At 48.6% G+C, this 71,136-nt stretch overlaps 1 protein-coding gene across 1 annotated transcript; it reads right to left on the bottom strand.

Moving 5' to 3' along the window:
- Positions 1-39,393: 39,393 nt before the first annotated feature.
- On the bottom strand, positions 39,394-53,162 carry LOC146764963 (TOG array regulator of axonemal microtubules protein 2-like). The gene is made up of 10 exons (XM_085563375.1): positions 53,008-53,162; positions 51,248-51,353; positions 50,452-50,687; positions 49,040-49,192; positions 47,765-47,882; positions 46,718-46,821; positions 45,110-45,314; positions 42,993-43,209; positions 41,852-41,938; positions 39,394-39,629 (listed from the first exon to the last, which is right to left on the bottom strand). The coding sequence occupies exons 1-10, from the start codon at positions 53,160-53,162 to the stop codon at positions 39,394-39,396; spliced, it is 1,617 nt and encodes a 538-aa protein (XP_085419501.1).
- Positions 53,163-71,136: the final 17,974 nt, after the last annotated feature.

The following is a 71,136-nucleotide window of genomic DNA, read 5'->3' as shown; positions in this document are numbered from 1 at the left end:
GCACAGAGCACAGAGAAGGACACTCTGGCATTGCACATGGTGGAAGATGGATAGCTAAATGCTCCTTCCTCCCACTGAGAGCAATCCTCCTGTGGGATTGCTGTTGGGCACAGGAGTAGGAATTTGAAGACAGGATTTCCAGAATCCATCAAACTTCAAAGGATCTTAAAGGAAATCACACATAAATATTCCTCTGGACAATGATTTCTCTGTTAGGAAAGGGTTGCTGATAACTTACCTTCACCAGACTCCAAGATCCTTAAACCATGGTTTACCAGTCTTTCCAAATGATGCAAGTCATGGTCCCAATCTAGAAAGGAGCACAAATGGGAAATGTTCCATGGTGTGCTGGAATCCCCCCTTCTATGGGGAAGTGAGCACATCAAGGGGCTCAGGTAATACTGTGAGACCACACAGCCAAGCAGCAGAGAGGGCAGCTCAAGGCTCAGCAGGGTTCAGGCCCAGAGGCTCAGCAATTACCTTCAGTGACTGTGCCTGACATCACCTCCCTCCCTGCAGCAGAGGCTGCCAATGAGCCACTGCTTCCTCTGGGAAACCCAGCCTTCAGCAGAGCCTGTCCTTCGATCTCTGGGGAAAGGAAAAGGGACAGCTGGATCATTTGGGCTGTTACCCATCAGGAAGGTGTCATCTTCAGGAGGAAAAGCTTGTCTAAGTCATGGATGAGATTCAAGATAAAGACCAGGTTATGGGGGCTGCTCCAGGGCCTGCCCTCCACCAAACATCTGCCCCTCCAGATGTGCTCAGAGACTGGGAAATTGCAGGGGATCTCAGGGTGTGCATGGGCCAGGGTGCAGTTGGGGTTCCCTGTCAGCTGGTACCAAATGCCTTCCTGCAGAGGCTGGGGTGAAGCTGCAGCCAGGCCAGGCTGGGAAACATCCCTGCAGGCCGTGAGAGCAGCAGTGGGGCAGCGAGGCTGCCATGGATCCCTTCCTTCTGTGCCAGGCACGGCCTGTCCAGATGTGCAGGGAAAGCCCCTGTCTGCTGATTCCCAGGGGAAAGCTGAGGGAAATGCACCCACCTTGTCCTGTCTGCAGTGTTTTCTTCAGCATTGGCTGCATGAGTTTGGATGGATCCAGGGATATCTTGTCTGCAGTATATTGGATTTTCCCTGTTGGGGGACCTTAGAGAAAAATATTTCCATTTCCCAAGAACGGATCCCACTAAACCTGTGCTCAGCCTGTGGCGTCAGCAGGGACACACTACTCACCCCTGCGATAGGAGCTGGGCTTGCGGGTAGTAGCCGTAAAAGTAGCTGGAGAAGTCCTCCCTGCAGCCACACCTGTAAGTCAACAGCCACAGGAGCTTCTGTCATCTCTGCAGATCTGCACGGGCAGCACTGAGCCGCAGGAGCGGTGAGGGGATGGCCCAGGGCCAGGGCACACACGTGCGTGGTTCTGTCCTGGCACCTGCAGCGATGCCCCCCTGGCCGAGCTTTGGGCTCTGAGCTGGCAGCTCTCGCAGGGGGAAAGGCCTTGACCTACCCTCACCATCTCCCAGAGGCTCAGTGATGGCTGTGGGCTGGGAAGCTGCACCACCTTCACCAACAGGTTCAGCTGCAAAGAAAAGCAGGACAGAACAGCTCCCGTGGTGCTGTAGGAGATCCTCAGGCTGCACCCAAGGCTCAGCCCCGGGGCACAGCCCTGGGCCCGGCCCCTTCCCTCTCTGCTCTTCTCTGTGGCTGCACAGAGCACACACAAGGACACTCTGGCATTGCACATGGGAGGAAGATGGACAGCTAAATGCTCCTTCCTCCCACCGACAGTGATCCTGTGGGATCACTCAGGGCTCCAGAAAGGGAGCAGGGCGAGGCTCCGAGATTCCTTCAACCCTGAGGTGATATTGAGGGTAGTGGAAGATGGGGGAGCTCTTGTCACATTGATTATTGTCGTGGTTTGACACGGAAAGATAATTTTTCCCAGAAGGAAGAGGTCAATTTAGATATTGACCAATTGAAAGTAGACACGCCTCTGAGAACACAGAGGGGTTGAAAGCAGAATTCCCAGGGGAACTCGCTCTCTTTGGTTCCGGTCAGCGTGCAGTGCAGACCTTCCCCAGCCCAGCCACGAGCTGGGTGGGGGAGGGGAAGCCCCCATGGCCTGAGAAAGAGGGACTGTGTTTTGGGAGGATGCCAGTGAGTCAAGAGACCTGCTTCAGCTGGGAAAAGGACAAAGTGGAGTGAACAGAGAAAAGGGCATCCTTGAAAGGAAAAATCCTAAAGGCAGTCTGACCATCCATGCATTGGTGGTGAGAGCACTGTGCATGGAAAGGAGAAGGGTCACCATGGCAAACTTTTTTCTCCGGGCGGTGCCATGTGTGACATGGAAACACAGGATGTGAAGCTCTGTTTCTTGGGGGGTCTGTGGCACAGGAGAGACTCTGTTCCCTCGATGGACTGAGCATCGGTTGTTTGAAGGGTGGAAACCTGATTGGGGTCCAGATTGTGTCTCACTGTGGTTTGTTGGAGTTGGGTGGTGAGGGGGAGGAATGTTTTGCAAGGTTTTCATATGGATTTTGTGGGTTATTTTTTTTCCCTTCTTTAGTTTTCTCTTTTCTTTTGTAGTGGTAGTTTAATAAAGTTTTTTCTCCTGTTATTAAGCTTGGGCCTGCTTTGCTCTATTCTAGATTCCACTTCACAGCATTCAAGGTAGGGATAACATTTTCATGGGGGCACTGGCATTGTGCCAGTGTCAAACCATGACAATTATTCTCTCAGAAAAGGTAGACCGAAAACGTGCCTCCAAAATCCTCCACAAACTTAATCTCATTTTCCAGTAGGGCTTCCAAATAATCCATATTGTCATCCCAGTCTAGAAGGGAGCACAGATCAGAATCATTTCCATGGTGTGCTGTGGTCCCCTTCTGCCTTTAGGAACTGAGCACTGCAGGGGGGTTGGGTTAGACCGTGGGATCCCAATGTGAATGGACATGGCCAAAGGTGCACAGGGGCCTGGGCTTGCTCCTGGTCACAGTCCATCCATTTTGCAGGCCCTACCAAGATCTGTGGAGGGGAGTTGGAGCAACCTGGGGCCTCTCTTCCTCCCACAGAGGAAACCCTCTCTAAAGCCCAGGAGAAAACTGCAGAAGGCAGTGCCACAGATATCCCTGCCTCCCTCTGTCCCTCCTGCCCTCCTACTGCTGCGACAAATCCCCCAGCCCAACGGCACATAGCCAGGCCCTCTCAGGACACACTGGAGCCTTGCTCCCCCTCTCTACCCTATCCCCACCATGGGCACCCTGTGCAGTCACTCCCAGGTTTCGGGATGTGCCTCCTATGGAGGGACCCCAGCAGGACTGCTCAGTACCCGAGTGCCCTGAGCATAACAATTCCTCTGGGCTGTGCCAGCTCTGTTTGGGCTGTGCCCGCACTGCCAAGCAGCAGAGAGAGCAGCTCAAGTCTCAGCAGGGCTCAGGCTGAGAGGCTTAGCAATTACCTCCCGAGACTGTGCCTGGCATCGCCTCCTTTCCTGCAGCAGAGGCTGGCACAGAATCACAGCCTCCTCCGGAAAGTTCAGCCCTCAGCACAGCTTCTCCATCCATTTCTGGAGAAAGGAAGAGGCACAGCTGGATCAGGTGGGGCTGCTTCCCATAATGGAAGGGGCATCTTCATGTGGCAATGCTTGTCAAAGACATTGATATGGATCAAGAAAAGGCTCAAGCTCTTGGGACTGGGCCAGAGCACGCCTTTGTGGGGAGCACTCCCTTGAAAACAGCTGTGCTTCCTGATCTGCTCAGACACAGGGAAACTGCAGGGGACCTCAGCATATGCATGGCCCATGCTCCACTTGGGGCTCCCTGTCATCTGGAGCCAAATGCCTTCCTGCAGAGGCTGGGGGGAAGCTGCAGCCAGCCCAGGCTGGGAAACAGCCCTGCAGGCCGTGACAACAGCAGCAGGGCAGCGAGGCTACCATGGATCCCTTCCTGCTGTGCCAGGCACAGCCTGTCCAGATGTGCAGGGCAAGACCCCGGCTGTTGAGTCCCAGGGGAAGGCTGCGGGAAATGCACCCACCTTGTACCCCCTGCAGCATTTTCTTCAGCATTTGCCACATGACTTCAAATGGTTTCTGGTATATCTTGTCTGCCATCTGGTTCGTGTTTTCTATTGGAGGATCTTAACAGAAAGTTGAGCCATTTTCTAGGAATAGATCCCACAAAACCATTGCTCAGCCTGTGGGGTCAGCAGGGACATACTACTCACCCCTGTGATGGGAGCTGAGTTGGTGCGCATCATCCAGCCCAGGAGTTGGAGAAATCCTCTCTGCAGACATGCCTGTAACTGAACAGCCACACAAGCTTCTGTCACCTGGTCCCTTCCAGATGGTCAATGATTAGGAGACACTGAGAACATACCTGCAGGAATGCCAGAGGGCTTCAAAGTGTCATACTGCCGGGCTAATGGAGAAGCCTTCCCATCACCCGCATCTAGAAGCAAACCAAGATGAGAACATTTCCATTGTGTGCCAGGGCTGGCTCTGGCCCTGGGCTCGCAGCAGGGCTCCCGCTCGGGGCTGCTCCTGTGCCTTGGGCCTCTGGGCACTCAGGGCCGGCTGCAGGAGCAGCTGCAGCGGGAGGGACGTTGGTGCACAAGTCCCAATTCCCCGGGGCTGTGAATGAGCTCCAGAGGCCTGGAAGCCGAGGCACCTCCAGCTTTGGCTGCTGCTGGGCCGTGCAAGGGCAGGGCCTGGGGGAAGAGCTGCTGCCACACAGCCCCGCCGAGGGCTGAGCCCGGCTGAGCTGGCACAGCAATTACCTCCTGTGCCCGTGTCCGTGCCTGGCATTGCCTTCCTTCCTGCAGCAGGGGCTGGCACCAATGAGCCACTGCTTCCTTTAGGAAATGCCGCTTTCCACTGAATCTCTATGTCCATCTCTTGGGAAAGGAATGGAGACAGTTGGATCAGATGGAACTGTTCCCCACTTGGCTGGTGACATCTTCAGGAGGCAGTATTGGTCAAAGACATAGACCAGGAAAATGCCCAGTTTTTTGGAGATGGGCCGTGGAGCTCAGGCCCAGAGTCCCTCCTCCAACAGTCCCTCCTCCAAACAGCAACTCTTTCCTGATCATTCAGGGGACTGGGAAATTGAAGGGGATCTCAGGGTGTGCATGGCCCCTGGTGCACTTTGGGCTCCTTGTCAGCTGGTGCCAAATGCCTTCCTGCAGAGGCTGGGGAGAAGCTGCAGCCAGCCCAGGCAGGGAAACAGCTCTTCAGGCCGTGAGAGCAGCAGCGGGACAGCGAGGCTGCCATGGATCCTTTCCTGCTGTGCTGGGCACGGCCTGTCCAGATGTGCAGGGCAAGGCCCCGTCTGCTGAGTCCCAGGGGAAGGCTGAGGGAAGTGCTCTCACCATGCCCTTTGTGCAGTTCCTCCACTATTTGCGTCAGGATGTTGTTTGACTCAAGCAATTCCTTCTCTCCTCTAGCTTTGTTCTTCCCTCTTGGAGGACCTTAACAGAAAATAGTTCCATTCCTTAGGACTGGATTCAAAAACCAGAGCTCAGCCTGTGGGGTCAGCAGGGACACACTACTCACCCCTGCGACGGGAGCTGGGCTTGCGCGTAGCAATCACCAAAGGGGACGGAAAAATCCTCTCTGCAGACACACCTGTAACTCAACAGCCACAGAACTTTCTGTCACCTGGTTCCTGCCAGGTTGTCAGCAATTATTCCTTGGTGGGACAGTGAGAACATACCTGCAGGAGGCTCCAACGGCTTCACAACGTTATGCAGCCAAGCTAATGGAGAAGCCTTCCCAGCAAGCTCATCTGCAATGGAGCAAAGATGAGAAGATTTTCTATGGTGTGCTTGGATCCTGTTCTGCCTCAGGGAACTGGGCACTGCAAGGCGGTTGGGTAAGGCCGTGGGAGCCAGATAAGAATGGACATGGCCAAAGGTGCACAGGGGCCTGGGGAGCTCTGGGCTGGCTCCTGGTCACTCTCCACATTCTATCCCTGCCCTGTGCAAGATCCCTGGAAGAGAAGGTGGAGCAGCCCAGGGCCCAGTGGGAGTCTCTCACTCCCACACTGAGGAAATCCCCTCTAAAGCCCAGGGGAAGGATCCAGCAGGCAGTGCCACAGCTCACCCTGCCTCCCTCTGCCCGTTCTGCTCTCCCACTGCTGGGATACCACCCCCAGCCCAAGGGCACATAGCCAGGCTCTCTCAGGGCACACTGCAGCCTTTCTCTCCCCCTCTGCCCTTCCCCACCATAGGCAGACCATGCAGTCTCTCCCAGGTTTCAGGATGTGCCTCCCAGGCAGGGACCCCAGCAGGACTGCTCAGTACCCGAGTGCCCTGAGCATAACAATTCCTCTGGGCTGTGACGGCCTAGTCCGGGCTGTGCCTGCACTGCCAAGCAGCAGAGAGGGCAGCTCAAGGTTCAGCTGGGCTCAGGCCCAGAGGCTCAGCAATTACCTCCTGTGACTGTGCCTGGCATTGCCTCCCTTCCTGCAGCAGAGGCTGGCACAGAATCACTGCTTCCTCTGGGAAATGCCTCCTTCTGCACAGGCTCTTCTTTAATTTCTGGAGAATGGAAAAGAGATATCTGCATCAGATAGCAACATTCCCAACACGGAATGGGGAAGGTGACAACTTCAGGAGGCAATAATTGTGAAAGCTATGGAGAAGCATCAGAAAACACTCAGGATGTTGGGACGGTCCGATGCGGGTCCCTTCTCCAAACATCCCCTAAACCTAATCTACCCGATAACAGGGGAATTGCAGGGGATCTCAGCGTGTGCATGGCCCCTGGTGCAGTTTGGGCTCCCTGTCAGCTGGTGCCAAATGCCTTCCTGCAGAGGCTGGGGAGAAGCTGCAGCCAGCCCAGGCTGGGAAACATCCCTGCAGGCCATGAGAGCAGCGGCGAGGCAGCAATGCTGCCATGGATCCCTTCATGCTCTGCCGGGCACAGCCTGTCCAGATGTGTAGGGAAAGCCCCTGGCTGCTGAGTCCCAGGGGATGGCTGCGGGACATGCACCCACCTTGTCCTGTCTCCATCGTTTTCTTCAGCGCTGGCTTCATGAGTTTGGATGGATCTAGGGATATCTTGTCTACAGTATACTGGATCTTTCCTGTCGGGGGACCTTAGAGAAAAATGTTTCCATTTCCCAAGAACGGATCCCACAAAACCTGTGCTCAGCCTGTGGCGTCCGCAGGAACACACTACTCACCCCTGCGATGGGAGCTGGGCTTGTCAGCAGTAGCCATAAAAGGTGCTGGAGAAGTCCTCCCTGCAGCCGCACCTGTAACTGAACAGCCACAGGAGCTTCTGTCATCTCTGCAGATCTGCACGGGCAGCACTGAGCCGCAGGAGCGGTGAGGGGATGGCCCAGGGTCAGGGCACACACGTGCGTGGTTCTGTCCTGGCACCTGCAGCGATGCCCCCCTGGCCGAGCTTTGGGCTCTGAGCCGGCAGCTCTCGCAGGGGGAAAGGCCTTGACCTACCCTCACCATCTCCCAGAGGCTCAGTAATGGCTGTGGGCTGGGAAGCTGCACCACCTTCACCAACAGGTTCAGCTGCAAAGAAAGGCAGGACAGAACAGCTCCCGTGGTGCTGTAGATCCTCAGGCTGCACCCAAGGCTCAGCCCTTGGGCACAGCCCTGGGCCCGGCCCCTTCCCTCTCTGCTCTTCTCTGGGGCTGCACAGAGCACACACAAGGACACTCTGGCATTGCACACGGGAGGAAGATGGACAGCTAAATGCTCCTTCCTCCCACTGACATTGAACCTGTGGGATCACTCAGGGGTACCAGAAAGGGAGCAGGGCGAGGCTCCCAGATTCCTTCAACCCTGAGGTGATGTTGAGGGAACTGGAAGATGGGGGAGCTCGTGTCACATTGGCTCTGATAATTCTCTCAGAAATGCACACTGAAAACTTGCCTCCAAAATCCTCCAAGAACTTCAAGCCATTTTCCAGTAGGGCTTCAAAAGAATCCCCATTGTCATCCCAATCTAGAAGGGAGCACAGATCAGAATAATTTCCATGGTGTGCTGGGTTCACCGTCTGCCTTTAGGAACTGAGCACTTTTAAAAGGTTCGGATAAGGCCGTGGGATCCACATGTGAATGGACAAGGCCAAAGGTGAACAGGGGCCTGGGGAGCTCTGAGCTGGCTCCTGGTCACTCCCCAGACTCTTTGCAGGTCCTACCAAGATCCATGGAGGGGAGGCTGGAGCAGTCCTGGTTCCTGTGGTCTCTCTTCCTCCCACAGAGGAAACTCTCCCTAAAGCCCTGGGGAAGGCTCCACAAGGCAGTGCCATAGGTATCCCTGCCTCCATCTGTCCCTCCTGCCCTCCTACTGCTGCGACAAATCCCCCAGCCCAAGGGCACATAGCCAGGCTCTCTCAGGGCACACTGCAGCCTTGCTCTCGCCCTCTGCCCTTTCACCACCATGGGCACCCTGTGCAGTCACTCCCATGTTTTGGGATGTGCCTCCCAGGCAGGGACCCCAGCAGGACTGCTCAGTACCCGAGTGCCCTGAGCATAACAATTCCTCTGGGCTGTGCCGGCCTTGTCCGGGCTGTGCCCACACTGCCAAGCAGCAGAGAGGGCAGCTCAAGGCTCAGCAGGGCTCAGGCCCTGAGGCTCAGCAATTACCTCCTGTGACTGTGCCTGGCATCACCTCCTTTCCTGCAGCAGAGGCTGCCAATGAGCCACTGCTTCCTTTTGGAAGTTCAGCCTCCAGCACAGCCTCTCCTTCCATCTCTGGGGAAAGGAAAAGATACAGCTGGATCATCTGGGCTGTTTCCCAGCAGGAAGGTGACATCTTCAGAAGGCAGTGATTGTCAAGCACATGGTTTCAAATTAGAAAGTCTCTATGAACTATTTGGCTCAACCAGGGCTCTCCGCTCTCCAAAGCGGTGCCCTTTCTGATAGACACAGAGACTGGGAAATTGCAGGGGATCTCAGGGTGGGCATGGGCCAGGGTGCAGTTGGGGCTCCCTGTCAGCTGGTGCCAAATGCCTTCCTGCAGAGGCTGGGGAGAAGCTGCAGCCAGCCCAGGCTGGGAAACAGCCCTGCAGGCCGTGAGAACAGCAGCGGGGCAGCGAGGCTGCCATGGATCCCTTCCTGCTGTGCTGGGCACAGTCTGTCCAGATGTGCAGGGAAAGCCCCTGGCTGCTGAGTCCCAGGGGACAGCTGCGGGAAATGCACCCACCTTGTCCTGTCTCCATCATTATCTTCAGTGCTGGCTGAAGAAGTTTGGATGGATCCAGCGATATCTTGTCTGCAGTATATTGCATCTTACCTGTCGGGGGACCTTAGAGAAAAATATTTCCATTTCCCAAGAACTGATCCCACAAAACCTGTGCTCAGCCTGTGGGGTCAGCAGGGACACACTACTCACCCCTGCGATGGGAGCTGGGCTTGTCGGTAGTAGCCATAAAAGGAGCTGGAGAAGTCCTCCCTGCAGCCACACCTGTAACTGAACAGCCACAGGAGCTTCTGTCATCTCTGCAGATCTGCACGGGCAGCACTGAGCCGCAGGAGCGGTGAGGGGATGGCCCAGGGCCAGGGCACACACGTGCGTGGTTCTATCCTGGCACCTGCAGCGATGCCCCCCTGGCCGAGCTTTGGGCTCTGAGCTGGCAGCTCTCGCAGGGGGAAAGGCCTTGACCTACCCTCACCATCTCCCAGAGGCTCAGTAATGGCTGTGGGCTGGGAAGCTGCACCACCTTCACCAACAGGTTCAGCTGCAAAGAAAGGCAGGACAGAACAGCTCCCGTGGTGCTGTAGGAGATCCTCAGGCTGTACCCAAGGCTCAGCCCCGGGGCACAGCCCTGGGCCTGGCCCCTTCCCTCTCTGCTCTTCTCTGGGGCTGCACAGAGCACACACAAGGACACTCTGGCATTGCACACGGGAGGAAGATGGACAGCTAAATGCTCCTTCCTCCCACTGACAGTGATCCTGTGGGATCACTCAGGGATCCAGAAAGGGAGTAGGTCAAGGCTTCCAGATTCCTTCAACCCTGAGGTGATGTTGAGGGAAGTGGAATTGGGGAGAGCTTGTGTCACATTGGCTCTGATTTTCTCTCAGGAAAGGCACACTGAAAACTTGCCTCCAACATCCTCCCAGATCGTCAAGCTATTTTCCAGTAGGTCTTCCAAATAATCCACGTTGTCATTCCAGTCTAGAAGGGAGCACAGGTCAGAATCATTTCCATGGTGTGCTGGGTTCACCGTCTGCCTTTAGGAACTGAGCACTTGTAAGGGGTTCAGCTAATGCCGTGGGATCCAGATGTGAATGGACAAAGCCAAAAGTGCACAGGGGCCTGGGGAGCTCTGAGCTGGCTCCTGGTCACTCCCCAGACTCTTTGCAGGTCCTACCAAGATCCATGGAGGGGAGGCTGGAGCAGTCCTGGTTCGTGTGGTCTCTCTTCCTCCCACAGAGGAAACTCTCCCTAAAGCCCTGGGGAAGGCTCCAGCAGGCAGTGCCACAGATATCCCTGCCTCCATCTGTCCCTCCTGCCCTCCTACTGCTGCGACAAATCCCCCAGCCCAAGGGCACATAGCCAGGCTCTCTCAGGGCACACTGCTGCCTTGCTCTCTGCCTCTGCCCTTTCCCCACCATGGGCACCCCGTGCAGTCAATCCCAGGTTTTGGGATGTGCCTGCTATGGAGGAACCCCAGCAGGACTGCTCAGTAGCCGAGTGCCCTGAGCATAACAATTCCGCTGGGCTGTGCCGGCCTTGTCCGAGCTGTGCCCGCACTGCCAAGCAGCAGAGAGGGCAGCTCAAGGTTCAGCAGGGCTCAGGCCCAGAGGCTCAGCAATTATTACCTCCTGTGACTGTGCCTGGCATCGCCTCCTTTCCTGCAGCAGAGGCTGCCAATGAGCCACTGCTTCCTTTTAGAAGCTCAGCCTCCAGCACAGCCTCTCCTTCCATCTCTGGGGAAAGGAAAAGATACAGCTGGATCATCTGGGCTGTTTCCCAGCAGGAAGGTGATATCTTCAGGAGGCAGTGCTTGTCAAGGACATGGTTACAAATTAGGAAGTCTCTATAAACTATTTGGCTAAACCAGGGCTCTTCATTCTCCAAAGCGGTGCCCTTTCTGATAGACACAGAGACTGGGAAATTGCAGGGGATCTCAGGGTGTGCATGGGCCAGGGTGCAGTTGGAGCTCCCTGTCAGCTGGTGCCAAATGCCTTCCTGCAGAGGCTGGGGAGAAGCTGCAGCCAGGCCAGGCTGGAAAACAGCCTTGCATGCCTTGAGAACAGCAGCGGGGCAGCGAGGCTGCCGTGGATCCCTTCCTTCTGTGCCATGCGCGGCCTGTCCAGATGTACAGGGAGACTTGCCTCCAACATCCTCCAAGAACGTCAAGCCATTTTCCAGTAGGCCTTCCAAAGAATCCATGTCACCATCCCAGTCTAGAAGGGAGCACAGATCAGAATCCTTTCCATGCTGTGCTGTGGTCTCCTTCTGCCTTTAGGAACTGAGCACTTGTAAGGGGCTCAGGTAAGGCCAAAGGGGCCTGGGGAGCTCTGAGCTGGCTCCTGGTCACTCTCCAGACTCTTTGCAGGCCCTGGAAACCCCTCTGGATGATAGGGTGGAGCTGCTCCATGTGCATTGGCACTCCCTCCCTCCCACAGAGGAATCCCTCCCTAAAGCCCAGGGGAAAACCATCCCCAGCACTTCCCGGGGTGCAGGGAGCGCTGTCCTGGGAAAGGGCAGCCAGGCTGCCGGCTCACCTGCTCCCCATGCCTGTAGCGGAGCAGCCTGGGCAATCCTGGCAGGCAGGGCCACGGCCAGGAGGAGCAGGAGGAGGAGGCGCAGGGCAAGGGCCATGGTGCCTTGCCCTGTGCCAGTCCTGCTGCTCTTGCTGCCACCACTGTCCTGACACCGCTGTCCCAATGTCAGCACCGCTGCTGCCACCGCCGCTGCTGCCGAAGCAGTTCTGCTCCAGGACTGCCTGCTCGGGCGTTGTGGTGCTCTGCAACCACGGGGCTCTGGGACCTCTGTGACCTCAGAGCCTGCTGTGACCTCAGCCTGCTGTGACCCCAGAGCCTGCTGTGACCTCAGAGACTTAGCTGTACCCCCAGAGTGTACCCCCTTCTGTACAAATGGCCTGCCCTGACTGTAAATGTTTTGTTTCATCCAAGGGCCATTGCTCAGTAAAACCTTTATTTTGCCTGCTGGCATTGCTGGTCAGACTGTGTCCCTGGAGATGCTCCTGATGCTTGCAGTATGAATTTATTTTATTGTTTCCTTGTTAGGTGGTTCGTTCTGTAGTACCCCCATGTTCTCCCTGAGTTTGTTCACCGCTGGGTTTTACTCTCCCTCAAAGCTGACCCTCATGCCCTTCCCTGCCCCTTGTTCCAGCTCTTTCCCTGCCTATCCTAGCAACCCAGCCCCTTCATCCCCAAACCTTCCCTGTCACTGTCACATCGGGCCAATCCCTGATTGCAAAACCCCTTTGGAATGCCCCAATTCCTCAAGGCCCCACTGGCCCCTGTGACCCATCCTCTCCACCCTCCTACCCCAATGGGCTCCAGACACTGGATGTGATCCCCTCACTCCTCCCCTGAGGATTCCCTCTTGGTGAGCTGTTTGTATGCACCCCCTGACTTGTATCTTGCACAGGAGTGCCGGGGGCTCTTTGTTTCTGCTCTCTTCACCTGAAGTAAACTCTTTTTTGTGGAACCTCCAGACAGAGAGCTGCCTCCTCTCTCCTCTGCCCGGTCCCTGTGGTGGCTTGTGTCTGGCATCTTAGAGCAAGTGGCTCTAAAGTTTCTACCTCTGGTAAATGCCCATAGCGAGGCAGTTCCCCACTCCTGGTGTGGTGCTGGAGTTCTAAGAGCTAGACTGAGTTCTGGTAGTGACTTCACTAATCTACAGAATGCCCCTTCTACAGTGCCTGCGCTGGTGCTCTGCCATCTCACACACCAGAGTGGGATTCACATTCTGCAGCCCAGAGTTAGGTTTTTGCAACATTGAAATGCGTGTGAACAGCAGGATTGCTGGGGATAAATCTCTGCAAAGCTAAACAAAATGTGTGCATCATCCCAGGCTGGATTTAAATAGGCACAGCAATTTTGGAAAGATGAGGACACAATAGCAGAGAACAAAGTAAAAATTGGCTGAAAATAAAAGGAGGAAATGCTAAAGGAGTGATTTGTGCACATTTGGGGATTTATTTGTCTTGAGTGCAAAGCAAAATCAGAAGGTCCTAAGTGCCCGAAAAATTGGCAATGTGAATGTCCTCCATAGCAGAGTGTTGGACCTCTGGATCCTTAATACAATTTTATTGTGCTGGAAGAGTGGCAGTTAGAGCTGGTGCCTCTGGGGGATCCTGAACAAAGAACCTCTGGGCTTTTATACCCTCCCAGCTGAAGTGTGATAGTCTGGGGCCTTCCTGCTGTGTCCGAGTGGCCGGTCACGGGCTGGCACCACAGGTCCCCAGGTCCTCTGCTGAGCCATCCCTCTCCTACAGTCAGGTTTAGTCTGTCACATTTGGCTTTTCTTTCTGATCCACCACTGCCACGGTGTCTGTCCTGGAAAATGCTTGCCCAGCTCAGCTGGACACCGAGGTCAGCACTGGCCACCTTCCCAATCCTCGGGAGGTAAGGATAGCGGCTTTGGGTTTGGAATTCCTGATCCCCAAGGAGACCTTGGCTACAATGACAAAGGCAAGGAGTTGTCTCTTGCAGGGGTTTGTATTCCAACTTTATTTGGCAGCTCAGAAGAGCTTCTACCCGTCCATCAGTCGACGTTCTGGGTAGAACCTTCTAGAAAGAAAGGAAGGGCTGCCGAGTGATGGATGGGTCCATGGCCGGTCCTCAGAAGGGCTAAATTTCAGGGGAGGAGGGAAAGGAGGATTGACCTAGGGATGGGAGGAGGCAAGGGAGGGCAGGACCACTTACAAGGGGGTACAGGAATAAACCACTGAACAAATGGAACAAACTCAATAACACAATACAACACACCACCAGGATCACAAGAGCACATTGTCCTGAGGATGTAAAAATGCCTGTCCTTGCTGGAACGTTGCTGTTGTGTGACACTTCTGCAGGCAGAGCAGGCAGGTGCAGGGATGTTGACTCTCTTCCCTGGTGCCAGCCCTGCTGCATGCATCAGAGCTCCTGGGCCTTGGTGCTCGCTGGGACGTGGCCCGGCACCACAGGGAGTTACAAATCATCTTCAAGGAATCCCCACACGTTGAACCACATGATTTAGTATGGGATTTTGAGTTGTTTCTCAACTTGAAGAGACCCTAAACAAGTCTGTAAAAGGCCTAAGCAAGTCCCTTATGAATTGTCTCCCTGGCAAGTTCAGTTCTGTCCCCGAATGGCCCTCGGCGTTCTCAAGGCAGTGGCAGGAGCCGGGTGCTGACCCGGAGCCCCGTTGGGCAGGGAGAGCGCGGCACAGAGCGAGCCCTTGGCGCCCGGGATGGCCACAGGCCCGGGAGAGCCGGGCGGGCAGCGCCAGGGCCCCGCTCAGGGCCCCCCGGGCTCCTCTGGCATCGGTTCCGTCCCCTCGGGCGCTGAGCGGTGCCGGTGCCGCCGCTCTGCCTGCGGGGCTGTCTGTGCCTGGCCCCGATGGAGGCAGGGCCACGGCTGTGGCCCCTGGGCTCGGGGTGCCGCCTGCCCGGCGCTCAGCACCGCCCGTGCCGTGCCCGTGCAGCGCGACCCGGCGGGGCAGCTCCGCCTCGGCCCCTCGCCACAGCCGTCCCGGCACGGCGGCTGCCCCTGGGCCGCGGCAGCCCCGAGCCGGACGGGCCCGGCAGGAACCCGGGAGGGCTCCGTCCCCTGCGAGCCTCACAAGAGACTCCAGCCCCACTGCCTGCAGCAGGAGGGACGCAAAGCACCGGCACGATTAGGAGAGTCCACAGCCCTCTCCACATCTGAAATGAGGCCCCAAAACCCCGTCCTGTGCTCAGCAGAGACCCCCAGCACCCTGCACACCTTGGCAGAGATCCCAACCCCCCTGCATGCCTCACATAGGATTCCAAATCTCATGCATGCCTTCAAGTGGACCCCAGTGCCCTCCATGCCTCAGAGGGATCCTAAAATATCCCTGTGTGTCTCACAAGGGACCCGAGCTTCTCGTGCACCTTATGGGGTCTCCAAAGCCCCCATGTGCCTTATGGGGAAGCCCAGGCCAGCAACGCCAAGTGTTTTGACCTGGAAATCAAGTGTGGTTGCAGCTGGGTTGTTGGAGAACAATTGTTGGAACAAGGCCATGATTCTATAGAATATCTGTTCCTAAAAACCTCTGTTTGAGACCCCAGAATCAGGCTATATCTGGCCTGGGAACAGAGCTTGGAAACCCAGCTCTGTGTCTAGGCCTGGGGAGCTGCATTGTTGTACAAGGTCTGGGAATGAGACAATAAGGACAGGCATAGCCTTGAAGATATGCTCAACAAAGATGAACTGTCCTTGGAAGACATGACTTAGAGATGAGAACTTGGCTTGAAAATCTTAGCTACAGCTGTAACATCAAGTAGGATAAAGAAAACAAAGACCTGTGTAAATTAACCAATGAGGGCTTACTGATGATTTTGCTTGTAAAATACCTATATAAGATAAGTGACTTTTTGATTAAAGGCTAGCTTGCTATCAATCATATTTATTGTGTGCTTGTTTCCCCACTGCCCACATCATACTGGCACCTGAACTCAGGGACTTGGTCTCTGCCCCAGGGACCTGGTCTCTGCCTGGTGGCTCTGTCACGAGGATGGTGAGACCAGTACAGCACCGAAAAGCAGCATTTGGCAGGCTAAAAGAAGACCAATGCTGGCATAAGGAGTTGCTCTCATGCCTGAGTCTGCAAAACTCTCCAGCCAGGAGGAGCTACAGTGCTTAGAAGGTACAAAAGGCTGCACTAAAAAAGGATAGATTATAATGGAAAGCAAAGTAGCTCTTCAATTGTTAACTATTTTCTTAAAGAAACGTGAATGAGCTGATATAGATCTTGATAAAGATCCACTGGCATTATACACCTATGGCCAAGATCAAGGCTTGTTTAAAGCCTCAGGGGATCTCTTTGATGAGAAAGAGAGGCTTGAATTAGGGAACATTCTTTGGTTTAAGGTGATTGATGATGATTAGGCTGCCAGAAAGTTAATGAAGGCTTGGTGTTCAGTCATAAATTGTTTGCAGAGGTATCAGGCAGAAAAGAAAGTTGCTGCTCTCACTACTGCAACCTTGGAAAGAGTTAATAAAGCAGGAATGCATTCCTTAGGGGTAGACTACAATCCCACTCCTCCAGTAGGGAATATTATTGAGATAAGGAGCAAACCAAATGAGAAACAACCTACTGCTCTTCCTGCTATTAATCCTGCCTCTAGTTCTACTCAGTTGCCCACAGATCCCCTCCCCGGGAGTGAACAATTAGCAACAAGGAATGAGAGACTCCCAGACAGCGAGGCAGAGCAGCTGCAGAATGAAATTGCTCAGAACCACCATAAAGGAGCTCTAATGATACCTACTGGTGCTCTTTCTAAACAACAAACTTTTAAAGAATTACCAATAATACACAGAATGGATTGGTTAAGTATCCAAAAGAAAGCAATAAGTAATAAGGATTATGCCATGTGTTCTGCTATTACTGACACAGATTTTCAGGCTTTCTCTGTTGTGTGTACACCAAATCCAGCAGGAGGGATGACAGCTAATTATCATCCTGTAGATTGGAAATTGCTTTCACAATTAAGAGCAACAGTTAATGACTGTGGGTTACACGGGGAGCCTGCAAAGCAAATGCTTGGTTACATAGGGGCTCAGTTTTGCTTCTTCCAGAAGACATTAAGGGTATCATGAGAATGATTATGATGCAGTCTCAGCTGATGATGTGGCAAGCTCACTGACTTCAATTGACTGATCGTTTTGCTGGAATTCTACAACAGCAAAATGTTCCTTTAGAAGGGGTGGCAGTTGAACAGTTGATGGGTACAGGACAGTTTGCCACAACTGAGATGCAGGCACAAGTAGGGGCTGAGAAATTAAAAGCTGCTGTGCAGTTAGCTAAAGAAGCATTCCTCAAGGTTAGAACAACACCAGTGTCTCCATCCTATATGTCCATAAAGCAAGGCAGAGAGGAATCTTTTGCCTCCTTTGTTGATAGGGTAACTGAAGCTATTAACCAAGGCTGTGTACAAGACTTTATGAAAGGAAATCTATTACGACAGTGTATTTTAGAAAATTGTAATGCTTCTACCAGAAGTGTTCTTAATACAATGAGCATTGAAGCATCAGTAGAGAGAATGTCGAGAGTTCTTGCAGGTCCACAGGCAATGTTAGTTGAGGCACTTAGGGATGTAGGGAAAGATTTGGTGCAAGCCCAAATGCAAGCCTTTTCTTCTTGAATTCCATTGCAACCTATAAATAATTCTAAGCAACAACAACCTTGTCCAAAGTGCTCCAGGTGTAGGAAAATAGGACATTTTCTTTGTAACTGCAGAGAAGGGACAGTGTGGTGTAACAAATGTTCCATGAACTCCCACTCCACTGAAGCCTGCAGACGATCGGGAAACACGATGAGGAGCGTGAAGAGCCGTGGCACGAAAAACCCAACAGTGGCTCCTGTGTGGCAGGTCCCAAACAGCTACAGCCAGCCAGCTGCCTCCGGCCAGCAGCAAGTGGAAGCCTCGGCCTGGACCTGGCAACCACAATACACATTATGTTAATTGATAGAAAGCCTGTAAAGATCCCTACCGGGATCCAAGGACCAGTGATGCATAAAGAAAAACCTTGTGGTGCACTTGTTTTGGGTCGTTCTTCAGCAGGTTTGAAAGTACTTTTTGTACTACCTGGAGTAATCGATCCTGATTTTACAGGTGAAATCCTTATTGTTGCTGTGATATTTTATCTACCTCTGATTATTCCTGATGGCGGCAAAATTGCTCAGCTTGTACCTACGCTGCAGCTGACAGAAGCTGCCTCTTCCATTATGCAATGGCAGAGGGGACCAGAGGGTTGTGGATTTACAGGAGGTATTGCTTTATTATGTTTGCTGATGGAGGAATGGCCACAAGCTCCTGTTCTTTTGGAAAATGGCCAACAGAGGCTACAGCTATCTGCACTGCTGGATACTGGAGCTGACACCACCATTGCCAGCAAGGACTGTTGGCCTGCCAGCTGGCCTCTGCTCCCAATGCTCTCTGGTGTAGAGGGAGTAGGAGGTTCAGCTTCAGTTTGTAAGAGCAAGGACAAAATTCCTTTATCACTGGATGGTCCCACTTGTGTACAATTTGTTACTGTTATGTCATTACCACACAATGTTCAAGCATTAGTTGGCCATGACATTCTCATGCAATCAGGGGCTCGCCTTGTGACAAAAGGTCGTTTTTAGTAGCAGTCACTACTTGGGCTTTCCTGATCTGCCTGACCTGGAAATCTGATGATCCAGTGTGGATCCAGCAGTGGCCGCTAAAGAGAGAAATCCTAGAACAAGCTCATTCCCTTGTTACTGAACAGTTAGAGCAAGGTCACATTAAACCTTCTACTAGCCCCTGGGATACTCCAATATTTGTTATTGAGAAAAAATCAGGAAAATTTTGTCAGCTGCATGATTTACGTGCAGTCAATGCCCAGATGGAAGCAATGGGGACCTTACAGCCAGGTCTCCCAAATCCAGCTATGCTGCCTGAGGGTTGGAATCTCCTTATAATTGATTGAAAAGTCTGTTTCTTTACAATTGGCCTTCATCTAAAGGATACAAAAAGATTTTCATTTACCTTACCTTCTTTAAATCATGAAGCACCAGCAAGCAGATATGAGTGGACGACCCTTCCTCAGGGAATGCGCAACAGTCCTGTGCTGTGTCAACCTTTTGTGGATGCTGCTCTGTTACCTGTTGGAGCTGCTTTTCCTGACACGGTGATATATCACTACATGGATGATATTCTGTTGGCACAAGAAAGCTCGTTCACTGCTCAGCAGGAGTCTTTCATTCTTGCGCAGTTGCTGAGTAACAACTTGTGTGTTTCTCCGGAGAGAGTACAGCACTCTGCTCCCTGGAAATATTTAGGCTGGGTGATTTCTGACATGCATATTTGGCCACAGAAAGTTGATTTGCAGCTGGAGTTAAAAACCTTACATGACATGCAACGATTTATGGAGATATACAACTGCTTCTTCCATTGGGGTTCTAATGAGATTATTCAAGTTGAGCACAGACTTTCTGTTCAGCAGATGCACAGGCAGGGGCTTCTTGGGCCACTGCTTTGGCACCTATATTTTTAAGTAGGGGATTGCAGGAAAAAAGAAGAGAAGCTCATCAACGACTGAAGAGAAACAGCCACAGAGAGGAACCAATGGGTGAAGAAATGTCAGGAGGAAAAAGGCAGAAAATACTAGATCAAAACAAGTTGTCTTGATTAAGGTAAATTTGGAAGAGAATTTTTGAAGAGCTTTTTTTAGAAAGCAGATTTATTTAGTGGTAGTTTTTGTTTAAAAGTTTTAGGCCAGATTTTGTCTCCCAGCTGTATAGTAGAGTAAGTTTTTCACATTTGGTCTTGTATTGACTGGGTTCAGGGTTATTGTCTGTTTAGCTGCTGACTTCGGTTCACTGTTTGGTTTAGCTATAACCTGAGTAGCTGGGCTGTTGACTGCAGCTTGAGTTACTGGGGTAGCTGCTGATTTATCTCCCTGCCCCCTGCTTCTGTCCACTCTTCTACAGTATTTAGCAGTCTGCGATAAGCAAAGGCTAGGGCCTAGCTTATTGCAATGATCTTTTTCTCATTAAAGTCATCATGGTAGCTCTCTCTAGATATTTCTATACCTCATCTGCCTTCTGAATTTGTTCATATGAAAATTTCTAGGCTGGGGGATCAGAAAATTCTTTCAGGGTTTGACTCATTCTCTCTTATTTTCTACACGACTCAGAATTCTCCCCGCTTGGGTCTACTTCTGGGTTGGGGGACTCATCAGCCCCTCTGGACATCTTAGCCCTCAGTCTAGAGAAGCTGTAGATTATATAGAGGAAGTTTACCAGATTAGGTATGAGGAAAGTGGTCTCTTTAACATTCAGGAGAAAATGAACATTTTCAAAAAGGGATGAAACAGATCCAAAGGATAAGAAGGAAAGGAAAGGCTGGAAAGCTTCATCCCTTGTTTTTCCTCTAATGAACTGGGTGTAATTTCTAATAAGCCCCAAAAACATACTACTGGAACTGGGACATAGGGTAGGATGGAGAAACTATAAACCAAATATATCTTGAACTTCAGTACTTTTGTAAACTCCCTATAAACTCCCTATAAATTATTATTACTGAGCCTAGCACAATAGCTACTCAAACTCATGCCCCTCTACTGTAAAAGCTATGTATTAGAACAATAGTGGAGCTGTTTTTAGATAAGAAAATAATCCTAGTGACTAGAAAGCTCTTACAACTTCAAAAAAGCCTTGGGACTAGAAGCGCGTGAAGGCCCCCACCCCGAGAGACATTACCACTTCAAGTTACATGGTTACTGACGGCTTTGCACCACTACAGAGTAAGCACAACCAAAATGCAATCATTACAGGTTTTTCTTCTTTCTTGGGCCTCACATTGGGTGCCAAAAATGGCTGGTTTAGGGTAAACTTGAGAGAGAACTTTTGCAGTGGTTTTTTTAGAAAGCAGATTCAACTGGCCCATCCCGCAACCGGTATGGGAAAAAATACTTATTTGGAGAGAAGTGACAATAAGAGAAGGCGTTAACAAGAATGCAACTTCTTTATTGATGAATTCAATACTAAATTCTGTCATCTTAGACTAACTAATCCTATGTTTTTAACAAATAATCATCTACTCAATCCTAACTTGAAGAATCCTAAGAACTTAATCTTCTTTTAAAATAAAACAGCCCGAGTTCACAGATGTTTCCTTGCTGAAGCAGACGACTGGTGCCAGGACTCCACTTGCTGCTTGCCAAATTCAGATACTCATTGCTGAATGTGGGACAGCTTTTTGTGGAGGTGCTGGCATCTGCTCTTCATCTCAGAGTAGCTGGAGCTACCCTAGGATGGAGAAATCAAAAGAAAATTAGGGCATGTCAACATTTCTGCACAGTTTAGAATTTCATGACCTTTTCTTTCAAATAGCCTTGAGGCAGACTCAGAGGCTACCAAGCCAGGCCAGTCTGGTTTTATTCATGTAAAAAAATAAAATTACTCTCAGTTTGACTTTGGAGGTATTTTTCTCTGTGAGCCACCATCCTTCTGGGAAATTTGCAAACTGAGGCTGTTGTATTACACACCTAAGAACAAACTCTAGACAAGTCTGAAACCACAACAACAACAACAACAACCCAAAGCACAGCAGCTCCTAAAGAGGGCAAAACTCATTAACGCTTAAAGCCACTGAAGGGAGTCAAACCTTCTTCAATCCCTTCTCCCTCAAATCAACAGGTGTGAGGTTTATCAAGCTCATGATACAAACCCAAGATGAAGTGGCAATGAGAATAATCAATGCCACATCCCAACACTGTCACACCAAAGCTTCTGCTCCTCTGGGCCTGGAGATCTGGTTCTCTTTGCAATGACAAAAATTCATTCCACATGGGAATAAACACTTCAAACCATCCTGAGATAAATATTTACAAGGAATTAATCTTTAACAAGTTAAAATTCAATGCAAGGACAGACAACAACATATGCCAGTTATGCATCCCAGGCCAGATGCGCCTGACTGGTGTGCAGGATAAGTTTGAAAATAAAACTCTAGATGCCTTTCTACATTTTGAGAGGTTCCCGAGAAGCAGCAGCTTCGACTACTGGCCTCTGCCCAGTGACATTTGCTAGCAAGAGCCCGAGCACAGGCCTCACTGCACTGCTGCCCTGCAGGGCCAGGCTTGCCCTCAGCCTTCCCCAGAGCATCCCTGGCTGTACCCAGCAGGGCCCAGGCCCTGCCTGCTCCAAAGGCCACAGCTGCCCCAGAGCCCCAGAGCTGCAGGAGCCTGCCTGCCCTTGCCAACATCACTGCTCTGAGACAAGCTGGGAGCAATTCCCAGTGTTTTATACCACACACACCCACACCCATTTCTCCCTCCCCTCCTGCACTGCAAATACGATGAGGGGATGCAGCAGCACTGCTGCAGCTGAGCCTGTGCAGCTGCACTGCAGGAAGGGAGGGCCCATCCGGGCCTGACCCACCTCGGTGTTCATCTCAGCACTTCTCCCCACCTGGCCCATATCCTCCTTTAGCTTTCTACCTCCTTAGCTGACATTTACTATTAAAGAATGTCTGTATTATTGACTCTGGAATATGGTCTTTCTTGCACCTTAATTCATGCAGAGGCTTAATCATCAAATCTTTACTCCATCATTATCCACACTGGAGTTAGGAAAAGATGCACATTGATACTTTCATGGAGATCCAAGGGACAGTACTGCTTCAGCCTCCCAAATTCTCTACACATCTTTCTCGACACGGTAGTCTTCAACACACAAGTGCTGTCATGGTAGAACTCAAAAATTTGTGTCTTTCTTGAACCTGAAGGGTGCAGGGGAAATGGAGCCGACATTTGCAGACAGGTAGAAAGTAGAATGGGATGTCACAGCAAGCACCCAGGAAGAAGAGTGGCCACCAGGTGCTGGCTGGAGGTAACTGAGCTACTGCTCAATCCTCCGCTTCTTGCTCATTGCAGGACTGGTCAAGCCAGAAGCCCAAAGCTGTTTCTACAACAATAACAAAACAGTTCATTAATCTCTGACTAAAGTCAGGTTTTGCCCCCATTCTAAAAAAGCAGGATTTGTGAACTGGCAAAGGCTGAAAACACATGTTCTTTAAATTAAAACAGCTGTCAAACATGGAGGACCTCCAGGTAAATATCTGTTCTTTCACATTCCTAGTTTCTCATCTTAGGACTTAGCCAGTCCTTCTCCAAGTCTACTGATAAAAGGCTTTGGGAAGCAGCCACTCCCTTCAGCAGTTCCAGCAAAACCTCCCCAAAGGGGAGAGCCAGTAAGTTTTATCTGGGTCCCAATTTCTGCTTGCACACACCAGGAAAAGACTCAGCTTTTGCTGTCAAACATCCACATGATTTACTGAAGAGGCACCTGGCTGTTTTAGAGTTTTATGTGTTAAAAACGAGATTAGTGCTTCACTCTTAGAATTCAGGAGTACAGGGTGTGACGGTTGGTTGTGAATTCTCATCAGGATGAACAAAGACAGCAGCCACATGTCAAGGAATTCTTGTGCTTTTAGGAGCAGCTGTCTTAAATCCAGCAGGCTACCTGCTGCGCAGACTCAAAAGCTGCTGGCTAACAAGCCATTGAATTTGTACAAGAGAGTGTCACAAGTGGTTACCAGCAAGCCCTCGCTGTTGCTCAGTGCCCTTCAATCATCTCTCAGCTCCTCCCAAGGACCTTCTCACAGCTGCTGACTCACAAGCCACAACACAGAGCCACAAGCTCCCCAAACCCCCAGCAAACTTCCAACCTGAGGATGGAGTAGAACAGGACAGCCATGTGTGCCCAGACAGAGTGAGGGAGGAGAGAAACAGAGGCAGAGGAGGGACTGAGGAAATATCACCATTCTGTAGCTCCTGTGTTGGTGCAGCCACATGGATAGTGCAGAGCTGGAGTCAGCAATGAGAGTGACAGAGAGACAGAGGGACAAGAGAGCGAGAGGGCCCCATCTGCCCCAACCTGCTGCAGCCTCTTATGTACAGGAGATTTTCCCTGCAGAGCCAGCCCTTTGAGGCCTCCTCCAGGGAATGAGTTGAGGGTGGGGACTGAGCTCAAGTCTTCAGGCAGAGCAGAAATGTGGCTCAGGACAGTGCTGCTCCACCTCTGCTGGATCCTCTCTTCTCATCACAACTTCCTGTCACAGCACTTGGAATGTCTGAGGCAAAACATGCTTAGGACTGGTCCGGCACATTCACATCACAGCTTTTATACCACCAGCAAGTCTGCTGAAACCTAATACAGAGTACAGAATGTTAAAAATGCACAAAATACCTGAGCAGGTCTTGCTGGAGCATCTCTCTCAGAAGGCCCTGGAGATGTTGCTTGGCTGCTGCTAGTGGGGTTCTGAGATGGAGCTGCTTTTCTGTAAGGATGGTCCAATATTTCAAGTTACAAGGCCAAAATATCAACTGTCATAATCCTTTCCTTGCAGATCTTCAGTGCCAGGACTCCAGGAATCAGCATGAAGCTGAGTTGAGGGAGCTTTAGGCAGGATATCAGGAAAACATTCATGCCCCAGAGGGTGCTTGAGCACTGCAACAGTGGTCCCTGCAGCAAGGCTTCAGGAAGTGTTTGGACAGCACTCTTGGGCACCTGGTGTGATTCTTGTGGTGTCCTGTGCTGGGCCAGGATTCTGGCAGGTCCCTGCTGCCTCAGCATATTCTAAGAACCTAGGCTTCATTTCCCAGGGCTTTCTTTTGAAAAGGCTCTTTTCCTTCCCCAAAGGACTGAACTTACCTAGAAAGTATTAACTTCAAATTCGCTCTCTCAGTTTTGCTGTAGCCAGGCCAATCAGTCTAAAGGGTTTGAAACAGATGTTCCTTCAGCCTGAAGGAATTATCCTTTGCATTCAGGTCAGCAACCTACAGGAAGACATTTTGGAAAACAAATGTTCATTACACCTATATATGCAAACTACAGAAACCTACATGGGCTACTTGAGTTGGGATGGCAAAACGTGGCTCCCATTATATTGTGAATGTCTTCAGGGTGAAAAATCCCTGCCACTGCCCAGGACAAACACTGCAACAAACCTCACAGGTTCAGGGAATCAGTTCCTTAAAGTCACTGTAGGATCAACTGAAAGTGTATCCATGTTGAATTGGAGTCCTTTGACTAGGTTCCAAGATGCTTTTTCCTAGCTAAAGAGGAAATAGTCCTATTCGGTATATTAATGCTTGCATTATTCAGCAAAAGCCTATGTGGATGGGGAATATTTAAGAAGGAAGGAAGGATTTACTGCATCTTTCAATGGGTGTGCATTTTATGAAAGCCTATGAGAAAGACATCCCAGTGGAACTTAACTCAAAGGAGTATTGGAAAAGTCTCTAATTTAAACAGGTGAGGAAGTAGTAAAATTATGAATGGCAGAATAGCATGATGGAATAAGTTGTGGCACAAGCTCCACGATCTCACCTCCTGAAGGATTTTTCCAAGGGAATCCTTGTCCTTTTGCCTGACTCCATCTCTCTGCAGCCAAGCAAGTAACTCTGGCTCCTTGTAATCCCTCAGAGCAAGTAAATGAATCACCCTGTCCCTGTAGGGTTGGCCGTAAACAGCAGCGCAACCGCTCCAGTCAATGTCTGCAAGTCTCACAGACATCATCCTCTTCTTCTCAGGCACAGGACCTGAATTGCTTTGCTGGGCTCCTCTGACCTCTGCTTTTTCTCCTAAAGAGAGGGAAAACCAGAAACAAATAGTTCAAACTGGAGGTTTGGAGAAGGCAAGGAAGCTGATACAAAAGGATGTACCAAGACTTCTGAGCCTCTATTTGTCCGTCATTTACAGATCTCCAAGAATCCAAATGTAAAGCATTAAAAAGAAACAGTCATTAAAAGCTGGTAAAGGAGTGATGCTGGATGGGAAGTTTTTATGAAAAAATATTTTTATGCATTTTGCTTTTATATGATTTCCCCAGTTTGTAAGCTCAAGCATTCAGCTATGTTCTAGAATGACACTAAGTGCACCCTCAGCAAATGCATCCTCTAGAATGGATTAGGTGCATCCTCAGCAAGTTTGCCAAAACCAGAGGCATGGGATGCCATCTGGAAGGACCAAGAAGTGGGGCCTTTGGAACCTCATCAGATTCAGCAAGGCCAAGTGCAAAGGGCTGCATCTTTGGGTTTGGGACATTCCCTGACACCAAGACAGTCTTGGGGATGAAGATGAGGACGACTTGGAGGTGCCGGTGGATGGGAGGCTAGATATGACTAAAAAAACATACCAATTTCCAGTAAAAAATGAAATGGAAGCATATCTAAAAGTGGTCCATCAGTTTCATACCCTTTGCACTTGGACTGTGTGACTCCTTTTCTGCTTGGGTCCTGCACTCTCTTTTCATCTCATTGGCTTTGCTCATGGCAGGCATTTTATCGAAATCCAAAGGATGGGATTCTTTCCCCCTGTCTAAGTCTGTTTTCTCACCTTTGGAGCTGGGAGTCTTCCCCTGCACCCTGACAGGCGCTGGGATTCCAGACAGAGTCCGAATTTTATCTATCTCTTGTAACTGATGGGTGGAGGTGGAAATGGAGCTGACACTTGGAGCCAGGTTCAAAGTTGAGCAGGATGTGGAAGGCAGGTCCAAGGAAGAAGGAGAGCGGCCAGCAGCTGCTGGCTGGATACTGCTGGGCTCTTGTTCAATCCTCTGCTTCTTGGTCATCACAGGATGGATAAATGCAGAAGCCAGAGGCCGTTTCTGCAAAGATGATTCCAATTAGTTTTGCTCTGAAAAAGCAGTGTTTCTGACCTGGCAATGGTTGAACACACACCTTTCTTACCTAAAACGGCCTGTCATACAAGGAGGTGCTGCAGCTCAATATGTTCTCTATTTCATTCCTACTTTCTCACCTGAGTATTCAGCAAGTCCCCCTCCAATTCTGTAGCTAAATGGCTTTGGGAGTGTTGCAGCATTTTTGAGAGAAAGAGGACATGAATTATGAGGTTTGAGCAACCCAGTCAGACTAGGCCTGATAAGCAGCCTTGATGGGGCCTCGAAGCCTTTGATGCAGTGAGAATTCAGTAGTGGCACAGTTAGAAATTATGTTAAAGTACCTACAAAGTAATCAGCTATCGGAGCATGAATTAGAGTAGAGCTGCAGTGTGAAAAGTACCTTAAGGAAAAGGTAAACAATGTTAGTGTGCCAATCAGAGTGTCTTTGTAACTGTAAACTATGTAGAAGCTTATATAAAATACTATATTATCTCGAATAAGGGGAGAATGTTTGATTAACCACATTGGTTCAGATCTACATTTGTCCTGTCCAGTTTCCTACTTCCTGAGATTCCCTGGCTTTTTGGGAGAAAGACATTCCCTTCAGCACCTCTATTAAAGGCTTCCCCAAAATGAGGAGCTCAGGTTGGTTTTATCTTGCTCCCTATTTCTGCTTAGACACACCAGGCACACACTCAACTCTTGCTGTCACACAGCCACACGATTCACTGAAGTGGCCCCAAGAAGCGGTCGGTGCGGTGCTGATCACAGCGTGTCCAGTGCAGAGATTATAACAACAGAGAGAAGCCCCAGTCTGGCTGCAGGTCTCATTCCTGCTGCTCTCCAGAGGAAACCCTGGATCACAGCCTCTTCCCTACCAAGCACACGCTGCTCCCACCATCAGCAGCTCAGAGCAGGACTGCCAGACACAGCTCAGTGCCAGCCTGCTGACAGAAGTGCTGTAGGCATGGAGGTAGGACATAAGAGGATGCTGGGCCCTGCAGCACTTCCTGCTCTGGCTGGGAAAAGAGCTAGGGAAAACCAGGGCTGTTTAAAGAGAATTCTTTAAGGTATAGAAAATATACCTTTCATGCAGTGTTTTCCAAGATTCTTTCAAAAGTTTTTCCTTGCCCTCTTGTATTGGCCATTGTCCAAGATTAAAAAAAAAAAAGGTTTTCCTATTTACCATCTGAGTAGGAGTTGCCTTGGGGCAGTTTTCCTTATCTGCTGTTAATAGCCCCATCAATGCCTTGCCCCATGACTCAGAGATAACACTGTCCAGGAGCAGGTGATTAAGGACACACCTCGTGACTCATAATGACCCATTGTGAGATGCTCTGCCCAGGGAGGAGGAGCTAGGCATTGGAACTGCTGCAAAATACCTGCACCCCAATAAAGCCACTGGTGTGAGAAGTGCCTTCTGGCCAGGCTGAGGCACTGCTGCTGTGGGTTTTGCTGCCCTTGCAGGTGTCAGCGGGGCAGAGCGGTACCAGCTGCCTGGTGAGCTGGGGCCAGCTGGGACTCACTTTTACAAATGCATGTGGGGGTTTAGATAAGCCCCTGTTCCTTGCCCAGGTCTCTGGCAGCAGGCAGGAAGTTTATTGAGGTGGCCAGCACCCCAAAACCCACTCTGGTTCACAAGTTTTTTAAGAATAGCTGACACAGTCTGTTAGAGAATGAATTCTTTCTTTAATAGACACAAAACAGACATAAGGCTTAAAACAAACTAATACTACTCAGGAAAAAAGACAAAAAGAGACTACTAGTAGGTATATACAGCATTGAGTTAAAGGTACCATTCATTTCACAGCTAGGGAAGAAATAATATGACTTAGGATCCAAAGGATCTTACTGTTGGAGTCCAGGACATCCCTCTGGCTGCCCTGGATGTCTCGAGACCCTGGCAGGGGGCTCGGAGACCCTGGCAAGAAGTCAAAAGCACCTATGGCTTTGGTTTTACTTTCTGGGAGAGGCTGCCAACACTGTATGAGGAATTACAAGCCAAAAGGGTTTGAGTAGTGTAATAGGTGAATTGACACAGGGTGCAAAAGTAGAATTTTAGAGTTTTTAGTATGTAATTCTGACCAAACTGATGCCTTGTAAAGGCTGCCCTAGAACAGAGGCTAGACTGAGTTAATGAATAAAGTAGGTGTGAGAAACTGCATTGACTTGTTTGTTCATCAAAAGTATGAAATTACGATAAAAGGGGGGGAAGTCGGGACATGGAATTTACAGGCTTGACTGGTAACCACAAACAAAGATTGTGAAAGATTTTGCAGGACTGGCTGGAACTGATAACCGCAGTGGAAACCCATTGTTGCTGAAAACTGATAAACCGCAGTGGAAGGAGACACACCACCCCACTTATGAAATCCATTGTTTTTGGGACTGATAACCACGGTGGAACGAGACTCATCACCCCCACACATGCAAGATAAAAAGGGACTGAAGAGAAGGAAAGGTTGTCAGCTTTTGGCGGAGCCAGGCTCCCAGCTGAACCCAGCGCTGTTTTGCTTGCTATCGCTTGCTGTAATTAATAAAATTATTAATTGATCTTAACAGGCTGAATCAAATTATTCGCCTCAACTTATAACAGTAGGGATTTATGAAAAGGCCTCAATGGATACACCCTGAGCAGTACAAGACTCCAGCCATGTCTACAGCCGAGGTGAACCCAAAATGGTCACAAAATGCACAACTGCTCACAGGGTCTCTCACTTTGATCACTTCTGCTCCATTTGCATATTGGAGTCAATTGTTCAATTCTAGCTTTAGCCCATGAAGTCCCATCCTGCTTGTTTTTCTCTCTTCAACCCACGTTGTTTGTGCCCTTGGGCCTGAGATTTGGATGATTTGTCCTTGGTCCCCAGCTAGAGAAGGAATTGTTTTGTCTCTCTGCTCTGTACAGAGGGCTCACCATCCCCTAATACGAAGCCCAGACCCACACACTAAAGCAGCCCGGAATGTGAAAAATAGAAAAGTTAAAACCTGAGGCATCATTGGGATGCTTCACAATGTTTTTATGCAGTGAATCTTCCTAAAAACTAACGTAACTCAGGGCACCCATTGCCTTCATGGACATCCATGCTGTGGCTGGGCTCAGTGAAGAGTCCCTGAAAGCAGAACCAACTGGGTTCCTCTCACTGAACACTGCTCTTCCCATCACCAGGATAACTCCCACTTGTGAGAGTCTGAAGGACTTCTCAGCCCCAGTGTGGTGCTGCAAGACTGACTTAGGAGGCTTTGTCCTGCTGCAGAGATTTCTTGGCTTTTGCTAATAAATCTTTATTCTAGTGCACCAATAGAAATACTTGGCACTATATGGCACTTCCCACATGGAGATTCCAAGGCAACTTAATGTACTGCTTAGCCCAGACAAGAGAGTCACCACTCAGATGGGAAACCTGAAGCTTTTGTCACTCAGCTGTCCTCCCAAAGTGCCTGGAAATGAATGGCAGCATCAAAGTAGCCTTAGAGCAGATTTAGGGCTCCAGCTGTGAACTCCCTGCTAACAGCAGGTAAAGCCCCAGCTGGGCAGGTGCTCTCTGCAGTACCATTGTTACCTTCCATTACCACAAGTGATGCCTTAGCATTTCTGCTTTTATATTTTCCATCTATTTCTAACCCTGCAGTTCTTTAGTGTAGAACTCTAAACTCCACACACAGTGTGAGCTGCTGCTTTCCCATTTTGGGCAGACACAGCAATTCCTCTCCAGGCCTGGCAGTCAAGGACACCTCACTGCCGCAGGCCCCCAGAGATGGAAACAAAAGTGAGCTGGGGGGAGCAAACTTGGGGTAAATGACTTCATTACCTGAAGCTGGAATTGGAAGCTGAACCCTCAATATGCAAATGGCCCAAACTTCTAAAAGTGTGAAAACCTGTGAGCCGTGGTCCATTTTTGGGTGCAGCCCCGCGGGGGCTTCATCTGCCCTAAATGTACCTGAAGGCCGTTCAATAAATATAAATGCTTTTTTATTGCCTTAATTTTGTCTGGCTTCTGTTTTCAGGTAGCCCAAAAAGGTGTCTTAGATGCCAAAAAGGCATCAGAGGTACCAAAGATACTGCATTCTGGCAAGTCAGAAAGTCAGATTTAATTTGTTTCCAGCTGTGATTTTAACTGGCAGCTTCTGCAAATGAAGGAGCAGTGAGAGCAGCTCATCAGCACATGGATCAGTGTCTCTGTGCATGCACTTGCCAGGAGCCCAGCAGCCTTCTTGTCTTTACAAGCAGTGTTTTCTTTGACCAGACATTCACTGTCCCCTTTGAGCTGACAGTGGTTGAGGCCCAATGCTACTTGAAGGGAAAATAAATGGAAATATATGACCCTTAATTAAAATAACATTTTAAAAAGGAAAGTAGACTTTCAGTGATTCATAGCAAGAATTGAGAGAGGGAAGAAGAGAGGTCACCCTGAGAAATTTAAGGAGACTTAAGCAGGATTTGATTTGTACAAAAGGATCTGCAGTGCACCTTGAGGCTACAGAACTATCAATCATGTTGTTTCAGGGCTCATTTATCACCGCAGTTTCCCCCAGGATTTGGCAAAGGAGGTAGAAGTCTTCCAGCTGTTTCGTGCAGCAAAGTGTCATTGATAAGTGCAAGTCTGCAAAGTAAACAATAAAATATCAATTATAAGTGAGACAGTTGCAAGGAAGCTGCCTAGAATCAGGTTTCCTCTGGCTTGCAGTGCTGTCTAGATAGTGTCTTCTTGCTCACTGGTGACACAGATTCCTGCATACTGGGAGATTCCTGCATATTGGAGATTCCTGTGTATTTGGAGCAGTTCTCCCGGGTGAAAATAGGTGACCCAGGCTTCACAGTAACTTACTCTCAGTAGCAGGTGCGCAGGAGTGAGCAAGGCCAGGGGAAGGTGCAGCAATTTTGACATGGTGGAACATTGGATCTGGGACACGTCCTGTGCCGGTCGGATTTTTTGGAGGCGGCAGCCCACTCAGGGCCCTGTACAGGCCCCTGACCAAGAACGCCGGCCCTTTTCCCTGGAAAACAAAGCTCGCAACCCCAGGTTCCTGGTGTCAGGTTGCCAGGTGAGCTTGGGACTGTCAGGGCAGAGCAAGTTCGAGGTGGTGGCAGGTTGGGGGGCCTGGGACACATCCTGCGCTGTTTGGATTTTTTGGAGTTGGCTGCCCACTTAGGGCCACAGGCCCCTGAACACAAACAGCGGCCATTTGCTCTGTGAAACAAAGATCGCCACCCCAGGTTGCTGATTTCAGTTTGCAGGGAGCACTTGGGACTGTCAGGGCAGTAGACATTTGAGTTGGTGGCAGGCTTGGTCTGGGAGACATCCTGAGCCGTTCCAAATTTTAGGCGGCGGCCACCCACTCAGGGCCACAGGCCCCTGATGCAGAATCCGCAGCGCACACAAATGAGAACTGGGATTTCAGGGGGTGGCAGGAGAAACTAAATCCATCTGCTCGCTTCCCTTTCCTGCCATGTCCACGCTGATGCAATTCAAAGAATTGCTCCTGCTCAGGAAGCTCTCAGATGATAGGAGCAAAAGCCACGTGTTTCTGAGGTGCTAGCTGCCAGTGTCTCAGATTTTCCTTCCCAGTTCTAAATGGTTTTGACTATTTTTTCCATTTCAACACTTTCTGTGCATCCCTGTGAGTTAATAGGCCCTCACAACCCTCTCCCTCAAAGCCTTGAGATACTGCCATAGCAGAACTGGTTCATGCTCTTTTCTCCTGGTGATTTTATAATCTTATGCAGACTCTGAAAGCAGGGGTGCCCAAGGCGCGGTGCAGGATCGGCCCTGCTCAGGGCATCGCGGTCCCCCGCAGCACAACGGCGCCCTTGTGCCCCTGGAGCCGGCACTTTTGGCTGTACAGCATCTTTCGGGTCCATTGTCCCCCAAACCTGTCAATGGTGGTCCCATTGTAATACCAAGTAGCAGAGAGCAGCACAAATGACACAAAGAAACTATGGCAAAAGAATAAGAGGAGATGCCCAGCGAGGAAAGGATGTGGTGACACACTGGCACATCAAATGAGCTGCACTCCCATAACCTCTTGGCTAGCAGGTCCTGGTCTCACATTCTCCATTTGTTTATTTATGTTTAATTTATTTTGGTTTTTTAAATCATCAAAATAAAATATATCCATGTTATAAATTTACGCCACAATGGATCATAATCCAATTAGAATTTTATTAATTACAGCAAGTAGGATATGAGCAAAAACAGCGCTGGACGGCCGGGGAGTCTCTGCTCCCTCTCTGCCATCCCGATTCGTCTAAACAGTTTTCTTTTTATTCCGTTCTTTCCATGAAGTCCTGACAGGCTCCTTTGTTTGCAGTTTCTTTCTGTTTAAGTAAGCCGTAAGTGTGGTTATCTTTATCTTGTATCTTCAGTCCCCAGGTGTTGTTTGTGATTTTTCTTTATCTTGCAAATGTTGTGTCCGCAGGCTATTTGCGTATCCTCATTTCCTAACCAATACCTTAGTCTGTAAGCAGTATGTATTTTCTCACACTCCGTTTCCTATCCTCCGTCTGTGGTTTCTCACGAGTCCGTTTCCTAACCTTTATATATATATCTTAATAAACAATACCTCAGTCTGTAGTTTTCCACAAATTTCCCCATTTTCTTGTTTTATCCCATTATTGTTTATTAGACACTGCTTTCACTTTCGGCATTGCAAATAAACCTTTTTCTACAATCCCAACATTTATCATAGCACTCACAAGGTAATACTTCACAATTACAATAGGCGTAGCCCCTACGTCGCACAACACATTCACAACAATCTTCATCCTCATCAATAGATGCACTTTTATATTTTGCCCCCGACTTTGTAGTTAAAATAAGTAGTTTAGCTATGTTAAATAGTTGTTTAACATCGTGTAAAATACAGCGTAATATACAAGGCATAAATATAAGTCCCAGCATCAATATAATCAGTGGTCTTGCTAAGGCAGACAACAAAGTGGTTAGCCAAGGTGAAACATTAAACCAATTTTCATACCATGACCTGCCCGCCTCATGATCTTTTTTGCGTTGATTTAACCTTTTCCGGAGTTCAGACATAGTATCCTGGACTACTCCTGTATACATTCATTAGGAGTCTTGCTTGCTTTTATATATTTATCAGGAGCCTTTACTGACTAGCCCGAGGCTATTGTTTCACATCCCTAATAACTACAATAATAATGTCTGGGATAATTACAGTAAGACGGTCCAGAGGCCGGGCATATATAAAATGGAGGTCCTTTTTCACAATGTATTGGTACTAAATTACAAAGTTTTACTATGAATTCAGGTGGACCTGGGTTGCTAAAAGTGGCTATTGTTCTCGTTCCTTCCCAAGATATTAATTCCCATTTAAATGGTTCATGAGAATTTCCCCTTTCTGCTTGGGTTATTGTCAATATCAAGACTAACGGTATACCAGGAAAAAGGGTGTCTGTCCATTTTGCCAATTTAAGTATATTTTTACCAATCCTGGGGAAGTTCGGCCGTTGCTGCCTCTGCGTCCCATTGTTCTGGTTCTTTTCTCCACGGTTTGTTCCTCTTCTGCCTCGCCCGTCGACTCGGTTGTGTCGAGTCACGGGGGGTATCATCTTCTCGGCAGCAAGGGAATTCTTCAGGAGAACAGCTGTTTCGGGATTTCTGCCTCTTTATATAGGCTTCCCACTTTGCATCTTGAACTAATGGGGCAAAGCAAGACACAGTTAGTACTTCCCCTCTACACTTTATAGCCAAGATTTCAACCACAAAGGGGGACTGGTTTGTTGGAATGGTAATAATTATATTGAAGGTATCCACCTTCACAGTGTGTCCACCATTTATCCTGGCATACCTTGTACCTAAAACAAGCAAATGGATAACAATTATAGTTTATATCATTACTACAAATTCATATATTTAGAGTACATATATATTATTTACATCAGCATACCTTCTATATTCACTATGGTGTGGCTACATATGTTTAGCAATTTCCTTCAACACACTTTGTACGCTTCTATATATAATAGATAAAAAAAAGAAGTAATTATAGCATATATAAACAGCAATACACACTTTATACCAAAAGGTAATGCAGCAAAAAAATCAAATAACGTCTTTATCATTATGTTATCTTTTCAGGGTTATCTCGGTGTCACCTGGGGTATTGATTACTTTCCAGTGAGGTCTCGTTACTGGGCCTTTAAGGCGGCTGGCATGAGTCCATCCACGCTCAGCAGTCCGGACGGCTGTTTCTGTTGTCAACAAAACAAGATAAGGTCCCTCCCAATTGGGCTTTAGGGTTTCTTCCTTCCACACTTTAATCAATATCCAATTCCCAGGTTTAACGTTGTGTATTTTTAGGTCCAATGGGGGACGTTGCACCATCAGTCCATGTTCCCAAAGCTGGTTATGATGTTTTGCTAATTGTGAAACATATTCATTAATCACACGGTCTCTATCATTAATCACACGGTCTCTAATTAAAACATTTGTTTGTGGGCTTTCAATTCTGTAGGACATTCCGTACACCATTTCAAATGCTGATATTCCTACATCTGCTTGGGGTCTGGTTCTGAGAATTAATAGTGCCATGGGTAGGCATTTAATCCATGATAATTTGGTTTCTATAATTAATTTAGTCAAAATAGTTTTAATTTCTCCATTCATCTTTTCAACTTTTCCTGAACTTTGTGGATGCCATGGTGTATGGTATTCCCACTTTATACTTAAGCTTTCTGTCAATTTTTTTGTCTTAAATTTTTCTTTTTTCCTACTTAACGATGGCATATCTGGACAATTGTTTACTTTCTACTATTTGTGATGACCCATCTATGAATAATACTTCTCTACATTGTAGTTCTTCTAAGTCTGACCTAATGCGTGTTTGTTGTTCGATTGTTTGAAAACAATTGTGTAATGGTTCATTACTTTTTCCTGAGTACAAAAATTCAGCGGGGTTAACTGCTCCAGTAGTTTTTAAAGATAATTTAGGGGATTCTATAAGTATTCCCTCATACTTTAATAATCGGCTATCTGTAAGCCATTTTTCTGCTTTTTGTTGTAACACTCCCCTGATGTTATGAGGCGCATATAAGACAACTTCTCTATTAAAAGTAATGCGATTTGTTTCCTCAAGCAATAGGGCAGCAGCAACAATGATCTGTAAACAACTCGGCCAACCCCTGCTCACAGGATCTAACAGCTTTGATAAGTATGCCACCGGTTTCTTTTGTCCGGCCCATTCCTGAGTTAATACTCCGAATGCCGTTCCTTCATGTATGTTAACAAATAAATGGAATGGCCGTTTTAAATCCGGGAGACTTAAAACCGGTGCTTGACTTAGCTCCCTTTTGAGATTAGCAAACTGCTCTTGATCCTGAAGAGTCCACTAGGGTATTTTGTCTTTAAGCAGTTGTTCATATAGGAATTTAACTTTAAAGCTGTAGTTCTCTATCCATTGCCTACAATACCCAAATAGCCCTAATGCCTGCCGAATTTGCCTCTTAGTGACAGGCATAGGTAATTCCAGAATTCCTTTAATACGCTCTGGATCTAGTATCTTCTGGCCGTTAAACAGATAATGTCCCAGATATTTTACTTTTTCCTCTGCAAATTGTAACTTTTCCTGTGATACCCGTAGTCCCTTTTGTGCAAGAAAGTTTAGGAGTCGAATGGTTTCTTTTCTTACATTCTCCCTATTATTCCCCGCTATGAGCAGATCATCTACATATTGTAACAGCACATTCCCCGTTTGTACTTGATATTCTGTTAAGAGCTCTTCTAGGGCCTGTCCAAACAGATTAGGGGACTCAGTGAACCCTTGGGGGAGCACGGTCCATCTTAATTGCTGTCTCCGGCCGGTCTCTATGTCTTCCCATTCAAAGGCAAAATAATTACGGCCTTCTTCTGCCAATGGACAGACCCAAAAAGCATCCTTTAAATCAATCACACTATACCAGGAGTTATGGGGTCCTAGTTTGCTTAGCAATGTGTATGGGTTTGCTACCACAGGGAACCGAGTAATAGTTCTTTTGTTTATTTCCCTTAGATCATGTACGAGCCGATATTTCCCATTAGGTTTCTTTACAGGCAAAATGGGGGTGTTCAAGGGTGACATACAGGGCTCTAAGATTCCTTGTGCCAATAATCGATCAATTTCTGGCTTCAATCCTCTTCGTCCTTCTAAGGATATGGGATATTGCCTTACCTTCACAGGTATGTGGGGTTCGGAAATTTGGATTTTAATCAGTGGCATTTCCAGTCTACTAATTGTGTCCGGAGAGTACCAGACATTTGGGTTAATTTGTTTTTGATCATCCACGGTCAAAGGATAAGCAGACACTGCCAACTCTTGATTTTTCACTTTAATTTCTAATTGTAATTCAATAATTAAATCTCGTCCTAACAGGTTAAACTCTGCTTCAGGGACGAGCAAGAGTTCACCCATTCCAAATTTATTTTCAGTTTCGAATACCACATTTTTGATTTTACTTACTTTAAAGGGTTCCCCTTTTGCCCCAATTACTTGTACTTTTTCAGGGGAAACCTTACATCCCTCAGGTATCTGTTTAATAGTTGATTTCTCAGCCCCAGTGTCTACTAAAAGGTGAACTCTTGTTTATGGGGACCTATTTTTAATTTTATCAAGGGCTTATAATGACTCCAGTCCCCTAAGATATAGAGCCCCTGACTCCCCTATTCTATTTTCAATGTTCCCTCATCCCTGATTCTTCCTCTGCAATTCCTCTTTATATGTCCCTTCTTTTCACAGTAAAAACAACACCTTTGTTCTCTCCTTCGGGTTAAGGAGTTTTTTATTATTTACCCAGAGGTTTAACTGCTGTCTCACCCAATCTTTTTCTGACCCATAGACTGGCCAAAATACATTTTTTTGAAATCTTCTTCCCTCCCCATATCTTAGTACAATATTCTATCATTTTTTGCTTATCTTTCCCTAGGGTTCCAGGGAAATATCTCCAATTATCTAAGATATATGCCAGAGGGGTATTCTTAGGTACAGTGGGTACCCTTCCCATGGGAGTTGAAGGCTTGCTGCCCTTCGCCCCCATCTTCTGGAATATCTCCACACACACACACACTCGCTCCTCTTGTTCCTGGCCCAGTCCCTCGCGGGAGATGGAAAATGCAGTACTTAAGAGTCCACACTTGCTTGGCTCAGTATATCGAACCTCTCATTCATTATATTCCAGGAAACCCAATCCCGCCCGAACGGAAAACCCATGAACAATTTCGCCGCGAACAATTTCGCTCTGTGAATAATTTCACTACTTACGCGTCCTGCGTCTTAGTCCGGACTCCTATGCACAGAATTTTTATGGGATTTTACCGGTCTCTCCTTTGCTCATTATCCTAGACTTTAGGTTCATCGGTAAGGTGGGGTAAGCTGTTGGTCGCGGGGCCGCGAAATGTCGTGGGGCGCCTCCCCGGAGGACGAAAGCCCACCGTTCCTTATCCGAGTCATGGCACCAGAAATTGTTATAAATTTACGCCACAACGGATCATAATCCAATTAGAATTTTATTAATTACTGCAAGTAGGATATGAGCAAAAACAGCGCTGGACGGCCGGAGAGGCTCTGCTCCCTCTCTGCTGTCCCGATTCGTCTAAACAGTCTTCTTTTTATTCCGTTCTTTCCATGAAGTCCTGACAGGCTCCTTTGTTTGCAGTTTCCTTCTGTTTACGTAAGCCGTAATTGTGGTTATCTTTATCTTGTATCGTCAGTCCCCAGGTGTTAAGTGTTTGTGATTTTTCTTTATCTTGCAAATGTTGTGTCCGCAGGCTATTTGTGTATCCTCGTTTCATAACCAATACCTTAGTCTGTAAGCAGTCTGTATTTTCTCACACTCCGTTTCCTATCCTCCGTCTGTGGTTTCTCACGAGTCCGTTTCCTAACCTTTATATATATATCTTAATAAACAATACCTCAGTCTGTGGTTTTCCACATCCAGTTAAAAAGATGTCATCAAAATTCAAAGATAAAGTCAAAACACATTATTCAAAACTATGAGAACATATGTACATCTCTAACTATACTAAAAGAAATCTATAAAAGTCTATAAAAATCTATAAAATTCTATAAATTTCAATAAAATTCTATATAGTTCTAAAAATGCTATGAATCCTATTCTTGAAACATTCTGCGGACGTTGGGAAGCTTCTTCCTGAGCCTGGAGGAAACAAATCTCTTCCGGACTGCAGGCAAGGACTTTATGGAAGAACATAAGTACATCTCTAACTATACCAGAAGAATTCTATAAAATTCTATATAGTTCTAAAAATGCTATAAAGCCTAGTCTTGAGACATTTGTTGGATGGTGGGTAGCTTCTTCCTGAGCTTGGAGGAAAGAGAGCTCTTCTGGACTGCAGGCAAGGACTTGGTGGTAAAGGGGACATAGAAGGTGTCCAGAGAAAACTTCTTGGTATCCCTACGACCAGTCAGATCTGCAAAGTGGAGAGACCAAGGGTAACAGAGGCCACAGTGCAAACCTAAAGCATATAAAGCTCCAGATTTCATGGGACAGACTCCTTGGAATCTTCTAAGGAGCTGCAGGGAAGCATGCTGCTGCTGGCAGCCCCTTGAAGCAGGCCCGGGGAAAACCCTGACCTGCTTCCACAGGGCTGCCAGAGGAACAGCCTGGCCTCTGGGCTGCCCTGGGACAGCAGGGAGCCCAGAGCCCTGTGCTTTCCAGGAATGGCTCAGCTGCACATGCAGCCTCCTGCTCCTCTCCCTGCCCCACAGCTGAGCACTTGCAGAGCACAGCTGATTGCAGGGGCACATGCAGGGCACAGCTGTTCCCTGGCAATGTGCACAGGCTCTCTGGGCTGCCACAAGAGCCTTCCTCCCACCAGAGAGCGGCCCAGCTCCCCCCTCACCTTTTTGTGAGGCTGAGCCATGCTCAGTCTTCACATTGTCCTCATTGTTTGGAGTTGCTTCAGGGCTCCCATTTCATGACGATGAAGGGCGATGGAGAGAGCGGGGGTAGATGCACACCCTTCCTTAGTGTTTTGTCATTTTTGGCAGACGTAAATAAAGTCACATCCGGAGGTGTCCAAGTCAGAACTTTGTCATCTTTCCGGAGAACATGAGACCTTCACCAGCCCAAAATGTCAGAGAGGTTTTCCTGCACGCGTGGAGGCTTGCTGGCTGCACACTTCTTCAGCTTGGTGCCCATCACCTCGTAGAGGGCCAAGGCAAGCCTGGTGGCCACCGTGCGGATGCTGGCGCTTCGGACAGGCAGCGCCTTGTTCTCCAGGAAGGACCAGAGCACGGGCAGGGCGTAGCGCTCGACGACTTCAGGGCTCCTGGCATAAACCCACTCCACAAGCACTGCCGGGAGAGAGGCACAGCTTCTTACCCACCAGCCTCCATGCAAACAAGGGTCTACCTCTGCCTTTGCTTCTTGGAAGCCTTTCTGGCTAACATCAGCAAAATAGCACACAGAGCCCCATGATCCAGAAACGGGCAAAGCCGCTGATCATCCTTGAAACTGAACCACCAATACCTCAGGACTAATTTCTCCAAACAGAGCCTTGTCCCTGTGGCAGACTTTGTACTTTTACTAAATTATTTCACAATTTGTTTCTGCATGAACAATGAATGAAATATCAAATTGCCTTTTATTTCCATTTAGAAGTTGTCTAAACCCACACTGAAGATTTGGAAATGCACTGTAAGGAGGCAGTTGAGTGATTTCTAATAAAGGGGGTGATTCCATTTTGTAACTTCCATGTAAAGTGCCAGAAGTCTTATCTGACTCCCCTTTGCTCAGTGGCACACAGCAAAGGGCAGTATTAGAACACACTTCAAAGCCCCAGCCCACCAGAGATGGCAGCTGCTTGACAGCTGCCTTAGAAACATCGGTGACTAGCCGGTGTCTTTGGCAGAATGCTTTTGTGCCTTTCAACACGGAGCTGTTTCAAACCTCAGCATGTCTTAGGGAATTACCCAGACCCCACTGCCATGGAATTTGAGCATCTTCATGTTTTAATGGCAGTTCCCCTCCAAATGTTAGTGGCATTTTTTCTTACAATGTGCACTGAAATAGGGGCATAGAGAAAGAAAAATGCTACACAGGGGACTGAAATGTAATCAGAAGGCAAGTGTTTTCTCACATTGTCTCTGAAATCTGCTCTCTGCTCATTTTCTGGACTGAACTATATCAAAAACAGACAAAAATTTGCTAACAACAGGCTCCTTGCATGGCAGATTTGACTGAGGGGTTAAAACCTGAAATGCTAGGGAGACCAGTCTTATTTTCTGATCAGACAAAAAGTTATCTAGTAGCTACTTATTATTCTGTGGTGGAAGAGACTTCATTTTCTCTATGCTGTTAATCCACCAGCAGTCATCAACACTGAAACAGCTCCTGAAAGTACCCAAAACCAATCCTGCTAAGCAGGAAACGGGTAATGGTCCACATTTCAAAATGAGACTTCATTTGAGTTGAAATGCAAATAAAGTCATTGGTCACGACAGAACTTCAGAAAGAGCTATCTGTTCCCACTAAACCTGAGTGAGGACATTTGCACTTTCTAAAGTAGTCCTCATTTTTGTTCATTCCTTTATTTGAAAAAGAGATCAAAATAACTGCAAAACTATATTCCCTGTTCCTGGGGATCTACTTGATTCAAATGCTCTTTGATGGTGGTTTGAAAGAGCCTTTGACATTCCCAATCGCTGAACATGCCCTGTTCAGATTCATAAGGAAGACACAAAGACTATGAAACCTTCTATTTAAAGATGCTGGCATAATTAGCAGTGCCATTAGCCCCAGTTAAAGCAAGGCTATCAGTCGTCTTCTCTACTGTATGTTGAGATTGTCATTTTTCCAATCCTTGGCTACTGCTGACACAGCAAGCTCCTCTGAGGAATCAATTCTCAGCTGCATTTGTAGCATTGTGGACAGTGCTGACACAGGAAGAGGCTGTTTGCACAGCCTGAAATGCTCAGTGCAGTGCCACTTCCACAGCACAGGCAGGCAGCCTCAGCACTCTGCTTCTGCCCCTCTGCCCCCAAAGGCTGCCTTGCACTAAATCCATGCAAGGATAAGTGTGATAGACTCTAACAGAGTATCTGATAGAGTGAGATACACTCTGTGTGGTGAGTTTTGACCTAAGCTGTGACCCCAAGGCTCCGCATGCTTCAGCCTCAAAACTTTCCAAGAGCAAAACAAGAATTCTGTGAGAACAAAACAAACTGATCCCCTGAAACAGCATTTTTCACCATTTTTCCTAAAGGCTCACAGATGTCCCTGAGGCTCCAAGAGAGGAGCCAGCTGGGCTATTTTTAGCCCCTTCCTATCCTGGAGGTGGGTTCTGAGATGTCCCCGTGAGAGCTCAGCCCCCAGGCCCAGCGCCGCCCCCATCTCAGATGCTGCACAGCTCTGCAGCAGCCAGGGAAACCTGCCAGAGACACCTGCCCTGGGTATTGGGCAGGAGGGACAAGCTCAGCACCTCCTGCTGTGGCGGAGCTACTCTACTGTCCATTCCCAGGCATTCCCTGTAAATAATCCCCTAGAGGACCTCTTGGCTTAGAAGGGGAGGCCATACCTGTGATACACTCCGTGACAGCCAGCAGAGCTTCGCCATTCAGTTGGCTCCATTGGTTGCTGAGCTCTTTCATCAGTGATACTTTATCTACAAGTGAAACACACGTTTCTGCTTACTCTTCTGAGGTCATAGCAGAAAGGACAGTGGGGAGGGAAAGGGCAGGGGCAATCCCATTTTATAAAAGAAAGTCATATTCTGCTGATTTTTGAATCCTTTTCTTCTTTCCTGCCAGCCTACTTGGCAGGGTTAAAAGTTCCAAAAGAAAAGCTCTCCTTTCACATTTGAAAATCCAAAGTTGTCTTCTGTACCAGGAGCTAAGTTAACACATTTCACATCAGGCACCTCAAGAGTTCAGTTTCATGTAAGCACTGAAAAGGTTTTGCATCCCACAGTAAAAAGGAAGAACTCCATCCTTGGGACACAGAAAGGCACTGAGTCAGGCAGTTCATGAATTCACAGAGCAGCTGAGGTGGAGAAGGTGGAAACACCCCTTGAAGACCTGCCTCCTCACCACTCAATTTTTCAGGCATTTTCAGAGCTGACAACAATCTGTGTGGCAAAGGAATTTAGAGCAGCCCTTGTCTATGTAGGTGTTTGCTAGAGCCACCTTGCCCCATGCAAAACAACATGTGGAACAAGGCATGATTGACAGCTGGATTTAGACCAGTTTGTTCGAAGGAAATGAACTTGGTGAATCCTAAGTTCCCCTTTGAAAAAAGAAGACAAAGAAGAAAGGTGGAAAATAGGCAGCTAATGCCTATCATGTAGAGCCTTCCAGGTGGCTGCTCTGCAGAAGCTCTGATGGGCTGGTGTCCCTTCATGCCAACAGCAAAGCTGTTCATTTGGGAAGTCAGATGGGGCCCAAGCAAACTTTGCCTCTGAATTGTAGCAAAGCTGTAGTCCAGGACTTTGTCTTCAGATCAGCAGCACAGAGCCAAGGGCTCCTGGGACTTTTGGGAATTGCTGATCACATTCAAGCCTGTTGGAGGACTGGTTCCTAAGGACTGCACCTCCAAAGCTTCTGTGGGTGTCTGCGAGAGCCTTCCACAGACAACAGCAGCTGTCAAGGCACTCAGCGTTCTCTTGTGTCGCAGAGACAGAGACGCAGTTGAGGAGAGTCCATGCTGGGGCTCAGCCTCACCTAAATGAGCAATGGATCCTTCCAGCGCTCTCACAGCTGCGGCATGAATCCCGGGATCCTTTGAGTTTAGATTCTTTGTTATTCCTTCCACCAAACGGATGATCACGGGGCTCAGGGCATCTTCCAGGAGGCCTATGATTTCTGCCAGCACGTCCAGCGCCTTCTGCCTCACTCTCTTATGCGTGTCACATAGTCTCAGGTCAAAATAATCAAAAATCTGTGAAGAGAACAAATAACATGAGAACTTGATTAAAATGACCTTGTTTGAAGAGGGGGTGTGGAAATGAGCACTCAGCAATGTCAAAGGTGAAAGTGATCCTTTCTGTCAGGTCAGCCCTTGCATGCACAATTGCAATGTTTTCCTGTGGGCCTCTCGCTGGAATGGTTCTGCAACCTCATGCTGGTTGAAAGATTTTCATCTGTTTTAAAGAGGTTTAGTTGGGGACAGGAGAGTTCCTATGATGTTTCTCCCCAGCTATAAATCATTCAATCAATTCCCTTTATTAACTGATAAGACTACCTTTGCTTTACAAGAGTGGAAGCTGATATTTACAATGCCCGGGTTTCTATACAGTTGCCTCAAGTACTGAGGGCAATTATGATTCTGCCAAAACTATGGCTGGAGGAGATCTAGGTTTTATTTTGTTTGTCTCAGAACCTGTGTCTGGAGATGGGCAGGGCTCTGATCAACTCTTCCAGGACTCAGACCATTTCTCTAACTAACAGGTAGACTTCTAAAATGCAATGTGCTGTACAGCTCTCATTAGAGCAGGCTCAGTCCCTTGAAAGCCCATTATCAGGCACCAGTTTCTGGAAGAAGGGGAAAAAGCATCTACTGGGAGGAGAAAGGATAGCTCTGTCCTTAACTGTTTTCCTCCTTTTCCAAAGAGAAAAAAAAAAAGCCCCCCTGTGGGAACTCAAAATGTCTCTCAGACATTTTTAGAGGTTCCAGGCCTTGGTCAGAAGCATTCTAGACCCTGGCAGACAGCTGAAAAACAACTGTGATTTTGAGTTTGAGCCATGGAATGAATTACCAACTTTGGAGGTGGAACAAGCAATCACAAAAGGTTAGATAGTATAGTATAAGTAGTCACAAAGTAGAGGGGAAATTTTTTAGTATTGTACAGGGGGGTTTTAGCACATGTACAGGGGGGTTTTCACTTTGTACATGGGGGTCAGAAGTTCTAAGATGGAGGAAAGTGGGCTGAACCCATCCTTCTTCCTTCTTCTTCCTTACCTCCATGTTCTTGGTGATGTTGGCACTCATAGATTGGTTTAGAGTAGAAAAACACTTAGCAACGTAGGTAGTAGGTATTGGGGAATAATTGTAAACATGTTATACGTAATATATCTTATAAAAGATAGCAGCAACCCTGGGCGGAGAGAGAGACGAAGAAGACAGCAGATAGAGAGGATGCCAGGGTGTGTGTGTGCCTCTACCCAGGCCACTGATCAAATAGCTGCAGTCCAAGAACATAATCTGTTAGATAACTAGCAATAAACTGCCTTGAGACCGAACAGCTAAGCCTGCGGAGTTTTTCTTTGGAAGCACGGGTTGGAGGAGGAATTTCACCACCACATGTGGCCCCAAAACAAGGCTGGGGTTCCCACACCCCCCAAGAAGGGTGAGCACCATCTTTACCTAGAGGAATAGGGACAAGGATGGAAATGAGTAGCCAGAGCTGTGCCTGTGCCAGACAAGATGGAGTTTCCAGAAGTATCCTTTAAAAACATTTAGTTGAAACCAACCCAGCCTGAAACATCTCTTCCCCACTCAAACCCATTTTTTGTCCAGAGAATAAGTGCCATTATTGCTTTCAATGGCTGGATTCCCTTCACATAACCCAACTGGCAGTAGGAGACAGCAGCAGTTAAACCAGCAGGAAATTCTGTCATCATCTGATCAACAGCATCAATATAGAAAGCTGCCAGACAAATACAGCTGGACTGAAAAAACTTGTCCTGAAGCCTGGACCTGAATTCAATTTCTCTGGGTAAGAGGGACCAGCCTGTCCCGAAGAGCCAGGATGTCCTGCCAAGACACACTGAATTAACTTTACTTCCCCAGGCCTGGGAAAGGAGCTGATGGAATGGAACAATGAAGATACCCTACATACTTGGACAATGTTAGTGGAGATGAGCTGGGGTTTGGTTTTGGACAGGTCTAGGAGGAGTGCCACTCCTTCCATCCGTGTCTGAAACTCCTTGGCTTCCAGGAGAAGGTAAAGCTTCTGGAGCGGCTTCATCTCTTCCACAGCTGGAGGTAACGTGACCTGGGCTTTTGCACGGTGTAGGAGGCGTCCATCAGAGGTAGACTCCACCCTGGAAAATAAAACCAAATTAGGACCTGTTGGTAATAATAGCTTCAGTTAATTGTGACCAAAACATCTTGAGGAGCTTTCCTAGTGATGTCATTTCAAGCTAGAATATCATGAGGCTCTGAAGAACAACGTGAGCCTCACGCCAGTCATTACAGGAGACAATCTGCAAGTAACATTCTCACACTGCTCACTCAGAAACACCAAGGATGAGCTGCATCTGATCTATCTTCAGATGACTTCCAAGGCGAACTGCTCACATTGCTTTGTGGGGAAAGATAGACGCTACTTCCAAGTTTAAATGCCTCCTCATATGGGAGGTGTGTGTCTTATAATAAGGAAACACATCATTCTGGAGAAGTGTCTCTACACCAGGCATGACAATCTGGAAAAGTAGCTCAGATGCATTTGAACAGATGAACAGGGGCGTATCTGAAGGGTCCAGAAAAGCAGTAACAGAGATAAAAACAGAAGCCAGACATGCCAGAACTACGCTCACATTTTGTTTGCTTCCCTAGAGACCAGATCCACAGCTTAACAAACCCACTGGGAACAATTCTCCTGGATCAACCTGTCTCTTCCATGAGCATGGGCAGATGCAAGCCATGCTACTGAGACATGTGGTCACTTTCCTGCCACCGCTGAGCGGGACAGCTCTAAATAAATCCCCTCTGTTATCAGAGGAGAACAGGCACAAGCAGCTCTGCCACTAGCATGAAGAGACAGCAAGAACCAAATTCCTGTCTTAAACGCTGATTGCAGCACAGGGGGAAATAAACCAAACATGCTGTCCATCAAGTAAACTATATGAAGGACAGGAATATCAAGACAAAAAGTCCACATTGAGGCACCTGTTGGCCAAAGTTGCTCAGGAATTCCCTTACTACTACTACTGCTACTACTACTCAAACGTCATACTGTTTGAGGGTAAAAAAGCCATGAATCAGCCAGGCCAAACCACATGGATGAGAACTGTATCTTTGGGGAATGGCATCTTGTTTCAAGACTGGGACTTCTCATTAAAACACCCATCTACAAAAAGACAAAAGACTACACTGGGATTTAAAAAGAACACCCTGGTTGCATTTCCTTGTCCCAAGTCAGGCAGCAGAAACCTGGCCCTCTTCGAGCCTCCACAACACTGCCCTTGCCACTGCACTGGATGGTCTGAGCTGTTACCAATGGGTGTCTTTTGTTGCCCAGTTTTTGTGGAAGCCTTCCAGAGAAGTTGTGTTCAGCATAATGCAGAAGTGGACAATTTTTATCCTAGAGCATTTGTAGGGAAAGGAAAGAATCTCTGGCACTGGTCATCTCCAGCAGAAAGATTTTCCTGAGGAAGAGGCATGTAAAGCACATGTCATGTGCTTTGTCACATCTAACAAAAGTGCTCCCATCTGACAAAAGTACCGATTGCTAGAAGGCGATGTGGCCTGGGGCTTCTTTGAGCCGTCGCTCCTCTTCTTCACCAGGTTCTTCACAGATGGGCGTTCAGCCTTCTGGTTTTCCATCCCCTACAAAGACATCAAGAAACTCCATGAATCTTTAGAATTCAAAATAGGGAATTCCTGGATTAAAACACAAGTTAGAACCAGGACCACTGCTACCAAGGCTTAAGGAAACATTTCCTAACTTACAGAAATAAATGGAGCAGAGATTCAGTGATGCCAACTCTTTGTTTACAATAGCCCAAGGCAGGTTATGGGTGCTGTCATACGGCAGTGAGCAGCAGTCTAAAATCCTAAATTCATTATTCTTGAGCATAAATGGGAATAATGCAAACTGGTAGGCAATGAGTGTTCTCAATGGAAGCAGCAGATTTGGACTCCTTGGGGGTTGGCCCACTATTTGGTTCAACACTTACTCTCCCTGCTCCTGCACAAAGTCACACTCCCTTCTATAATGTAGATAAAAAGAAGAAAATCCCCCCCAAACAAACAAACTATTTTCCACTGGATGCTGATGGATTCACCAAGCCTCTTCCAGCTCCACAAGGCTTGACAGCAGGGAAGATATTCCCAAAAGACCAACAGTAATTATAGCAATTAGGTTTGACTTGGACATCTTTTGTATATTTGGAAATGTCCTTGGCACCACTACTTCTGGTGTCTTTTGCAAAGACACTGTTATCCTCAGAAGCACTATTCTCACTTAACTGCTTGACTGGGGGCAGAGTAGGGAGAGCCCGTGGGGCCTTGCCCTTGGATGTAAACCCATTTTCTCCTCTTTCCCTTTCCACTTTGTGATATTCAAAGAATTCAAAGCCCCACTTTTTCCCAAATAATATCAGTTCCTCTGTGGTCTGCAGATGAACAGGCTGGGGATTAACAGCTCATTCCAGGAGCAAAATGATGCAGCAGAAGAGGAATGAGGTAAAGACACATCGAGTATGTTTGATCTCATATTAGCAGTGGCAATACTTGCACAAAGGAGACACTGCTTCTGCCAAGCACTTACTTTCTTCTTAATTCTTGCCAGGATATCTTCCAGGTCATGGGTGGAAAGAGATTGTTCCAAAAACTTCTTAAATTTTGGATTATTCAGCAGCATCTTCACCATCTCCTGTCCATAATGCCTAAGGAAGGAAGGAAGACAGGAAATGAAAAGTGAACAAAGGAAGAGTGTTAACAGAAGCAGCTGATACCTTAAACTGATCAGGTGCAATCCTTGCAAGAGAAGGCATTACCTACTCAGCAAAGAGGGAGATTTGCTTCACTGGACACTGCACAGTGTTGTCAGCTGAACACAAGGGACAAGAGGAGAATGTGGGGCCACAAAAAAATACCATTTCACTCTGAAACTGTGGGTGTGCTTCTGTGGGATCAAAGGATCCCAGGGAACAGGCAAAACACATCTGCTTTGTTGTCAGAGCCTATTAGCAATGTCCTGCTGCCATTGCACAATAATTTGCCTTTCTTTCACTGGCAGGGAAGCCGGAACAAAACACCTCATGCTTGCTTTGGATTATTCTATACTATATAGAATAATCAGGGGCATGGGCAGATAGTTGCTCTGGTGTCCCTGGCAGCTATTAATGGGAATTTCATCATCAAAGTAAGGGGATTTTGGTGGTTTGGGTTGGTTTTGCCACTAGGAAATGACAGATTTCTTCAAGAAGAAATTTGGAGGTCACTGAGCCACAGATAACAGCATTCTACAAACCTGCAGAAGTAGTTTAGAAAGACTGAATACATAGGCTAAAGACCTCTGAAATATTTCTAGGGAAGTCTTAGGTTAATGTGAAATAGATGTTTAGGATCCTTCAGTGATGAAGCCAACACTTTGCCTTTATCGTGTGCACCTAAGGCCAGTCAAAACTTTTTGACTGGCTAATCAGAGCTCTTTTGATCTCAGTAAAGAATCCTTCAAGTCACAGGAAGTTGGCAATGCTCTTTCTTGGTGGCCAAGCTCAGGTTACCCACTACAGTCATTTCCCCAGGCCATCCAGAGCAGTGGTCACAGCACCAAGGCTGACAGAGATCAAGAAGTGTTTGGACAATACTCTCAGGCACATGGAGTAACTCTTGGGGTGTCCTGCACACAACCAGGAGCTGGACTTGATGACCCCGATGGGTCCTTTCAAACTCAGCATATTCCATGATTCTGTGACCCTTATCCACACTGTGAGGTAACTTAATGTAACCTTTAGTTTCCACTCCTTTGTAGTTTTACCCTTTATAGCCAGACACAAAACCATGTTCCCGTTTTGGGAGGTGAAATGAAGATCATTACCTTGTGTCCTGGTGACAGTCCTGAGCAAGTGTCCCTGCCACGTGTGCCAGTGTCTCAGCCCTGGGTGTGCCTGCCAGCTTCGTGACTCCAATTCTCTGCACCAAGGACAGGAGGAGCTCGGCCGCGCACTTCCGCACCTGGACGTAGCGGCTCCTGGGAAGAAGAGAGCAAACCCTGGGCACAGGGAGAAGGAACAAGAGCAGCACAGGCCTTGGCCAGAGCCTGCTCCCTGTCCTTGCTGGGGGAAGGAGGCCTGGGCTCTCCCTGCAACTTCAGACACCTGTAGAAGGTTCTGTCCTCAGATAAACACAACGTTAGCAGGGAAAACACGCTGTGGGGCGGGAAGTTGCCGATATCCAGCAATGCAGCCTCTGTCTTTTATAAAGATTGGCAAGGGATACATCTGAGTGTTTTGACCCTATTCCAAAGCTGAGGAAAGGGTGGCAGGCATTTTGGCCAGGTTGTCCTGATCTAGAGACTGTCTCTTGGGAACTGTCAGGCCCAGCACCAACACTTAAGGCAGCATTTTCTTCAGCTGTCCCGTTGCACTCAGCCTGTGAAGGTGCCTGTCAAGTGATTCATCATCTCAAGGCTAAGCTGAAATATCAGTTTGAATGGAAAGTAGAGCTCTCAGGCCAGGACAGTCATACAAGCCTCCTTTTGGCAGGAGCTGCACCTGCTGTGCAGGCAGTGCCACACCCAGCACATTCTGCCCCATGTGCTGCACGCCCCAGCAAGTACCCTCCGTATTTCTCACGTTAATTGAATCATGAGGATACGTGGTTTTTCCCAGCACTGCAAAATACCCAACAGCGCTCACAGCGGTAATTGCAAATGTTTTCCCTCTTCCCAAAAAAGCACAAGGCTTTCTCCTTGGCCTTTGCAGGCACTTTCATTTCCCCAGTGGTCACCAGGTCTAGGAAAAGCTGACAGACTGGGAGAACTCCAGGAAGCAGCAGGAAGCTGAGTCAGAGGAACTTTAGACTGGATATTAGGAAAAGGTTTTTCACCCAGAGGGTGGTTGGGCACTGGAACAGGCTCCCCAGGGCAGTGGTCACAGCATCAAGCCTGACAGAGTCCAAGAAGCATTTGGACAACAATCTCAGGCACTTGGTGTGAGCCTTGGGCCCTTCTGTGCAAGGCCAGGAGCTGGACTCAATGGTCCTGATGGGCCCCTTCCAACTGCCCCTATTCTACAGATCTGTGATTCTGAGAACTAAGAGGCTGCAGCAGGGCAGAAATAGGTGACAAGAGGAAAGAAATGAGGTTGAAAGAGAATCAAGTCCCTGAGTTCACAGAAGACCCAGGATACAGGACCCTTCCCTGCGACCATTCCCATTCTCTCTCTCTCACCCCTTCCCCCACCCACACAGGAGAAGGTGAAGAATATCACTCAAAGAAGAAGAACCTACTTGGCTCCCTTGTCCATGAGAACAGTCATTGCTCGTGCAGGAGTCACCTTCTCTACCATGATGGCCAGGGCCTGACAGGCTGCCTTCTGAACAAACTCTGGGGAGTTCCACACCATGTGGAGAAGGACCGGAGCAACCTCATCCACCTCGGAATCCATGTCCTTCCTCAAGAGTGCAAACAGCTCTCCCAGAGTGACGATTGCAGAGCAAGACAGCTTTGACCGCAGGCTGGTCACCTGGGGAAGTCATGAGGGGAAACATAAGAATCACCTTGAAAAGAAAACCAGTTGCCTTAGACAAAACTCCCGGGAAATCACAACACCTCCCACTGTGTCCAGAGGAGCAAAAAAGCACAGTAAGAGCAGAAGAGCCCAAGCACAGAAAGGTACCTCCTCTGGCACCAATTTCTGCCCTCAGACCTGCTTACTACAGGCCTAAAAAATATATTTCACTAAAGTGTGCTACTTGACCCTTCTGTAATAGCAACTGCTTTGATTTTAGGGCCTTTTGTTTGAAAAAGAAGCAATTAACGCAAGGGCTGCTTTCAAACCATAAAGGCACAAGTCATAAAGATAAAAGACTCAGGTGCTCCTGTTCAAAAAAGCAACAGCTGTAGTTGAAGCACTCAGACAGGAAACACAAAACACAGGCTCAGGTCTACAGACTAATTTGCAGTGTTGAATTACAGCTTGGGCAGAGAAGGCACACCCTGAGCACACATGGAGATGAGCGAGCACACAGCTACTCTACACACTGTGTATGAAGTGTGGGGGACAATTCAGAACAATGTTCTCACCTCGCTGGTAACTGCCAAGCAAATCTCACGAAGTCGACAAAGCAGGACTTCTGAATGGGACTCAGCCAGCTGTTTGATGATGCAGAGTCCCTTCTCCTTCATCTCCCTGAAAGGCAAGTACCAAAAAGATGGATTTTTCTCTAGCCAAGAGCTAGGCAGCACCCTCTGAAATGACCAGGCTGGCAGCTCAGTCAAACCATGGGAGGTGCTTTTCATAGCGTAGTTAATGAAATCATAGACTCAGGATGCTGTGGCTGTCAAAAGCATACAAAACTCCAAGAGGCAAACAGGGGGGTGTCAGAGTCTTCATTTGTGGCCTTTCTGAAAACCTCTGGCACACCAAGTCTCTCTGTCACTACTTCCTAGAAGTTGTGAGGCCAGGCCATGCTGCTGTTTCTTGTCACGTCCCTGTACCTGTCCCTGAGACACAGTCCCATGGGGCTGTTCCTGGGACATTTTCCTTCTTTGTCAGCCCCAGCAGGCAGTTCAGCAGGGAGAGTCTGCGCTGCCACTCTGGAGCCAAGTTTCCACTCTATAGTCTCGGCCTGTGTGTCACCTACTCCACTGCACTGCACACTTTCCCCCAAAAAGCATCAGAGTGTCCCAGAACGGTTCCACCCCTGGGCAAGAACTGTTGAAACCCTGGCTTTTCCCAAAACACTCCTACCTAAAACAACCCCCACAACAGCAACATGTTATTTAAGAGGTGCAAACAACTCTATCTCTCAGCACTTGCTTTGCGCAGGCTCTCAGGTACAGGAAGGTCTGAGGGCTGCAGCACAGGGCTGGTGACCGATCCCACGGGCACCCCTGGGTGTCCTCCAGACCCCCACACCTGCAGGAGCTCTCTGCACCTCACAGGGCACCAAAGAGAAAGGGGAAGAGGAAGCAGAAGAGAAAAGGCAAAGCAAAGGCGACTGCACAAGGAGGCAGATTTTTCATGCTTATCCCAGTGGGAATGGAGGCCTTATCCCCCTGTGTGAATGAAGCATCCAGCAGAGAGTGGATGCTAACCCAGACATCACAAAGAGAACCAGTATCACCTGGCATTTGTAGAGTTATCACCTCTGGGCCTCCTTCTGTCTGTGTAAAATGTTGGGACACATTGTGAGTATTGACAAAACATCTCAGGCCCATATGAAGCAGTGAGAAGGAAAAGTTGAATTCCAAAAATGCAAGGCTCCTAGAGGATTTTCTTTCTTTTTCCTTCTCTTCTGCCATGAGCTCTTCAGAAGTAATGACAGACTGAGGGACTTGAAAGCACAACTCAGTCGGTTTCTCAGAAAGAGGAACTCCCTGAAGCTGCTTCTGGGACTGCCATGCAGGAGGTCACAGGGAGACCCTGTCACCTGCCATTGCTGGCAGCAGTGGGAGCAGAGAGGAATCTTACTCAGTCCCACTGGCCTAGTGGCCCAAGGCACCCAAACCTGCACTCCAAACTGCTGCCATCCTGCTTCTCCCTTCAGCCAGCAAATCATGTCGTTCCAGGGCCTTCTCTCTCCCCTCAAGATTTCCTTTGCAGCCCCGTGGAGCAGCAGGCAAAGCGAGGAAGCAGCACGGACCTGCTGCAGCTGGAGCACTGCTGCAGAGCAAGGCTGAGAAAAGGCTGCTCTCAAATCTTGATCCTCTCAGTGCTCTGCAGTGGTTTCACCAGTGCCCTTCGGCCCTCTGGGCTCTCGGGGCTCAGAGGCAGCAGCAAGACTCACTTCTAACCAACCTTAATGCTAAGAGGGACGCAGCGTGAACGGGGCCTTTCTTACCAGTCGTCGCTGCCGAGCGAGGACAGTGCCTCCTGCAAGGACTGCTGTGGGTCTGCAGAGGCCGTGTCCTTCTGCCCAGTCCCACGGCGCGGCTGCTCTCGGCGCTGGGCACCAGCGGCCGTCTGCGAGGTCACTGTAAGGACAGGGTCGGCCATGGGCGCTGCAGCCCCGGGCAGGGCACCCCGCCATGGAGCGGCCTGCAGCCCATCTCCCAGCCAGGGCTCCCTGGGCACACACGGGCACTGGGGCAGAGGCTTCCCTGCTGCCTGGCGCCTTGGGCTCCTTGCTTTCCCCCAGCCTCCCCGGCTGGGCACAGCTCCAGGCTGAACCTGACCATGGCCCCGCAGCGCCAGCTCCCCAGTGCCACAGGGGCCACAGCCAGCGGCAGGTTCCTGCGGCCGCAGAGCTCCCGCTCCCTGCCAGACAGGGCCGGCAGCAGGGCTGGCCAGCCAGGAGGGAGCCCCTCAGGTGCCTCTCTTGTCTCAGCGCCCTGATTTCCCCCAGCCCTGGGGATGGGGCACTCTGCAACTCCCTGAGGAGAAACCTGCAGCTGCCTGGCCACAGCACCGAGCCAAGGCTGAACAGCCCAGCCCTGCTGGGCCCGGCTCAATCCCCACGGAGCAGCTGCCAGGGAACAGCCACACCTGACCCTTCCCACCTGACAGTGCCTCTGCCTCCACTGACCTCAAATATCCTAGACAGCAGCCAGCTGAGTGTACATACATTTAGCCTGCTATTGGGAAGGGAGTAATTTATGGATTTGCTTCTTTCCAAGCATCATGAACCTTTACTCTTTCAGAGGTACACACTTGCTGTATTTCAAAGATGCTGAGGTGAAATTTATTTGTCACCAAATGGATGTGTTTGCATACTGTGCACTGCCTAAGCTTTCTCTTGCAATTTCCAGTCTAGATGGTTGATAAAAAAGCCTTCCAAATGCAAACTGGGGAAAAAAGAATGCGAACACCGATGCAAATTGTTGGCAGACGCACTCTCTTGATAAAAAGCTGCATGCAGAGCCGGACAGCAGCACAGGCAGAGGGCCCAGATGGTGAGTGCACAACTGATCCTGGTGGTTCTCGTAGGTGCACGGTGAACACACCCTGGCAGGCTGCCCTGCAGCTCATCCCTGCAGTCACAGCAGCCTCCTGGCACCAGTTATCCAGATGGGCAAAAGGCAGAGCTTAGGCCTTTACCCCGATTTCATTCAGCTCAACTTTCCAATGGATTTCTAGAACCAACTGCTACAGTACTACCAAGCTGGAGTAACTCCAAAGTAGATTTGATGTTCAATCTCAGGACAGGCTATGGACCCGAGGTGCCAGCTGTTCTGCCTGAGGCAGGAGGCAGTTTGTGCTCCTTGTGCAAGGAAAAACCCGTGCAGGGAAAAAGCTGCCAGGGAGCAGGCTTACCTGTGGAGTTGCGTGGGAAGCTGCCATCCCCATGGATGGTGGACGTACTGGGCAGTAAGGGCACGTTGTCCTTCACAACCTGCTTCTTCAAGTCGCTACCAGGCTGTTTTCTCTGCCCACTAGCAGCTGTGCCATCGACAGGTGGTAGCCTAAAGCCTGCAGGGACCAAAGAGGAGCTTGTAAGTGGAGGGTGCTGGGCAGGGTGACAGTCGAAAGTCCAAGGAAACTCGCTGGAGGTGGGTAACATCTCTGTTATCCCAAAGAACTTCAAGTATAACAATGGCACACTAACATGGGACAGTGATCACAGAATCACAGAATATTAGAAGAGTTTGGGTTGGAAGGCACCTTTAAGCACCATCTAGACCAACTCCTATGTACAGGGACATCTTCATCTAGATCAGAGCCCCATGTAAAGTGGCCTTGAACACCTTCAAGGATGAACCAACAACAGCTTCTCTGGGCAAACCCTTCCAGCTTTTCATCCCCTTTAATTTAAAAACAAATTCTCCCTCATATATAATCTAAATCTACCCTCTTCTAGCTTAATAGCAAATTGCAGTGATGCTTGCCCTAAGAAACAAGGAAGAGCCAGTATTGCTTTGCTTTTGTTGTCCTGTTGCAGAGGCTGTCAGGGGAAGTTCCCAAAAGAAAGTGCAGATAACCTTGCATGATGCTCTCGGGCTGAGTGCTGCCTCCTTAGGGCCCTGCTGCCGCCCTCGGGGCAGCGCTCCCAGCCCTGCAGTCAGAGCCCCTGGGCCGGGATTCAGTCGGGAACGCTGCTTGCTCCTGGGGCTACAACAGAAGCAATGGATGGGGCTTCAGCACAGCTCAGCAGTGCCAGCTCCTCAGCAGGGAGCGGCAGGAGGAGGAGCTCTGGTGTTTTAATCAGAAGGAGCTGGACTTTGTTTCTTCCAGGCTGCAGCCTGGTTGAAAAGCATTCTTTTGGACTTGCCTTCCCTGGAGGCTGCTCTCCAGGAGAGTCTGAAGCCCCAGTGTACTTTGCAAGACAGAATTTTCTACTCTGAAAGACTGCAGAGGTGAAGGTGGGAAGCTGATATTCTGGTACTGACTCAGTGAGGCTATGGGCAAGACACTTCATGCATCTGTATTTTTCTTTGGCAAACAGAAATAAATCCTATGCAAGCTTCCGCCCCAATGCAAGCCAAACAGCATCCCAGCCTGATTGCAACACTGTGCAAAGGGCAAGCAAGTGGTCAGAAAGGACCACAAGTGTAGCCAACACTTACTTGCTCCAGCTGCATCCCCAGGCTCAACTGGCTTAAGAGGAAGCTGCAAGGATGCTTGATTTTGTCTCCTTCTCTCCAACTCTTTCTCCAGAAGCTCCATTTTCTTCCGCTCCAAGTTCTTTTGAGCCAACTTGCACAATGCAGGACGGATCTAGGTGCAATGGAAATACAGCACAGACTGTAAGCACAGACACACAAACTAAACACAACATCTCATCAGGAGCACAGAGTCCACAGAGTGCTACAGGCTTCAGTGCAGCTCCACAGATATTCCAATAGTTTCAGAGGAAGGTCTCCCATCCTCACCCTGGCTATTACACACAGTGAGGTGAAACACTTCAGTGCCATAACCTTCTACTGCTGCCACTGCAACCTCTGTCAGGAAGGCCTGCTTGAGGCATGAAAGTCATAGGAGTGCCCCAAGACAGATGAAGAGCTCACATGGCAAGTGAGCAGGCAGTTCAGTTCCCACAGGCCATGGCAGGAGAATAAACACTGTGTGCAATACCCAGCAAGGAGGGGTAATGAGCTGCTGCTTAACACTCATGGCCAGGAATTGCAGCTGTTTCTCACTTCCTGCCTTCGCAAGGATTCAGCTCTGAAGGGATCTGAAGGATTTGGGCTCTGAGACCACGAGACCAAAAGGAGGAGTCATATGAAAACAAGTTGCAGAAACACTGATGTTAATGAGCAGAAAACTTGAGAAGGAGAAGGCTGTGAGATGCAGCCAAAGGTATCCTGGAAAAGTCAAACTCTCCCATTTAATTTTGCAGCCTTGCTTACACTCAACATTAGAACCTTTGCTTCTCTGCTTCTGAGGATGCACTTTGCCCACGTTCACTGATGGTTCTCTGCCATTCAGAACTTCTCTAAAAGAGCTTTTGCACATAAAGAATGCTTCTGGCATGACCTTAGCACCATCTCCAAACCAGTGACCCTTTCTGGCACCACTGGAAATAGCCAAGCAATTGCTCTGTAGCTGTCCAATAGATTCCCAAGATAATCTCCATCCCCATCTCCCAAGGGGTGGAAGATGATAATTTCCAGTGACATTTTTGGCCAAGCACTAAACAGCCACTGGAAATGAAGTCTGCTCATCCCTGTGCTTACCCCTTACCTTTCCAGAGCTGTCCCTCAGGTCACTGTCACTCATTAAAACAGGACTGGTGGGATGATCCATCTCCTTGGCCTGGCTCAGTGGAAGGCCTGGTAATGGAAGCAAAGGTTCATGTAAATCTCTGGCAGACTTCAAGCCCCCAAAAACATAATTGTGGGCAACAGGCAAGTCAGGTTGCAGACTGCAGGGCTTCCATAAAACACAGAGATTGGGATGGAGAGCAGCAAGGTACATATGCCTAGAGTGTGATGGAAGCTTCCAACTTGAAAGCATTGGCTGACCCAGATGCACCAGAGATGGCATTTTGTCTGGCACAATTCCACTTGTCAGGGATCAGGCAAGGCAGGGAGGGAGGACAAGGCAGAAGGCATCTCCTCCCCCAGCCTCAGCCTGCCACTCTGACACAGGCAGAGAGAGCTGGGGAAGAGATTTCCAAAGGACTTTCTGTTCTAGGAGGTTTCCCTATTTCTGCCAGTGCAAAACCAGGCAATGCCCATGAACCTCCTTCACTCCTCAAAGAGTTCAGCTCAGAAACTGCCCCAGGGAATGGTATTCTGCTTCAAAGGCAGGAGGAAGGAGTGGGAACATTTGTCATTTCATGCTAAATGCCTTCCTTTGCTCTACTAATTTTGACTCTCAAAAGCTTGCAGGGAGATGAAAGCCATGTGAAGCATGGAGAGGAATGTTTCCTTTTCCTGCACTGCATTTCCTGGGCCCCAAAGTACCATTCCATCTCCTGCCATTCAACACTTCATACTGGAGGAATTTTCACTGTACCACCAGAGAACACTCCCAGTGACTGGGCTTTGGGAGAGTCCACTGAGCCAATCAAGGAATTGAAATGACTTTTAAGGAATGTTCAAAAGAATTGGTTTGAATCTAGTTTTCCAAATGTTCACCTCTGAGTCTAGGTTCCAATAGTCATTTTAGGACAGACATGCCCTGTACCTACCTGCATGGTCAGAGCTCTTCCCTTGGCTACTGCTGCTGGGTCTTGGCCTGGAGGAAATGGAGGACAAAGGAACAAATGAGGAGATAGAAAGAGAAGGGAAGGAACGAGTGTATCATGAAAGGAGGCAAACCTTCTTAGCATGGTCACTGATGAAGGAGGAAATGCAACACATAAAGATGCACAGCAAGATGGAAAGCTGATTAATTGTCCTTAAGCTTTCAGTTGCTGTTGTCACTCAGAGCTGGCTAAGCTCTGGGTGAAATAATAGCCAAGCCCTGACTCCTCTTCCCCACCTCCACCTCTCCTCTGGGGCCGTCAGTGTTGGGTTTGACATTGTGCTGGCCCTTCATAGATGGGCAAAATAGTGAATGCACATAGATCTGCCTAAATACATGGGACACTTTGGAAAGTCACTGCATAAAATGAGAAGAGAGATGTGAACAGCACCCTGGAGCAGCAGACACCTTGGCTTACCTCATCTCCTGGGACTCCTGGAAAACCAGCTGGAGAGGGCTTCGCACTGACCCTGCAGCACTGCCAACAGGGAGATTTTCTGCCTTGCGTATTGGGGGGATCAAAGGTGGTCCCAGTGACCTCTTCTTCAAATCCCCTTCAGTGGAATTCACCATGGAAGCCTGGAAAGAATAGAACACAGTGCTCAGATCAAGCATCCAGCCTTGGCCTGATTCATGGCCCAAGACATTTAGGTATGTTTTCAACTGGCACACGGCAGGAAACAACAGTCAAACTCATGGAGCAGCTTGGCCCAGGATGGGAAATGCAAAGGGAACTGCTGAGGGAGAGACCACGTCACACATTTGACACCTCTCTCCTCACACTCCTTCCTCTGCAAGTGTGGCTACATTTAAAGGTGGCATGCAGATGTGTGACATCAAGATGTTCTGAGACATAAAGATGGTTCACAGATACATGTAGGATACTAAATGGAGAAGGATTTATCTTCCAGAGTGGACAATTTTAGCGGCTCTGACTGCTAGTTGGTGTTTTCTCCACCATAACACAGAGGAGGAACCACGACACAGCCCAGAAGCCATTCCAAGACCTCTCCTGTTACTGACACATGCTGAGGACACGAAGCCTGCACTTCACACCCACTGCAAAGGCAGCCTGAAGTGCAGTGTCCAGCTGAGATCTTCCTTGACTCAGCAGCTTCCCTGGGCTCACACCACAGGAAGAGGTCTCCAAGTTCTGCCTACAGCACTTTAACAGAAATTCTACCATACAAGACTTATCTTGGCATTCTTACCTTACACCTTATTCCATCTGAGCTCAGCTCCAGGCTCTTTCTTCTGATATCATTGTAGGCAGTGCAAATTTGGCTTTTGTCTTTTTCTTCATTATATATCTTGCTTGGTTTGATGGAAGAAGAGCTCTCGGGGATGGGTGGCAAGGGCTTGGAGGGAAGGAGTGACATCAGATGTGTCTGGGGAAGGTTCTTGGCAATAGTGTAGCCAGTTGGGGCTGCAATGTGAAGACACAAAATATAACAGAGGCCACAATGTAAATCGAAAGGATCTGAAGCTCCATGGCACACATTTCCTGGAATCTTCTAAAGAGCTGCACAGGGAAGCATGCTGCTGCTGGCAGCCCTTTGAAGCAGGCCCGGGGAAAACCCTGACCCGCTTCCACAGGGCTGCCACAGGAACAGCCTGGCCTCTGGGCTGTCCTGGGACAGCAGGGAGCCCAGAGCCCTGTGCTTTCCAGGAATGGCTCAGCTGCACATGCAGCCTCCTGCTCCTCTCCCTGCCCCACAGCTGAGCAGCCCACAGCTCCAGGGGCACTGGCAGAGCACAGCTGATTGCAGGGGCACATGCAGGGCACAGCTGTTCCCTGGCAATGTGCACAGGCTCTCTGGGCTGCCACAAGAGCCTTCCTCCCACCAGAGAGAGCCCTACTCTCCCTCACCTCTGTGTGAGGCTGAGCCATGCTCTCAGGTGAAGAAGGGTGTTGGGTGAACTCCCACCTTTACAATCAATCCATCCAAGGCTTGATGGGGTACCCAAGGGGATTTTTAATTAATCAGGCGATAACTCTCTTTTTATTTTTCATGAAACTAGGATCACTACAATTCCTCTGGACTGCATGGAGCTGGTGAGCCAGCAAAGAAAGCTTCTACAACTTTGCTTATGTGCTGCTCCTTGCCAAATCTACTACATTCACATCCCTTTCCTTCTAAACTGTTGGCAATCCACATGGTCGCCAGAATTTGGCAATTACACCTAGGAAGTAATTGTTTTCCAAAGCTGCTTGTCATGGCCTTTGTTTCTCTAACTCCCGCTCAGTTCTGGGTTGGGTTTGGTTGGTTTCTTTTACTTCTCCTCACAACAAATGAAGTGCCAGCTCATGAACCATGGCACTTAATTTGTTAGAAGAAGCTTTGCAATCCACATTACATGTCCCCAGCATTCAAGGAGTCTGTATCTGCAGGAGAAACACTGGCCATGAAATTGTAAATTGCCAATTTTGCCCTGCTTCATTGCTCCATGGGATTTTCCCATGCTTTCTTTCCTGTAGAGATAACCAAAAGCAACATAAAACATTAACTGACTCAAAACATTTCTGATCCTGGCTAATACTGACAATTCCAAATTTCCTTACTGGAAATAGCAGAGGGCAGGTCATTCTGAAATACTCTCCAACAGAGTGTTTAGAACTAAAAGAACTAATTCTTTACATGGTTTCACAGAGGATAAAATCATGTGGCATCCTAGCAGGAAGAGAGGAATACCTGCCATAAAATAGGATTTCCTTCCCTCTCTCAAATGGTAAGGACTTTAATAAAACATGGGCAGGTAAGGAATAAGGAGATAGCTAATTCCAAGGCCAGAATAAATCCACAAAAAAAATCACCTTATTTAGTCGGTAATACTTCTCAATAGCTGGTGCTCCAAGACATTCCAGCTTCAGAGCAGCAATAAAGGAGTCATTCCAAAGGAAAATCTGACAGAACCCAGGATTTGGCACAACTAACCCTGAGCAAAGGAACCAGGGTATCGGATCCCATTTCTGCACCAGCAGAATAATTTCTTCAAATCTCACCTTCCCTATCATTGCACACCCAGAGATGGCAAAGGACCAACAATAGGGCCATGGAAACTTTCAACTTGAAAGCATTGGCTGACCCAGATGCACCAGAGATGGCATTTTGTCTGGCACAATTCCACTTGTCAGAGATCAGGCAAGGCAGGGAGGGAGGACAAGGCAGAAGGCCTCTCCTCCTCCAGCCTCAGCCTGCAACACTGGCACGGGCAGAGAGAGCTGGGGAAGAGATTTCCAAAGGACTTTCTGTCCTGGGATGTTTCCCTATTTTTGCCAGTGCAAAACCAGGCAATGCCCATGAACCTCCTTCACTCCTCAAAGGGTGCAGCTCAGAAACTGCCCCAGGGAAATTTTTTCTACTTCAAGGGCAGGAGGAAGGAGTGGGAACATTTGTCATTTCATGCTAAATGCCTTCCTTTGCTCTACTAATTTTGACTCTCAAAAGCTTGCAGGGAGATGAAAGCCATGTGAAGCAATGAGAGGAATGTTTCCTTTTCCTGCACTGCATTTCCAGTGCCCCAAGGTACCATTCCATCTCCTGCCATTCAACACTTCATACTGGAGGAATTTTCACTGCACCACCAGAGAACACTCCCAGTGACTGGGCTTTGGGAGAGTCCACTGAGAACATCAAGGGATTGAAATGAATTTTAAGGAATGTTCAAAAGAATGGGTTTGAACCTAGTTTTCCAAATGTTCACCTCTGAGTCTAGGTTCCAATGGTCATTTTAGGACAGACATGCCCTGTACCTACCTGCATGGTCAGAGCTCTTCCCTTGGCTACTGCTGCTGGGTCTTGGCCTGGAGGAAATGAAGAACAAAGGAACAAATGAGGAGGTAGAAAGAGAAGGGAAGGAATGAGTGTGTCATGAAAGGAGGCAAACCTTCTTAGCATGGTCACTGATGAAAGAGGAAAGGCAACAAATAAAGATGCACAACAAGATGCAAAGCTGATTAATTGTCCTTAAGCTTTCAATTGCTGTTGTCACACAGAACTGGCCAAGCTCTGGGTGAAATAATAGCCAAGCCCAGCAGAGGGGCTGTCCTGCAGGGCTTTGAAGCCCTGCCTCCTCTTCACCACCACCACCTCTGCTCTTGGGCCATTGGTGCTGGGTTTGACATCGTGCTGGCCCTTCATAGATGGGCAAAATACTGAATGCACATAGATCTGCCTAAATACATGGGACACTTTGGAAAGTCACTGCATAAAATGAGAAGAGAGATGTGAACAGCACCCTGGAGCAGCAGACACCTTGGCTTACCTCATCTCCTGGGACTCCTGGAAATCCAGCTGGACAGAGTTCCGCACAGACCCTGCAGCACTGCCAACAGGGAGACTTCCTGCCTTCCGTATTGGGGGGATCAAAGGTAGTCCCAGTGACCCCTTCTTCATTTCTCCCCCACGGGAATACAGCAAGGAAGCCTGGAAAGAGTAGAACACAGTGCTCAGATCAAGCATCCAGCCCTGCCCCCATTCATGCCTCAAGACATTTAGCCACGCTCTTAGGTGGCACCTGCAGGAAAAGACAAGTCAGACTGATGGGGCAACTTGGCCCAGGATGGGGAATGCAAAGGGAGCTGCTGAGGGAGAGACCATGTCACACATTTGATGCCTCTCTCCTCACACTCACTGAGTCTGCAAGTGTGGCTACATTCCCAGGTGGCATCCACATGTGTGGCATCAAGAAGTTCTGGGTGCCACTGGCTCCACTGGCATTTTTGAATGGCACAGGAAGGGGTTTAGATCACTGTTCTCTCCCTGTTCCTAAAGGTACCTAACAGGCAGGGCTGATCTCCAGCCCAGTCCCCACAAAGCCATTCTGCAGGATGTCAAACCCTGCTTTTCTCAAGCCCCTCTTTGCTTCTGCTGCTGCCCTTCCCTCCTGCAGTTCCTCCACAGCCTTTGAGCCCAGATGCTGCTGAGCTCTCAGGATGCTTTCTGCTCTCCAGCTCCCACACTTCCATCATCTTAGGCTCACTGGCATTTAGGAAGTTCAGCAGAGCTCCCTGTCCTGCAGCTCTCTGCAAGGTCTCAGCCTGCCCAAGTTCTTCCAGGCCCCCATGCCGTGGCCAGGAAGGGAGGTGGAGGCAGCGGGGACAGACTCACACCCATCCTTAGCAGCCCATCATTTCTGGCCCAGCTAAAGAGCCAAATCAGGAGCTGTCCAAACCTCAGCAAAAGGGTCAGTTCCTGTCAGGGAAAAGGTCTCAGAGCCCTGCCAACAGCACAGAAACTGAACATTTACCACACAGGACTTAGCTTGCTCTCCTTACCTTATGTCCTTTTCCATCTGAAATCAGTCCCTGTTGTTTTCTACTCTCCTCATCACAGCTGCTGACGTTTTTCCCCTTCTCCTGCTCACTGCTGTAAACCTGGCTTGGCTTAGTAGATGGAGAGCTCTTTGGGATGGGAATCTTGGAGGGAAGGAGCATCAAGGGACTTGCCGCAGAAAACCTCTTGGCAAGAGGGTAGCCAGTCAGGCCTGCAAAGTGGAGACAGAAAATATAATAGAGGCCACAATGCAAACCTAAACCATTTGACACTTCATATTTCATGGCACACTTTTCCTGGAATCTTCTAAACAGCATGGAGAGGAACGTTTCCTTTTTCCTGCACTGCATTTCCTGGGCCCCAAGTTACCATTCCAGCTCCTGCCACTCAACACTTCACACTGGCAGAGTTTTCACTGCACCTCCAGAGAGCACTTCCAGTGACTGGGCTTTGGGAGAGTCCACTGAACCCATCAAGGACTTGAAATGAATTTTGAGGAATGTTCAAAAGAATGGGTTTGAACCTAGTTTTCCAAATGTCACCTCTGAGTCTAGGTTCCAATGCTCATTTTAGGACAGACATGCCCTGTCCCTACCTGCATGGTCAGAGGTCTTCCCTTGGCTACTGCTGCTGGGTCTTGGCCTGGAAGAAAATGAGGACAAAGGAACAAATGAGGAAGTAGAAAGAGAAGGGAGGGAATGAGTGTGCCATGAAAGGAGGCAAACCTTCTTAGCATGGTCACTGATGAAGGAGGAAAACATATAAAGATGCACAGCAAGATGGAAAGCTGATTAATTGTCGTTAAGCTTTCAGTTGCTCTTTTCACTCAGAGCTGGTCAAGCTCTGGCTGAAACACAACACTCATTCTTCAGCTTGCATCAGAACTGCCCAATTCTGCTTTCTCTCCTTTTGGAGCCACGTGGCTCCTACAGCCTCTCTGAAGCAGCCACAGCTGCTGAGCTGACACAGGAGTCTGCATGCAGGGCAGCAACTTCTGTACTGCTGCCAGAGCCTGACTTTGCCTTCTCGTGCTACCCCAGGGACAGCCTTGTGCTACACGTGGTGAGAGCACTGCTGTCTCCTGAGAATGATATTACACCTCCTGGCTCTTTCCAGAACAAAAAGGCTCCTTCCAACTCAGCTGCTAGGCAAGGACACTCAGATTGCACTTTAAAAGCCCTACCAAAGATTTTCAATTGGAATGATAATTCTGTGATTCCCTCTTTATTATTATTACTCAGATAAGCTGGACAGCTACGTATTCTCAAACATATCCAAGCCAATATCTTTCCATTAGGTGATGTCCTATAACACTTCTTTAGCACCTTTCCATCTTTGACATTAAGCCCAGAAAAGAATATTAAACATAAAACGGATTTTAAATCTATAGACTAAAACTTGTCTGGGATTTCATTTCACAGTGGGGGCTGAGAAACAGAGAAATGACACCTGAAGTTTACAGAAGCAGCATCTGAATTTGCAGACACCTCTCCAGTAGCCAATATTTGCACAAGCCTATTCTCAGGGGAGGACAATTTAACACCCAAAGATCACAACATTCAAAAGCCTGCAGGATCTAGACCCGTGCAAAACACTACCAAAAGGCAGCACAAACATTACAGAGGGAATGTGTAAGCAAGCCCAGCAGAGGGACTGTCCTGCGGTGCTTGGAAGCCCTGCCTCCTCTTCTTCACCACCACCTCTGCTCTTGGGCCCTTGGTGTGGTGTTTGACATTGTGCTGGCCCTTCATAGATGGGCAAAATGCTGAATATACATAGGTTTGCCTAAATACGTGGGATATTTTGGAAAATCACTGCATGAGATGAGTAAGGGGAACAGCACCCTGGAGCAGCAGACACCTTGGCTTACCTCATCTCCTGGGACTCCTGGAAAACCAGCTGGAGAGGGCTTCCCACTGACCCTGCAGCATTGCCAACAGGGAGATTTCCTTCCTTGCGTATTGGGGGGATCAAAGGTGGTCCCAGTGACCTCTTCTTCAAATCCACTTCTGTGGAATTCACCAAGGAAGCCTGGAAAGAGTAGAACACAGTGCTCAGATCAAGCATCCAGCCTTGCCCTGATTCATGCCCCAAGATATTTAGATATGTTTTCAACTGGCACATGGCAGGAAACAACAGTCAAACTCATGGAGCAGCTTGGCCCAGGATGGGAAATGCAAAGGGAACTGCTGAGGGAGAGACCACGTCACACATTTGACACCTCTCTCCTCACACTCCTTCCTCTGCAAGTGTGGCTACATTTAAACATGGCATGCAGATGTGTGACATCAAGATGTTCTGAGACATAAAGATGGTTCACAGATACATGTAGGATACTAAATGGAGAAGGATTTATCTTCCAGAGTGGACAATTTTAGCGGCTCTGACTGCTAGTTGGTGTTTTCTCCACCATAACACAGAGGAGGAACCACGACACAGCCCAGAAGCCATTCCAAGACCTCTCCTGTTACTGACACATGCTGAGGACACGAAGCCTGCACTTCACACCCACTGCAAAGGCAGCCTGAAGTGCAGTGTCCAGCTGAGATCTTCCTTGACTCAGCAGCTTCGCTGGGCTCACACCACGGGAAAACGTCTCCAAGCTCTGCCTACAGCACTTTAACAGAAAATCTACCATACAAGACTTTGCTTGGATCCTTACCTTACAACTTACTCCATCTGAGCTCAGCTCCTGGCTCTTTTTTCTGATATCTGTGTAGCCAGTGCTAGTCAGTCTTTTCTCTTTCTCTTCATTATACATCTTGCTTGGCTTGATGGATGAAGAGCTCTCTGGGATGGGTGGCAAAGGCTTGGAGGCAAGCAGTGGAGCAGGACTTGCCAGGGAAAACCTCTTGCCAATAGGGTGTCCAGTCAGGCCTGAAAAGTGGAGACACAAAATATAACAGAGGCCGCAATGCAAGCCTAAAGTATCTGGAGCTCCAGTTTCATGGGACAGATTTCCTGGAATCTTCTAAAGAGCTGCACAGGGAAGCATGCTGCTGCTGGCAGCCCCTTGAAGCAGGCCTGGGGAAAACCCTGACCCGCTTCCACAGGGCTGCCACAGGAACAGCCTGGCCTCTGGGCTGCCCTGGGACAGCAGGGAGCCCAGAGCCCTGTGCTTTCCAGGAATGGCTCAGCTGCACATGCACCCTCCTGCTCCTCTCCTGTCTGCTTCCACAGAGCTTCCTTGGGAACAGAGGCATCCCAGCGCCTGTCTTACACTGAGAACTCTTTTCCTTCATTCTCTGGCTTTTTGGTATAGACTCAGATGAACTTGTAGACCAGGTACAAGAGAAGAACTGAGTTCATTGAACTCACACCTTTACAGTCAGCCCTTCTAATGGGTGAGGAATTCAAAGTATAATTTAGTAACTGAAAAGCTTGGTTGTTTTTTTATTAGTCATGAATCTAGCAGCAGCTAAATTTCTCTGAACAATATGGAGCTCGCAAGCCAAGAGAGAAGGGTTCTACTACTTCATGTGTTGCCCCTTGCCCCCCCCTTTCCTTCCAAACAGTTGGAACTTCACCGTGATCTCTAGCATCTGACACTGGCAAGGAAGTAATTGTTTCCAAAAGTAGTTTTCAAGGCCTTTGTATCTGTATATCACTCCATTCTAGGTTGGGTTTTGCAGTTTTGGGATTTTTTATATTACTCTTTACAATAAAGGAAGTGCTGGGACACAAACAATGGCACCATATGTTAGATGCAAAAGAAGCTTTGCTTTCTCCATTAGATATGCCCAGTATTCTGTAAGCCTGTATTTGTAGGGAACAAAGTGGTCATCCAAAAGTTCCACTTTTGTACTACTAACTAGTTACTGGGGTTTATTCTCTGTGTTCTCTTCAACAGAGACAGCCAAACCCAACATAAACATGACCTGCCTCAAAACATTTCTGATCTTGGCTAATACTGACAATTCCAAATTTCCTTAAAGGAAATTGCAGAGAGCAGGTCATTCTTAAATACTCTCCAACAGAGTTTTTAGAACTAAAAGAACTAATTAATTACATGGCTACACAGAGGATAAAATCATATGGCAGCCAAGCAGCATGAGAGGAATGCCTGTCTTAAGCCTGGATTCCTTCACCCAGTAGAGTGCTTGGGTCAGTAATAAAAGTGAGACAGGTAAGGATTAATGACACAAGTAATTTCCAGTCCAGAATTATTCCTGAAAAAAAGGTACCTTACTTAGTGAGCAATACTTCTCCCTAGCTGCATTAGGCATTCCAGCTGCATATCAGCAATAAAGGAGTCATTACAAAGGGGCCATACCAGGATTTGGCAGAATGAACCCTGAGACCAGGGGATCTGATCCCTTTTTCTGCACCAGCAGAATTATTTCTTCAAGTCTCACCTCTCGTATTGTTAAACACCCAGAGATGGCAAAGGAACAAGAAGAGTGCCCTGGAAGTATTCAACTTGAAAGCATTGGCTGACCCAGATGCACCAGAGATGGCATTTTGTCTGGCACAATTCCACTTGACAGGGATCAGGCAAGGCAGGGAGGGAGGAAAAGGCAGAAGGCATCTCTTCCCCCAGCCTTACCCTGCCACTCTGACACAGGCAGAGAGAGCTGGGGAAGAGATTTCCAAAGGACTTTCTGTCCTGGGATGTTTCCCTATTTCTGCCAGTGCAAAACCAGGCAATGCCCATGAACCTCCTTCACTCCTCAAAGGGTTCAGCCCGGAAACTGCCCCAGGGAAATTTTTTCTACTTCAAGGGCAGGAGGAAGGAGTGGGAACATTTGCCATTTCAGGCTAAATGTCTTCCTTTACTCTATGAATTTTCACCCTAAAAAGGCTGCAGGGAAATGAAATCCATGCACAGCACGGAGAGGAATGTTTCCTTTTCATGTTTCCTTTTCCTGCACTGCATTTCCAGAGCCCCAAGGTACCATTCCAGCTCTTGCCATTCAACACTTCACACTGGAGGAATTTTCACTGCACCATCAGAGAGCACACCCGTGAGGGAATTGAAATGAATTTTAAGGAATGTTCAAAAGAATGGGTTTGAACCTAGTTTTCCAAATGTTCACCTCTGAGTCTAGGTTCCAATGGTCATTTTAGGACAGACATGCCCTGTACCTACCTGCATGGTCAGAGCTCTTCCCTTGGCTACTGCTGCTGGGTCTTGGCCTGGAGGAAATGGAGAACAAAGGAACAAATGAGGAGGTAGAAAGAGAAGGGAAGGAATGAGTGTGCCATGAAAGGAGGCAAACCTTCTTAGCATGGTCACTGATGAAGGAGGAAAGGCAACAAATAAAGATGCACAACAAGATGCAAAGTTGATTAATTGTCCTTAATCTTTCAGTTGCTGTTATCACACAGAACTGGCCAAGCTCTGGGTGAAATAATAGCCAAGCCCAGCAGAGGGGCTGTCCTGCGGTGCTTTGAAGCCCTGTCTTCTCTTCAGCACCACCACCTCTGCTCTTGGGCCATTGGTGCTGGGTTTGACATCGTGCTGGCCCTTCATAGATGGGCAAAATGCTGAATGCACATAGATCTGCCTAAATACATGGGACACTTTGGAAAGTCACTGCATAAAATGAGAAGAGAGATGTGAACAGCACCCTGGAGCAGCAGACACCTTGGCTTACCTCATCTCCTGGGACTCCTGGAAATCCAGCTGGACAGAGTTCCGCACAGACCCTGCAGCACTGCCAACAGGGAGACTTCCTGCCTTCCGTATTGGGGGGATCAAAGGTAGTCCCAGTGACCCCTTCTTCATTTCTCCCCCACGGGAATACAGCAAGGAAGCCTGGAAAGAGTAGAACACAGTGCTCAGATCAAGCATCCAGCCCTGCCCCCATTCATGCCTCAAGACATTTAGCCACGCTCTTAGGTGGCACCTGCAGGAAAAGACAAGTCAGACTGATGGGGCAACTTGGCCCAGGATGGGGAATGCAAAGGGAACTGCTGAGGGAGAGACCATGTCACACATTTGACGCCTCTCTCCTCACACTCACTGAGTCTGCAAGTGTGGCTACATTCCCAGGTGGCATCCACATGTGTGGCATCAAGAAGTTCTGGGTGCCACTGGCTCCACTGGCATTTTTGGATGGCACAGGAAGGGGTTTAGATCACTGTTCTCTCCCTGTTCCTAAAGGTACCTAACAGGCAGGGCTGATCTGCAGGCCAGTCCCCACAAAGCCATTCTGCAGGATGTCAAACCCTGCTTTTCTCAAGCCCCTCTTTGCTTCTGCTGCTGCCCTTCCCTCCTGCAGTTCCTCCACAGCCTTTGAGCCCAGATGCTGCTGAGCTCTCAGGATGCTTTCTGCTCTCCAGCTCCCACACTTCCATCATCTTAGGCTCACTGGCATTTAGGAAGTTCAGCAGAGCTCCCTGTCCTGCAGCTCTCTGCAAGGTCTCAGCCTGCCCAAGTTCTTCCAGGCCCCCATGCCGTGGCCAGGAAGGGAGGTGGAGGCAGCGGGGACAGACTCACACTCATCCTTAGCAGCCCATCATTTCTGGCCCATCTAAAGAGCCAAATCAGGAGCTGTCCAAACCTCAGCAAAAGGGTCAGTTCCTGTCAGGGAAAAGGTCTCAGAGCCCTGCCAACAGCACAGAAACTGAACATTTACCACACAGGACTTAGCTTGCTCTCCTTACCTTATGTCCTTTTCCATCTGAAATCAGTCCCTGTTGTTTTCTACTCTCCTCATCACAGCTGCTGACGTTTTTCCCCTTCTCCTGTTCTCTGCTGCAAACCTGGCTTGGCTTGGTAGAAGGAGAGCTCTTTGGGATGGGAATCTTGGAGGGAAGGAGCATCAAGGGACTTGCCAGGGAAAACCTCTTGGCAAGTGGGTAGCCAGTCAGGCCTGCAAAGTGGAGACAGAAAATATAATAGAGGCCACAATGCAAACATAAAATTTCTGGAGCTCCAGTTTTCATGGGACAGACTCCTTGGAATCTTCTAAAGAGCTGCACAGGGAAGCATGCTGCTGCTGGCAGCCCCTAGAAGCAGGCCCGGGGAAAACCCTGACCCGCTTCCACAGGGCTGCCACAGGAACAGCCTGGCCTCTGGGCTGTCCTGGGACAGCAGGGAGCCCAGAGCCCTGTGCTTTCCAGGAATGGCTCAGCTGCACATGCACCCTCCTGCTCCTCTCCCTGCCCCACAGCTGAGCACTGGCAGAGCACAGCTGATTGCAGGGGCACATGCAGGGCACAGCTGTTCCCTGGCAATGTGCACAGGCTCTCTGGGCTGCCACAAGAGCCTTTCTCCCACCAGAGAGAGCCCTGCTCTCCCTCACCTCTGTGTGAGACTGAGCCATGCTCTCAAGGGAAGAAGGGAGGTGGGTGAACTCCACCTTTATCATCAGCACATCTAATGCTATTGGTACTTGAGGATTTTTTTAATTGCTGAGAAAATTGTTTTAGTTTTATTTTTCATGGAACTAGTCTCTCTTTAATTCCTCTAAGCAGCATTGAGTTAGCAAGTCTAAAGTGAGATGTGGTAGGCTCCAATGGTAAGAGAGGAAAAAAAGATTCCTTCTTCAGGCTGAACTTCTGTGAATCTCCAGGAAAAACCAGCACAGCTGTGTCTGCTATTTCTGCAAACCACAAAGACCTCTCTGCAAGCAGCAGGCCTTGGTGCTGTTTCTATAGCACTGCAATACCACCCTCAATGCTGGACCCAATCAGCAAGGAGAGGAAGAAGGGGAAATGTATCTGTCATGAGACCCAACATTGATGGCAAAGAAAGAAACAGGACTTGCACCTATGACCATGTCCAATCTGTGGTCAGCTGTGGCCGCAGTCCCTGTCCTGGCTGACAATACGAGTGCTTTGGCTACTATCAAAAAGGGGAAAGCAGAGTAGAGTAATGATAGAATGTTGTGATGCCATGGGCATCCTTGCAGGATCATCTGTAGCTGTCAGCCCCCTACTCTGACACAGAGCCAGCACTGACCACCATGGACCAGTTTTCCCAATAATCTGGGGGGATTTTTTTTTTCCATTTGGCGTCAACCTTTCAGCTCCTTTCTATCCTCACCTTTTCCTTCAGTGGTCTTGCCTTTTCTGGTAAAGTCCATCTTCGAACCCGTGCTTCTGCCTCGCAGAAGTAT

Source organism: Lonchura striata, chromosome 30 (assembly GCF_050655825.1).
Source record: "Lonchura striata isolate lonStrDom1 chromosome 30, ASM5065582v1, whole genome shotgun sequence".
NCBI classification, from domain to species: Eukaryota; Metazoa; Chordata; class Aves; order Passeriformes; family Estrildidae; genus Lonchura; species Lonchura striata.
This window is presented reverse-complemented; position numbering and strand designations above follow the sequence as displayed.

Bases quoted from the DNA above. Each gene is read 5' to 3' on its own strand.
- LOC146764963 (XM_085563375.1), bottom strand. From the start codon at position 53,162: ATGGCCGACCCTGTCCTTACAGTGACCTCGCAGACGGCCGCTGGTGCC. The intron at 51,354-53,007 runs GTAAGAAAGGCC...CTTGCCTTTCAG, and splicing joins TCGCTCGGCAGCGACGACTG to GGAGATGAAGGAGAAGGGAC. The intron at 39,630-41,851 runs GTATGGCCTCCC...CTCTCCCGGCAG, and splicing joins TGTCACGGAGTGTATCACAG to TGCTTGTGGAGTGGGTTTAT.